Source organism: Cebus imitator, unplaced genomic scaffold, assembly GCF_001604975.1.
Source record: "Cebus imitator isolate Cc_AM_T3 unplaced genomic scaffold, Cebus_imitator-1.0 Scaffold76, whole genome shotgun sequence".
NCBI lineage: Eukaryota > Metazoa > Chordata > Mammalia > Primates > Cebidae > Cebus > Cebus imitator.
In genome coordinates, this window is record NW_016107391.1 from 8,489,994 (window position 1) to 8,549,860 (window position 59,867).

The window sequence follows — 59,867 nt, forward strand, 5'->3', positions numbered from 1 at the left end:
TTTTTTGAAGGGTTTTTTGTGTCTCTATCTCCTTCAGTTCTGCTTTGATCTTAGTTATTTCTTTTCTTCTGCTTGGTTTTGAGTTGTTTGGTCTTGCTCCTCTAGCTCTTTCAATTTTGATGATAGGGTGTTGATTTTAGATCTTTCCTTGCTTCTCATGTGGGCATTTATTGCTATACATTTCCCTCTAGTCACTGCTTTAAATGTGTCCCAGTGTTTCTGGTATGTTGTGTCTTCATTCTCATTGGTTTTGAAGAACATCTTTATTTCTGCCTTCATTTCATTGTTTATCCAGTCAACATTCAAGAGCCAATTGTTCAGTTTCCATGAAGCCGTGCGGTTCTGAGTTAGTTTCTAAATTCTGAGTTCTAACTTGATTGCACTGTGGTCTGAGAGACTGTTTGTTATGATTTCCATTCTTTTGCATTTGCTGAGGAGTGATTTACTTGCAATCATGTGGTCAGTTTTAGAGTAGGTGTGATGTGGTGCTGAGAAGAATGTGTATTCTGCAGATTTGGGGTGGAGAGTTCTGTAGATGTCTATTAGGTTTTCTTGGTCCAGGTCTGAGTTCAAGTTCTGGATATCCTTGTTGATTTTCTATCTCATTGATCTGTCTAATATTGACAGTGGGGTGTTAAAGTCTCCCACTATTATTGTGTGGGAGTCTAAATCTCTTTGTAAGTCATTAAGAACTTGTTTTATGTATCTGGGTGCTCCAGCATTGGGTGCGTATATATTTAGGATCGTTGGCTCTTCTTGTTGCATTGATCCTTTTACCTTTATGTAATGTCCTTCTTTGTCTCTTTTGATCTTTGTTGGTTTAAAGTCTATTTTATCAGAGACAAGAATTGCAACTCCTGCTTTTTTTTGCTCTCCATTTGCTTGGTAAATCTTCCTCCATCCCTTTATTTTGAGCCTTTGTGTATCCCTGCATGTGAGATGGGTTTCCTGGATACAGCACACTGATGGGTTTTGGCTTTTTATCCAGTTTGCCAGTCTGTGTCTTCTGATTGGGGTGTTTAGCACATTTACATTTAGGGTTAATATTGTTATGTGTGAATTTGATCCTGCCATTTTGATGCTAGCTGGCTGTTTTGCCCATTAGTTGATGGAGTTTCTTCATTGTGTTGATGCTTTTTACCATTTGGTATGTTTCTGGAGTGGCTGGTACTCGTTGTTTCTTTCTATGTTTAGTGCTTCTTACAGGAGCTCTTGTAAAGTAGGCCTCGTGGTGATGAAATCTCTGAGTACATGCTTGTTTGTAAAGGATTTTATTTCTCCTTTGCTTATGAAGCTTAGTTTGGCTGGATATGAAATTCTAGGCTGAAAGTTCTTCTCTTTAAGGATGTTGAATATTGGCCCCCACTCTCTTCTGGCTTGTAGGGTTTCTGCTGAGAGATCTGCTGTGAGTCTGATGGGCTTCCCTTTGTGGGTAATCTGACCTTTCTGTCTGGCTACCCTTAGCATTTTCTCCTTCATTTGAACCCTGGTGAATCTGAGGATTATGTGCCTTGGGGTTGCTCTTCTTGAGGAATATCTTTGTGGTGTTCTCTGTATTTCCTGGACTTGAATATTGGCCTGCCTTGCTAGGTTGGGGAAGTTTCCCTGTATCATATCCTGAAGCGTATTTTCCAGCTTGGATTCATTCTCTCCATAACATTCAGGTACACCTATCAAATATAGATTAGGGCTTTTCAAATAGTCACATATTTCTTGAAGACTTTGTTCATTCCTTTTTACCCTTTTTTCTCTAATCTTGCCTTCTCATTTTATTTCATTGAGTTGATCTTCGACCTCTGAAATCCTTTCTTCTGCTTGGTCAATTCAGCTATTGAAACTTGTGTATGCTTCACAAAGTTCTCTTGTTGTGTTTTTCATCTCAATCAATTCACTTATATTCCTCTCTAAGCTGTTTATTCTCGTTAGCATTTTGTCAAACCTTTTTTCAAGATTCTTAATTTCTTTGCATTGGGTTAGAACACGTTCCTTTAGCTCAGAGAAGTTTCATATTATCTACCTTCTGAAGCTTGTTTCTGTCAATTCATCAGACTCATTCTCCATCCAGCCTTGTTCCCTTGCTGGTGAGGAGTTGTGATCCCTTGGAGGAGAAGAGGCATTCTGGTTTTGGGTGTTTTCATCCTTTTTGCACTGGTTTCTTCCCATCTTTGCAGATTTATTTACCTGTGGTCTTTGTAGTTGTTGACTTTCAGGTGGGGTCTCTGAATGGACGTCTAGTTTGTTGATGTTGAAGTTATTTCTTTCTTAGTTTTCCTTCTAACTGTCTGGCCCCTCTGCTGTGGGACTGCTGAGTTCCACTCCAGGCCCTGCTTGCCTGGGGATCACCTATAGCAGCTGCAGAATAGTAAGGGTTGCTCCCAGTTTCTTCTTCTGCTATCTTTGTCCCAGGATACCGGCCCGATGTCAGTCTGAGCTCTCCTTTATGAGGTGACTCTGGATATACGGGGGTCAGGGAGCTGCTTGAGGAGACAGTCTGTCCTTTTTAGTAGCTCAAGTGCTGAGCTGTGAGCTCTGTTGTTCCATTCAGAGCTGCTGGGCAGGTACATTTAAGTCTGCTGCAGCAGAACTCATAAACACCTTTTGTTTCCCCAGGTGCTCTGTCCCAGGGAGGTAGGGCTTTATTTATAAGTTTCTGTCATGCTGCTGCATTTTTTCAGGGCTACCCTGCCCAGTGAGGAGGCAGTCTAGTCACAGTCTGCCTGCAGAGGCTTTGCTGAGCTGCTGTGGGCTCTGCCCAGCTGCCATATGAAGTTCCCTGCAGTCCTGTTTATAGGGGTATAGTTAAAAGTGCCTCGGCAATGGCAGCCCGCCTCTGTAATGGAGGACTCTCTCTTTAATGGCGGGCTGCCTCAGCAATGGTGGACTACCTCCGTAGCGGTGGACTGCCTCAATAAAGGCAGACGCCCCTTCCTCACAGAGCTGGATTCAGGTTCAGCTGAATCCATCCTGGGTTCAGCTCTGCTTGCTGTGAAACTCTCAGTCCAGAGCATTTCAGATTGCTGTTTTTGGTGTGGGCAAGACCGGCTGAACCTGATCACCTGGCTCCCTGCCTCAGACCCCTTTTTTTTCAGTTGATTGGGTGACTCTGTCTCCCAGGCATCCCAGTCACCATTTGAAACGGCACCCAGATTTGTGTGATTTCTTGTGTGTAGACCTGCTACGCCAGCTGAAACAGCTGCTGGAGACTCGTGGTACTTTTTCGCTGGAGAATCTCCTGGCCTGGCTCCCTGTTTCAGTCCCTTTTTATTTTCCAGTTGAACAGGCAACTCTGTCTCCCATGTATTCCAGTTGCCAGTTGAACATGCGTGCCTGGAGTTGTGTGAGATTTTGTGCAGAGACCCGCTGAGCCTGCTGAAACAGCCACACTGGGGGTTTGTGGTGGTTTTTCACCCAGGAATCTCCTGGCCTGGTTCCCTGTTTCAGTCCCCTTTTTTATCAGTTGAATGGGCGACTCTGTCTCCCAGGCATTCCAGTCGCCTGTTGAAAAGGCACCAGGATCTGTGTGATTTCCTGTGTGGCTACCCGCTGTGATTATGAATCAAACTGTAACAGCAAATACTTGTGGGACATACTTACCATGTACCAGGCACTATGGTCAATCTTTTACATCAATGATCTGATTTCATCTTCATCAACTACTCGCTGAGGGATGTGCAATCTGAAACAGCCACGCAGAGATTCGTGGTGTTTTTTTGCCTGGAAATCTCCGGGCCTGGCTCCCTGTCTCAGTCCCCTTTTTATCAGTTGAATGGGTGACTCTGTCTCCCAGGAGCTCTAATCACTAGCTAAAACGGTGCCTGGACCCGTGTATTTTGTGTGGAGACCTGCTGCGCCAGCCAAAACAGCCATGCTGGCGACCTGTGGGGCTCCTCCTCCTGGGAATGTCCTGATCTGTGGGCAATAAAAATCTGTCTGGAAATGCGGCGTCTACTCACCCTCTGCGCTGTCACTGGGAGCTGCAATCCTGAGCTGCTCCTAATTGGCCATCTTGGATCCCCCTCCAAGATTGATTTTTATATTTTCTAATTGACTATTTATGATGACTACTTTAACAGTAACTAAAAAGTGATGCTTTCAGTGATATATGTATTCTGAACCTTCCTAGGTTAAATTCTCTGAATTGTAGCTGCCATGTCTATAGAATGGGGATAGTAATGGCACATCCCTCAGTGAGTAGTTGATGAGGATGAAATCAGATTGTTGATGTAAAGGATTGACCATAGTGCCTGGTACATGGTAAGTATGCCCCATAAGTATTTGGTGTTACTGTTTGATTCATAATCAAAGAAAATAAAAGCAAACATTCCTATACCAACTCCCTTGACTCAAAGTAACCAAACTGTGTATTAAGAGTGTGTGCATACAACATACATAATCAGTTGTTTTACTAGCTCTCACAGGGCTCCAGACTGCTCTCATTCCACAGCAGTGAGATTGACTGCTTTTCAAATGTGTCAAGCCCTTGGATTTAAAATCCTTATAGGCTGTACAAATTAGTTAGCTTCATTTTATATTATACATCTGTGGAGTTACCACCTCTTGACTTCAACATTCAAATTTATGTGGAAATCATGCAAATGATACGTCCCTATATCAACTAGAGCCTTTGTCTTTGTCTGAGGTCTCCACTGCCTTACAGTCCAAACTTTGTGTTCCCAGCTCCTTCCACTTACTCCTCTGAGACAGCTCGGGGCACCCCAGACTGTCCTCCCCACCATGCCGAGTTCTCCTCCTCAGGCCCACCTTCAGGGTGGGGCCGCTGGAATCAGTTAACTCAGTAGACATGTAGCATGATGTCAGATCCATCTTTTCCTGTTTTCTTAGCATTTAGCTAAGGCTTCAGAGGTGGAGAACAAAATTTCAGCTGCCAAGTATCCCACATTCCAAAGCAAGGGGTTAGACCTGTGCTGTTGAGTGTTGTAGCTACCAGGCACCATGTGACTGTTGAGCGCTAAAATACAGCTGGTCCAAACTGAGATTCGCTACATGCATAAATTGCACTCTGGATTTTGAAGATGCCGTATGTAAAAAAATATAAAGTATTCACTGATAAATGTTTTTATTGATTACACACCGAAATGACAACTTCTTAGATACACTGAGCTAAAGAAAATTATTAAAATTAATTTTACCCTTTTATTCTTTGGATGTGATTACTAGAAAATATGAAGTTACATACAAAGCTCACTGGGTTAGATCGTTTGTGCAGGATTTGCCAAATGTGAGGGGCCTGGAAATTCTGGATTTTTTGGGGGTGAATTGCCCAGGATTCCTGTAAGTCTGGTGAGCCAGATAGGGCTCCTGTTGAAAGAGAAGAGTTAGATGGGGGCCACTTGAGAGGGCCTTCGCATGAGCCCATTGTCTGGTGTGGGGTGAGCTGCCTCCTTTGTACATGGTAGATTCCCAGAAACTGCTTACTGTGGAGGATCTGAAGTGGACAGCAGGAGGAGGCATTATCCATGGACTTCAGGAGAGAGACCTCCCACAATCCTCCAGGGATGGTAAAAAATCTCAAACAAACCCACCACATTGCCCATAGAAGAAAGGCTCAGGATTTAGGACCTGCTGTGTCCAAACAGCACCAATGACAAGTCCCACCTCTACCCTCCCTGCCTCTAACCCGCACCCCCTGCCCCCAGCTTCATGCTGGAGGGCAAGGTGCCCTCAGTGGCTGTAAGAGGAAGTGAAGAACAAGGAGGGATGTGCAGAAGCCCCTGGCAACCCCTCTCCCCTTGACAGACTGGAAGGAAACATTAAACTAGTGGAATTTAGAGCTTTAAAACTCTGACCAAAAGGCTATGCACTTATTACCCTATGATCTCTTCTCAACTAGCAGCCAGATTGAGACTCTTACTATGTGGGTCAAATCAGGTTCCTCCTCTGCTTGGAACTCCCAGTGGCTTCTCCGCCACACAGAGTAAAAGCCACAGTCCTACGATGGCAGGGCTCCTTGTGAGCTGGACCTGCAGGCCCTCTCTGCTGCATCTTCTACTACTGCCCCCTCCACCTCACTCCTGCCACCCAGGTTCCCTGGTGTCCTGGCACATGCCGTCCCGAGACATTGCGCCTGCTCTTCCTCCTGCCCAAAATGCCCTGGCCCGAAGTGTCTGTGTATCTGCCTTCCTCTCTTCCTAGAGTCTTGACCCAAACACCACTTTCTCAGCCTGACAAAAATTATAACCCACTCTTGCCAGCTGCCTCCTCCATACTTAACATGCTTTGCACTGTATTGCTTATTGCCTGTGTATTCCACTAGAATGTGAGCTCTGTGAAGGCAAGAAGGTTGTTTTCTTCTGTTGTATTTTGCTTCTTGTTTTGTTCATTGGTATGTTGCTGCAACCTGAGACATAGTAGGTATTCAGTAATATCTGTGAAATGGATGAATGATAGTGACAAAGCAGCTATGAAATTTGCCAGAGATTTTCTCCCTGGGCAGGGAAGATGGGCTGAACACAGGTTGATGAAGAGAGACACCGTGAGAAAGAACAAGGTTGTTTTATGCCTATACCCACAAGGTGATCCCCATGGGGTTGAAAGTATTGTGGAGGGTGAGCCTCAGCTCCCAGGGCTAAGAACTAGTCCTCCTGTGAAGCAAAGAGCAGGCTATGACCCACACGGGGAAGGGTGCTTTGGGGAGTGATGTTGGGGCTGGATTTTGAAGATGCAATTAGAAGCCCATCAGGCAGAAAAGGGGAGTGCACATTTTAGGCAAGGCTGCATGCCCAGATTTGAGGTATGCTAAAATGCGGGTGAGGTCTAGGGAGTATGTGTGAGAGGCCATGGGCAGGGGGAGGAGAGGACGTGAGAGTCTGCTGGAAGAGGTGCTTGAGTTTTACTGCTTTGGGTTCAGGGCCATTTCTGAGTTCAGAGAGCTAGTGAGGGCAGGAAAATGGTGGTGTCCTGGCTATAGCAGATGGAGGGGCAGGTTCACTGGTGCTGTTACTGTCCCAGGACTAGCCCTTGGTCATCAGAATGTTTAGAGAGAATAAAAATGATATTTCCAGGCAACTGGGACAGAGCGAGAGTGCCGGCCTGGGCATAGGTTGATAACAGCTCACAGCTGCATCCCTTTCAGGGAATTGCCCTTGGACATAAGGAACTGCATTGCCCAGGGGGTCATTGAAACTTAGAAAAAAATGGTTGCCAGATGAGGGAGTGATGGGCTAAGAAGGCAATCTGCGAGTTTCCACTGGAGTTGGTGACACAGAGGCCATTGGTGACTTTGGCGGGAGGAGCCTATGAGGAAGAGGGATGGAGGCCATGTGGGAGGCAATGAGGAGGAGCTGGAGCTGGGTCTTGAAGGAAGGGTGGGAAGGTGGGGTATGGGAAGACCTGCCAGGCAGAAGTGATAATGTACATGAAGGAACCCAGGCTAAAATCATTCAGTTCGACTTCAGAGTGTGGGGGAAGATGGGCGGGATGGCTGGAAAGGTGGATGGTGTCCAGGCATATCTGCCTTAAATGGTAAGCTCTGGAGTTACCGTAGAATCCACCTGTCTTCACAGAAGTTTGAACTCCACTGGGCTCAGGATACTGCCCTCTAGTGGCCACTGGGCATTTTGTCCCTAGAGCGTGAACGTAACACAGATAATTTGATCACGGTCTCTTGGGCTTGGTGTTTACAAATGCAGACATAATGGGTTTCCTGAGGGGAGCCTCGTTAGTTTAATTCCTTGATCAGTTTTCTCTCCTGTCCAGTAAACTTACTTCTAATGCCAATTTTACTAAAATTATTTTAGAGAATTTAATTCTGCTTTGTGTAAATTATACAGGGAGGATTGAATACATCTATCAAACTGTATCCATTATAACTTCTGCCATTTTTGTGTGGCCATTTTTTCTTTCAAATCCAATTTACCCGGACAAATATTTGCAGATCTAAATTTTATTAAGACAATTTGATCTATATCTGTATATATGTATGTATATATCTTTTAGCTCAAACAAACTGTACAGTGTGGAATTTTAATCATTGTCAGTTCTGTTTCATAGAGATTATACCTTCTAATAAACTTCATTATGACTAGGATAAAAAATTGATAGTTTATATTTATCTTCTTCACTAATTTATTTCAAAATTATGACTAGGCTCCCTGAGATGGTTCTGGTTTGCTCTTTTGTCCAGAGCTGGATGATTGAATTGTAAGTCAGATTCTCCTGTCTGACTACTTTGTGTGCTGTGTATAAGTCGCCTCCTCTGTTGGCAGAACACGGGGCTGGGATATCCTCAGGGCACAAATGGTGCAGCAGAGCGTGCTGCCTGGGTTTCCCACTATTAGTCACTATGCTTATACTCACGGCTATTTTCTTATTGCATTCTCCTTTCTTGTCCTATTTTATAAAGGCTGACACTGCACCTTAGAGAAGTTAAGGGGCATAACTGGGACTTGAACCTAGGTTTATCTGCATTTAAAGTCCATAAACACTGGGCTGCACTATGGTTCACTGTATTTGTGTGTCCAGATAGCCACTCACTGCCTGATGCTATGCGGGATTGGGAAGGGTTGGTTGTGGGTCACAGAACATCTGGGCCAGACCTTCCCTGTCACTACACACACACAAACACATACACACAGAACAAATGTGGACACACAAAGGCCCAAGGGAGAGAAGGGATAAGTCCAGGGTCAAATAGATATTGGGTGGTACAGCTGGCTAGGCCCATGTATACAGTCCCCATGCCAGCCCCTAGTGATAGTTACCACCTGGCTTAGTTCAGCTTCCCATACAAATGTCTGCAAATCTTTTCCAGCTCTTTGGGTGGCCAATTTGATGGGGAAACTGGGCAATGTGAGCCACCTGAGATTGGGGACTCCTGGGTCTCACCCCCCTTTATTTCAGAGGAGTCAGGAGAACAAGCATCAGTGATGAGGGCTGTCGAATCACTGACTGGAAGTAACATGCCTGCCAGTGGCCACATGCTCATCTGGGGCTCTTGTGGGTCTCAGCAGGGTCTGATTTTCTGGATAGAAGGAGCCAAAAGAATCCTCCAGATCTCATGCCCCTGTTTGTAAGATGCTGAGCAGGGAGCAGAGGAGAAGGCCACCCCCTCAGTTTGTGGGCCTGGGAACAAGCCTGTGTTGCCTTTATTGTGAATAATGCATACAGGTAACTTTGGTCCTGAAATGACCACAAAAAAGCCTTTTCTTTTTTGTTGTTGTATTTACATTTTCTGATTATATAAGGGAAGCTGGTTTATTGTCATGCAGTTTTCTTTTAAAGGGGTTATTTCATAACAACCGTTATAATTAGAATCATAATAATATGAAAATCACAAAGAGATCTTGTTTTTTCTTTTCTTTCTCAAAAACTCACATTCACATGAAGAAAGGAAGTGTGGAGCTCAGGCACAAGAAAACAACTGCAGCTTGACCTCATTAGAAGGGAGAGAGCTGGCCGACTAGCAACAGGCCGTGGTAACTTTTCTCCGTGTGGGATTCTGGGGCATCTGTGCTGGCAGCACTGACCCTTGACCCCACTGCCCCCATGACCCCTGCATGGTGACAAATGATCACTGTTATATAGGCAGTGGAAGAGAACTTTCAAAATTTCACATCTCGGTTATTTCTCACAGATGCTAAGAAAGGAAGCCCTTTATTTATTTAATTTTATTTATTTATGTTTTTTTGACAGAGCCTCACTCTGTCACCCAGGCTGGAGTGCAGTGGCTCAATCTTGGCTCATGGCAACCTCCGCCTCCTGGGGTTCAAGTGATTCTTCTGCCTTAGTCTCCCAGTGGCTGGGATTACAGGTGCCTACCATCACACCCAGCTAATTTTGTATTTTCAGTAGAGATGGAGTTTCACCATGTTGGCCAGGCTGGTCTTGAACTCCTGACCTTATGAGAGGGGGATTGTGGCCAGACAGTTACTGGGAAAACCTATAGGGTCAGCCAGAGTGCCTCTCTCAACTCCCAGGAGTTTGAGCCAGGGGCCCATATTGCTGGGTTAATCATAAGCTGCTGACTTTGCTCTCTGAAGCTGGAGATACTCCTTTGGTTTTTAAGATTCTACCCGATATGAGGCCCACAGCCAAGGATCCAGTGCTGATAGAGTGTTTTCAGCAGGTTGAGCAAAGGCAAGCCCAGTCCCTTTGCCTGTCTACGTTTTTTGTTGCCTGTTCAGCCCCTTTCTTGTCTTAGCATCTCAGGTGGACAGCACCTCAGGAGTGTCCCTGGGAGGGCGGGGCTTGTACGATACTCACCAGCGTTCTGGCAGCCTTTGCCATCCAGCCTCCATTAGCCGCAGAGACAGTGGAGAAGGGATGACATTGCTAACCTGCCAGTGAGTCTTCCTTTATCTGATCCATTAGCAACTGACCTATCAGACTTTGTGAGATAAAGATTCCAAAACCCACCCGTGACTCTAAAAGGCTTTCAGCAGAAACAGTTGGTCTGTGTCCCTCTTGCAAAGAGCTTTGGGCAGAGAAAGAAGAAATTGCTGTTGCGTCATCCAAAAGCATTTTGTAAAAAGACTATTTGTTCTAGGTGCTGTCTCTTTTGCCCGACACCTCTCAGACAGTCAATAATTCCAGTTTGTTTATGATTATCCTTGCTCCCTCCCCCTCCATCTGCCACCGGAATTTGTGCCTCTTGCTGCAGACGCCCCACCGAACATGGGAGCATCTGTCTCTCTAATGACTGGCCATGGCAATCTTGGCTGTTCAATATGGCTAGATGAAGAAAACATTTAATTCCTACTATATGGTGCACTCCAAAGCCAGATTTGACAACTGTTCCATTGAACACTAGTATTTCACAATTTCTTTAGATAACAAAAAGAAACAGTTCTTACTCCCAGAGGAATATATTTACAAGATGGGAAGTTGATAACTAGGCCACTGGAATGACAAATGGTGCTGAAATACACTGTGTATTGACTTTGATGAACGTGCACTGCCTTCTGTGACATAGAATTCTTCCAGTGTCTCATTCTTAGCCTGAAGGGCCTGCAAAACTCTTATTGAGAAGCAAGGGCCTGTGTCCTGTTTCCTGGGGCCTTCTTGGAGTTGAAGGAGTGAGGAGTGAGAGCTCTTACCTGGAGGCATCTGGGACAGGCATGACTTCTGAGGTGGGGAGAACCCTGAGGCTGGGGGAGAGCAAGCCGGGTCAGACGACGCTTCATGCAGAGGTGGGGTGAACATAGGGTGGTGAAGGATGGGAGGGCCCTGATAAGGGGCAAGTTGGGGGCCCAGGGAGGGCAAAGACATGCAAAGTATTTTCTGCAGTGGAAGTGCACAGTGGCCGACTTGGGTACTGGGCGGGGAGCTGCTCAGTGGGCAGAGGGAGGGATGTGTTCTCAGGGCTGTAGGCTTCTGACCTTGGTCAGCGTAGGCCAGTGGTCACATGTGGCAGGCAGAGGGCAGGGGCGTCTCGTGCCTCAGCCCTGCAGTTGTGGAGGGAGAGCTCCCAGGACTAATCACAGGGGTGACCATTATTGAAGTCCACCCTGTGCCGGGCAGTGGGTCCCACCTCTGGGTGTGTTTTAGTAGAAGAATCCCAAAGGCCGATGGCCATGTTAGGAGCCAGGGACAGGGAGGTGGCTGGGCTCGTTCGGGACCCTGGAGGCGAGCTTCTTACGCCCGCTCTAGGGGCTTGTTTTCCCTGACACTCCTCTCTCTCATGGGGCCTGACCCGAGCCTGTGATTCAGAGGCACGGCTGCCCTCATCCACAATGATGCTCCTGTTGGTCCCAACCCTCTGATTGTCACTTTCGGGACCTGGGCTGTGATGGGAGGGAGTGAAGCTGGGAGTCCGAACATCTTTGTTTCATAAATGGCAGACGTCCTCAGAGGCCGGGCAGTGAGGAAATGGGCACAGAAAGTGTGCAGTGATTCTCCAAAAAGCACCTTCCGCCAACACTGTGCTTTAATTCACCACTGCTTTGGGCTTTTTAGAATAATTACTTCGTGGAGCAAGCACTTGCCCTGGATTTTGTAGATAATTAGTAGGTCAGGTTACCTACTAGAAAAATGATTTCTTAGGGTCCCTCTGGGTCCTGCACCTTCCAGTACTGTCCTTTCCTGGTGCCACTTTGTGAAAAGGTCGCCTAACTCCAACCTGCTTTTTTGGCTCAAAATATGATTTTATCCATCCGCATCTCCAGCCCACCCCTCCCGTTAGTCTTTGGTCAGCTCACACCGTGGCGGAGTGAATTCCTACAGATCTGGATTGGGAGCCCCCTGGGGAGAAGAGGATTCTGTGGCCTGTTCCCCTCTGCAGACACATTTAACTTAAGAAGGAAGTGGATTAAAACAATTTTGTGATGAGGTTTTCACAATGTCACTTCAGCTGTTGTAATAACTGGCTTAAGCATTTCTGCCCTAAACCCTGCTCGAGCCATTTCTAAGGCTCAGCGTGATTTAGTGATGGCGCGGTGCTTTTATTTCTGACACCTCCACCTTGCAGCAGGACTGAGAAGACTGGCAGCGATTGTGGGAGGGAAGAGCTTGACTGCCACATACATGCTACAAGGCTGGTTCCAGCTCTGTCCCCTCAGCAGTGAAACAGGCCAGTCACCCCTGCCTTATCCCTTCCTCAGGAGATAAGGGTGTGGGAGGCTTTGGAAAGGGCAACATGTGAACCTGTTATTAGGTGTCAGTATCATGTGTCTGGGCCTTGGTTCTTGCTTTCAGCTCGTGGCTGTTGTTTCACTTAACAGCTGGACACTTGAACAGGTGTGCCCTGCCCAAAGAGGTTCCGCTGAGGCGGTAAATGGCTGAAATCCAGTCTTCACTGCAGTACCAGCTGTGTGCCCTTGGGGGTTTCTGATTCATACAAAGTAATAGGCTGGTCAGTGGCACTGGCTAGGAACCCTCACGCTGGTCTCAGAGTGAAGCATGGTCACCCAAAAACCCATGCTTTCCGAATCTCTCCAAGAAAGTGTACCATGCCTTACCTCCACCCACTTTGGCTTCTCATTTGCCGCTTCCCTAAACTGTCCCCCTGTCCCTGGTTCCCAGTGCCACTTCTGTGATGTTCATTCATCACTTCATTCCGTAAGGGATTCAGAACCCAGTCAGTGGCCTCTATCTTTGAGCACTAACTGGTCACGATCAGCTCTTCTAACCTATTATCCACCCACAACCAACCCACTCCCAGAGAGATTCCTCTGCCTCTGACCTGCATGTTCTCCTGCCCAAGGCACCAATTGTCATATCCTTGAGAGGTTGGGTCTGTGTTCTTAGTTTCATGCATCTGCTCTTTACCCAAAGCCCCTAGCTTTGCATCTCTAGCCCTGACTATTGCAAGAGAGCTGCTCTTGGAACTCTCTGGCTCATATTCTCAACCCTCTCTCTCACCCTGCCTTCTCTTGCCTTCCAAGTGCTTGACTAGGCAGGGCCTGGGGCTGCTGCCTCCACCTTGGGAAGGCCTGACTGGGTCAAGTCACAATGTGGTGTGTGCCTGAAATTCAGGAGAAACAGTTTAGGTGTGACACTGCTGACTCCAGCCAAGGGCAAAAGACCTCCCAAGCTAGCCAGGAGGGAGCAGCTTGTGGGGAGGGGTTGCAAATCACCAGTTAGCAATTCAGGAACTCTTTTTGTCTTATATTTGTGTGTGTGTGAGATGGAGTGTTGCTCTGTCACCCAGGCTGGAGTATAGTGGCACCATCTCAGCTCACTGCAACCTCTGCCTCCTGGGTTCATGGAATTCTCCTGCCTCAGCCTCCAGAGTAGCTGGGAGAGTTACAGGCATGCACCACCACATCTGGCTAATTTTTTTATATATTTGCAGTAGAAATAGGGTTTTGCCATGTTAGCCAAGCTAGTCTCAAACTCCTGACCTCAAGTGATCCACCTGCCCTGGCCTCCCAAAGTGCTGGGATTTCAGGCATGAGCCACCGGGCCTGGCCTCTCTTTTGTCTCCTATGCTTATATTCCTCCCAGCGACTTCACAAGGGCAGGGAGCAGTTGGTTGAGGACAGCATTTGGGTTTTTAAAACTGAGTGTCTCAGCCATTTAATTGCCTTGGGACTCACCACCCTTCACCCACTGGATCAATCTATCTAAAACCATCCTCCAGAGCCAGTCCAACACAGCCCCACTCCCAGCTGCCCTCAAGACATAGCCGAGGTCAGAAGCTAGGGAGCAGAGGGAGGAGACAACCAAGGACACAGAAGTTTCCCAGCAGCTCCTTAGGAGCTAATAAAATAAAAAGAAAATTGACCCAGATTCATTCTCTAATCGCTGATCTTATTAGAGCCTGATTACATAATCTAGCTTGGTTTACATAGTTTCTTAACCTGTTTTTTTTTTTAATTGGCAATGAAAGATTTTGGCAGCCTCATGTTGGATTCATACGTCTGGCTGGGGTGGGTGGGCTGAGCCAATATATTGTGAGCATGAATCTGGGGGAACCCAAGGTCTCTGTACAATAAGAGGGTGCTACTCACAGTTCTTGATTTGGGTTATGGGATTTGCCATCAGGATTGATTAGCATTTCAAAGAAAGGTCGCTGAATTACCAGGTGCCACAGCTCTGAGAGAATCAATGGATTTGGGTTCTCTGGGGTAGTACTTCAGCTCCCGTGGGCCTGCCAAAACTAGCTAAAGTTAGGAAAGAAAACTTAAATTTTTTAATTAAGAATAATTTGTGTGGGAAATTTAGTGCATTGATCTGCCCTGGTGCCCTGGGGTTCTCAGCCCTGCCTTCACTGTACCCACTGCTGCAGAGGGCAGGAGGCCCCAGGACTCAAAGTAGGTCTGTAGGAGAAGATCCACCTTTGAGCAGTATAACCAACAGGCAGGGGTAGCATGACACAGACCAGCCATGGCCTCTAGGCTGGGTGCTCTATGGCCAAAGAGAAGCTTCTCAGCTCTCCTCACAGTGCCCCTGATGGCCAGGAGGAGTCAGTCACTGGGGGCATTTTCTCCAAGCCCTTCAGGATTCTGGGGCAGTTAGCAAGCACATTTAGGTATGCTTGCTTTCACCCTCTGGGTGATATCCTGGATGAGTATTCTCTCATCTGCTGGGTATTCTCAGAGCTAAACCAGGCAGTTCAGCAGTGGGCAATGATTGGCCACTGTTATTTTCAATGGTTTTGCTGTTTTAGGCAAAAGCATTTAGACAATTAGGATAGACCTAAATGTCTATCCAGTTTCTCTTTGCTTTCTTGGTAAAAATGGAATAGTTTTTTGTATACTGGCAATGTCTTTTTTGCAATAAAAGTTTTCTGTCTTCTCTGGTTCTTGTTCATTTAGCTTGGAATTGGTGTTTCATTTGGTCATTGTGAGCAGTTTGTCTGGCTTTCTGAGCCAGAAATGATTTTTTCTGTCTGGGGAAAAAAATTATTTTTTCTATCCAGAGTGAGTCCCTTCACTCTGGAAACCTTCCTGCTCACTATTTCTGGAAAGTATTTTTTTCCTGATTCAGAAGACAAACTGATTTTTATGATTCATATACAAAGTACTTTTTTTTTTTTTTTTTTTTTTTCAGTTTTCCTTTCTAAGAAATATACAAATAGCTGTCTGCTTATGCCTAAGGACAGAACCACATAGTTTCATGAACTTTTATTTATAATCTCCACTATGCTAAAAAAGAGAGAGAAAGAGAATCACACACATACTTAAGTGTGCTTGCTAACTGATGTGCTCTTCAGAGTAATGTATTGTATGCTTTTGAATCTGTGATTTGCAGATCTCAAATCCTTTGGAACTCGGTGACAAGACAGCCTCTGGGACAAAGCCTCATTGTGACTATTTCAAGGATAATGGGCTGTCTCAACTGAGTAGAGTCCTTAAGATAATTTTCTTTGCTTTATTTTTTAAGGCTCTAGAAAACTTGTTTTGCCCAATCTATTAGCATTCATTCCTAGGCTTTGAAAACTAATCCTACTTAGAAAGGAGAGTTTTAAATTTGAAATATGAGGCCTGTATTATGGTGCCTTGAAATCATTAACTGTCCCTTCAATATTAATTGCAGGTATATCCATCACGGGAAACTTGTTTGTCATTAGCGTGAGGGGGATGCAAAAGCAAAAGCTCCTGGAACCCCTGCCAGGGTAATGCTGTCACTCAAAACTTTGTTCTGGAATCGATCTGACCTCAGAAATGGGCTGTACCTATTGACAAAATGACAGTTCTTAGTTTTAACAAAGCTGACGAGTGGCAGTTTTAGCAAATGGAGTGGAAGTTGGTTTGCGGATGAATCTGCCAGACGGCTCTGTCCCTGAGCAAAGCTTTTATGAATGAGTCTGATGAGGCTAAGAGGTCAAAGGGCAGGGCAACCTGGAATCCCTGTTTAACTCCACATTCCTGCCAAGAAGCTAGTTTATTTGCAATTCAGCCCACCTGCCACAGGCTTGGCCTGCTTGAGGAAGGCAACATTTGTGTCTATTTGGGTCTCTGGCTAACAGAACATTAATCTATGTATATACTATGTGTGGATTCTTAAATTTTACACAGCCCTCTCCTCCCACCAACAGCTTATGTGGCTGACTTCTTATGTGCTTACTGAATTATGTGCTATTGATTCCTTGCTAGAGCTGGTGGCTTTTCACCTTTTCACTTTTTGCCCTTATTCAGCTGTTTTGCCTTTTAAATTCTAATCTGGGTCTGAAACATTTTCCAATAAAGGCAAGGCTTGAGGATCATCCATTTGGAAAGGAAGCTAGGTCTATAGAAGGCCCTCGGCATGTTTCTGCTGAAAAGGCTTTGCCTGCTCTGAGGAGCAAGTGCCCTCACTCGGGAAACCTTTCTGCTCATGGCAGGATGGGCTAGCAGTAGGTGTCTCTTTTTAAAATTTGTTTTTTGTTTCTAAAGTAAGCACCCTTGGTTTCTTACAGGATGTCATCTCCTGGTACAGATGGGAAGAAGGCCAGATCTGGCTCCTCATTACTGAAAACAAACAACCTTGACCCCACTGTTGACAGCGTTTCCCTGCCCCCAACTCCCAGCCTGTCACTTCAATGGGCCAGGTAGTCTTCTATGGCAATGCAGACCAGGTATTGGAACATCCAATTCACTTTACTTTTCAATACATTCAATCCAGCAAACACTTGCTGAGTGTTGGCTCTGTAAAATCACCATGGAAACCCAAGCGGAATCTTTAATACTCTAAGGAAATTGTTCTGGGTTCCCACGTCCCATTGACACTTCAGTGAGCAAGATGGGTGCATCTTCGTCCAGTGCATGCCTGCTTGCATTCATCCTGGACGGCAGAAAGTGGAAACAGATGGAGGAAAATGTGTAAAGCTGATGACAGGGCTTTTGTCCTGGGTGGTGTAACATGCATATTATGCTTCCAGGGAAGAAGGGTGAGGAGCCAGAGCTTTGATTTCCATTGGAGCAGAGAGATGAGTTTAGTCACAGCTGCCTTTGCTTGATGGTGTCATCACCCACACACTGTGTACTAGGGCAGGACCTACAAAGGGATGTCATGGTGCCTAGTGACAGCGTTGTCAGCAGCACCACGCAGCACAGTGGGGGCTGTGGGCTACAGAATAGCAGAGCCTGGATTACATGGGGCACTTACCACGCAGCAGGAGCTGGGCTCATCCCTGACACAGGTACTAGAAACTGCAGTATCATGGTCCTGACTGGGCTCTTAGAGGAACCAGTGGATTTCATGAGGCTTGTTTTTAAGAAAGACAGTAGTTTCAACTGTGCTTAGAAAAGCTCCAACTTAGAAAAGAGGAAGACGTGGCTTTGGCATTTAAGATCATTATGATGGTTATAAATCTGGGGTTGCAGGTGACTCCCCTCCCTCCTCCCAATCAAACTGGCTTTAAAGCATGAAGGAAATGTGCTGGTTCAATGAACAGGAAAGTCCAGATGTAAATTCAAGTGAAGACTGATCCAGGAACTGAATGATGTCCCTAAAGGCAGTTTGTTTCCTAGATGAGCCTCTGCTGGCTGCCAGCTGCTCCTGGGGCCATGGGCTTCTTCCTCTGTGTCTAGCAGGAAGTAGACACATTTGTATCTCAACTTTCCCAGCACTCCCTGAGATTCACTTTGATTGGACTGGCTTGGGTCACCTGACTACTCCTGAACCAGTTGATGGTGGACAGAAGGAGCTCAAAACTCCATCTTTGGGGTATGGGAACCAAATGGAAATCAGGAACTGTCGAGGCGGGTTAGATTCAGGAAGGCAGGCAGTGAGTATTCCTCACAAAAGAGGCATGACTGAGTTTACCCAGAGCTTTGCCTGCTAGTATCTTGTTTACAGATAATTATAATGAAAACAGCTTAGGTTCATAAATAGCAGCAGCCACCATTTATTTGAGAATTTACCATTAGATCTCAGAGAAGATAATATGTTAATCACTTCATGTGAATTACATTATTTAGTTTTTACACAAATCTCTGAAATTGTTATCTTCCATCATCATCCATCTTTTTGTATAGGTACGGAAACCCAGGTACAGAGAAGTAAATGGATTTGCCTAAAGTCACAAATGCAGCAAATAGTAGAACCAGCAGCTCAGTCCCTGGTCTGTGACTCCAAATCCACGCATTTAAAGGTACTGTACCAGAACCACTATGTTATGCATATTGCAAGGTAAGGATTTTCCAACAGCAAAGACTTTGAATCTTTTTATGGTTTTTCTCGAGAAATGCTCTCCACATTCCTGGGTTCCAGGCCTGTACTTGTGGTTAACATACCCTAACACACACCTGGGTCTTTGCCTTCCTCTAGTCTCAGCCGCCTTACTTATAAAACGAGAGCTTGGACTCTGCAGTCTCTCAGGTCTTTCCCACCTTCAACAATAGCACAGGGCTCCCTGAGTCTGAGCTGCACTTGGATTTTTTTTTCACCTGAGAGGCAGGAGGAATTTGTTCCCCCTGTTCATTTCTTCCTAGGAGACATGATTCCTTTGACAGGCTCCTGTTTTTCCCTAAATGAAAGAAATATTCAAATATTTTCTTTGCTAATCTCAGAGAATTGAAAAGCTGCAAACAGTCATGACTGGGGATGACCCTGCGGAGGGATGGTGGTAAATCTGCCTGAGAGACATCAGCAGGTACCCCAGGGACTTTGATCTCCACTGTGTACTCCTGTCATTCAGGCAGGCTCTCTGCCTGAACACCCCCAGACTGCTGTGCACCTCGTTCCTCCAGGGACACAACAGAGCCCACACGAGCCTCTAATTCACAGGATAAGATGAAAGCGTTAACCCTCTCACACCTCCTCAGCCTCCAGAGGAGGAAACAGTTTAATTTTCAGTAGCTGGTTCTGCCTTTTTATCTGGTTTTGCCATCGTGGTGTGCTTTCCACCCTTCACCTCCTTAGGGTCAGCCCTCTGAGAGCTGAGGGCCTCTCATGGTTGAGACATAGCAGGTTCCCACATATGTCAGTATATTCTTTGTATTATAATATTCTTTGTATTACTAACTTGGTATTGCTGCTGAAAGGATGCCCAGTGACAGTTACATCTGAGCTTTCACTTCCTCCAGTTATGTCGGTGTCTCTGTCACCAGTCTTTAAAATAGCTTTTGTTTCCTTATATATCATCTCCCTTTTAATTTGGGGGACACTGACTTCTCTCTGTATACACCTCCCTTGGGGTTGTGAATGGCTGTGTGTAGCCAGCATTGGTGATGCCTTCAGGGCTTTGAGAAGCTGCGGTTTGGGGGCATGAGATGACACTTCTGATGGTGGCTGGGTGTGCCTGGCCACACATGGGTCTGCTCAGCGTACTCCACGGGGTGGCCCTGCTAGTTTCTTGGCATCATGTGGCTAGCCGTCAGGATGATTGACTATGTTCATATTCACATTAATGAGCTGCTGTGTCACCATGTGGACCTGCAAAAGGTAAGAGGACGCAGGAGTCTGCAGCACTGATATAGTGACCACATGCGTGAAAGCGATGTGAGCAAAATGCCACGTTCACATTTCCCTCCTGTGGGGCTCAGCACCAGTTCGTGCAGTGTTGGTCCTTCATGATGGAGGGCTATTGGTCCTGGGGAGGTGATGCCTCTAGCGGGTAAAGAGTCATGGAGTCTTTCAAAGACGTGAGAATCCAATCTGAGTTCTGAAGCATGGTGCTGAATGTCTTATTAAGGATAGAAACATCTCCCAAACCATGTCTTCCACTGCCCTTGGTCAGGAGGGCTGGCAGGGAGAGGTCACACTGACTCCTTGAGATGTTCTGTGTTAGCTTTTGGGTGGGTGGCCTGTGGACAAAGGAAGTGCCTGAGGCCACAGCACAGAGCACGGAATGTGGATACCTGAGTTTTACCATGACAACCTTGGGCCTCAGGTTTCCCACCCTGGGGCAGGGGGAGCATTCTGTGGTCTCTTAGGGCTTTTTGGCTCTTGCTGTCTGTTGTGTGATGTAGTGGATGCTCTCGGTCCTGTCTTGACCGCTTTTCTTGCCGACGCTCCCATTCCCTGGCTGCTGTGCATGGGTGCGGCGCATAGGCTGCAGTTCTCTAGGAATCACCCTCTGCCAAGGGAGTTTTGCCACTTCCTCCACCCATGCATCGGGAGATGGTCCACAGCGAGCGACTGAATAACGAGAGGGCACAAAAGGCTTGACCGCTTTCCTCAAGGTGGGGCTGGCTTGGGGGCAGTTTGTGCTTCAGAGCCTGCCACAGAGTCGGCTGCAGCCAGACTCCAGCTGCAACCATGCTCAATAAATCGCATAAACCCACATCCCTGCCTTAGGTTCTGCTTCTGGGACTCTGGCTTAAGACACATGGTTGACCAGGATTGTGTTATCAGCCTAGGTGTGTCTGGAAACCTATTAGTGGTTGTTGGTGGTGGGAGTGTCTTCCATTCATTCTAGTTATGCCAATCCATTCTTTTTTTTGCCTGGTTACTCCTGCTCTTTTTCCCCCTCCTTTGGTTTTTTTGTCTGCTTGCAATACACCCACCTGCCTATCCAGTCATTCATCTGTTCACCCTCTTACCCACACATCCATCCAGAGGCTGACTTCAAATTCTCCCATAAAATGGAAAGATTAGGGGTCCTTCCTGGGGCCACCTAACTCTTCTAGGCTGGCATCCACCAGGGCGGATGCCATTGCTTCCAGCCAAGTAGAACACCCACCCAGAAGTGAGAAATAGCCCCGTGGATCCAGCACCGACACACCTTTCGTTCATTCTCCATTTCATGAGCTTGTTTTTCAGAGGCTTGCCACCTGGCCCCGGTCACTGGCAGATGCAGGAGAGGCAGTGTTTTTCACTTATAAATGGTGTAGAAAAAATCGAGGTGAATTATCTGGCTGCTGCATGAGTGCTTTATTGATTACAGAGCGCCAATCAAATTAGCTGTCAGAAGGGAATGCAGATGGCACCATGTGGAATGGATTTTCTATATCTCCTAATTGCATTATTTCAATCAGCAGGTGAACACCGCGTGGCCTGCGGTGGGGAGTGGGGGCAGGTTGGCACGTGTCGTCTGGGCCAGGCTGAGGGTATGGGTTTGAGTGTCACATGTATTTTAATATCAAGATCGAGGCATTAGCAAAATGGGTCTGGATTGCTTTATGGATTAGATGTGGGGCAGGGGCAGGGGCAGGCCTTCAGGCATGTCCTTGTAGGAGAGAATGCCTCCCCCACTCTTAGAGTTTGATGTGTCAATCCCAGATATAAGGAGATTGAAACAATTGTCTTCCACCTGTCTAAGGTGGTATTACTTAGCACTTAAGAGCTTATGTTTCGGGCCAGGTGTAGGGGTGCATACCTGTAATCCCGGCACTTTGGGAGGCCAAGGTGGGTGGATTGCTTGAGTGCAGGACTCTGAGACCAGCCTGGGCAACATGGTAAAATCCTGTCTCTACAAAAAATATAAAACTTAGCCAGGCACACCTGTGGTCCTTGCTAGTTGTAGGGTTGAGGTGGTGGGATCGCTTGAGCCGGGGAGGTTGAGGCTACAGTGAGCTGTGTTTGTACCATTGTACTCCAGTCTGGGTGATAAAGCAAGACACTGTCTCAAAACAAAACAAACAGACAAACAAACAAAAACCCAACAACTTATGTTTCCATCACAATCTCAGTACTCCTCCTTACTAGTTGGGTGCTCTTTGGCGGGCTACTTAACCTCTCTGAACCTCGGTTTCCTCATTTGTGTAGCAGGGCTAATAGCTGTACCTTCTCTACAGAAGGAAGGTATTATTGTAGAGATTAAAGGCAATCGTGTATTAAAGGAGACTGTGTATGCAACGTGTTTAGCACAGTGCCTGGCACGTGGTTGGTGCTCAGTAAGCACGAGCTCTTTCTTCAAAGGCCTAGGCCTTTCTTGCGGACTTGGAGATTTAGACGGGCTCCTAGGTTATGCTGTGGGATGGCGGGTTTAATGATAAAGAAGCACCCCCTTGCATGATTTCTGCTCATCTCAGAAATTCTTCTGTCAAAGTGGGTGAAGTTAAGATATGACTCTCCCCCCGATTGGGTGAGATTATCCCAACACAGATTTTTCCAAAGACCCAGCTGGGCGGAGCCTTGGTTCTCTGCTGGCATGGGTCTGGTTTTGTCGCTGTTCCCTGCCTGCTACTCCCTACCCAGTGGCTCCTGGCAGGTTCACTTCGATGGCAGCACAAGGCCTGCTCAATCACAAAACCACTTAATGTTAAAAAAGAAAAAAGAAAAGAAAAATCAAAGCCCTCATGGTTTCTTAGGCTCTGTGTGGCAGGCTTTTGGATCATCAGCAGTTTGTGATTATTTGTTGCTCTCCCTCTGGGTTAGAGTGTTTCTATGTAATTGAGAGTTGAGTTTAACAGGAATTTGGATTTGGTGCTCAGTAAAAAAATCACAGGTGCTTTGTAGCCAGCCATGTAGCCATCCTATTGCCTGGTAGCTGTGGGCTCTGAGGGGCACAGCTGCTTCCATGAGTCAGTGGCACAAGCTCAAAGCAACTGATCAGTAAACCCAGCCCAGTAAGGCCTACAGCAGCAACCTGTGTAGCCCCTAACCAAGGACCCCTACAAAGTTCTGGATGGAAAGAGTGAGGGTGGGGATGAGCAGGAAGAGTGGGTTAAGTCTGTGGGACCTCAGCCTTGGCTCTGGTGCCTCATTGAAGTAAAATCTCCATTTATCATCTCTGGGCCCAGGGTGGCATCCCTGATTCCTACACACAATGCTTGCAACTCTGGGGTCTTTCTGGCTGTCCATGTCGTGGTCACTTGCTCCTGTCGTCGCACAACCCCACCTGAAAACTTGAGCCTTTCTTAGGGAAAATGCACTATCTCCCCCAGAGTAAAGGAGGTGGCAAGCAAGGGGCAACCATATGACAGCATCAGGACCCAACTTACCACCTAGAGAGGCCACAGAAGTTCTTTGGGTCAGAGGGAGAGCCACTCTTATGTCCACCTCCATGGCTGAGCAGAATGGGATAGTGTATGCAGAGGAGGGGATCTGGAGCCTGTTCGACTACACAGCCTCATTCATGTGGTCCATCCTTAGGTGCTGCATCACATACATGGCCTTGGCCAGGGGTGTTCAGGTCACAGGAGGAGAGGGAAGAGGCTCAGACCACGTCCTGCTCTACACCTTTCACAAGTGGAGATTCTGGTCTGAGTTATGAAATGCTCGTATAAGAACACAGACACAAACAAGCAAACCTCGGTGAGTTCACAGTTCAGAACACTGAGCTCTTCAGAGAGAAAACTCCAAGGAAATTGGATTAGGAAGGCTGTAATCCAGTAAGTCCCTGAGCTCTGGGACCGCATATTATGAAGGACAGAGAGAGTGAGGCTGGGAGGTAGAAGTCCAGCGATTCTTTACGTCTGGCTTGGGGGGAGCCACGGGTGAAGACAGGCTGGCTAGGATGCTGATGGAATGTTTCCACTCAATGAACCAGAGATTGGTCCAGCACGTCCCAAGAGCTACCTGGTAACCCCAAACCCGGAGAAACAGGCACTGCTGAGGAGGCCTCAAGGGTGTCCTCAGTCCCTCCTTCCTGCACACAGTGAGATCCGCATGTTCACTGCTAGGTGTATACCCAAAAGAAAGGAAGTCAGTCAATCAAAGAGATATCTGCACTCCTGTGTTTGTTGCAGCGCTGTTCACAACAGCCAAGATTTGAAAGCAGCCTAAGTGTCCATCAACAGATGAATGAAGAAAATGTGGCACCTATACACAATGGAGGACTATTCAGGCATAAAAATGAATGAGATCCTGCGTTTGCAATAACATGGATGAAACTGGAGATCAATATGTTAAGTGAAATAAGCCAGGCACAGAAAGACAAATGTTTCATGTTCTCACTTATTTGTGATTTGTGGGATCTAAAAATCGAAACAATTGAACTCATGGGCATAGAGAGTAGAAGGATGGTCACCAGAGGCTGGGAAGGGCAGTGGGGGGTTGGGGAGGTAGGGAATGGTTAACGCACACAAAAAATGTACCCATGTTTTCTAACTATGTACCATAGTTAGAATGAATAAAACCTACTATGTGATAGCATAATAGGGTGACTATGGTCAATAATAACTTATAAAATAATTTAAAGAACATAATTGGATTATTTGTAACTCAAAGAATAAATGCTTGAGGGGCTGGATACCCCATTCTCCATGATGTGCGTGTTTCACATTGCATGCCTATATTAAAACATCTCATGTACCCCATAAATATATATACCTACTACATACCCACAGACATTTTTGTAAAAAGATTTCTCTGTTCTCTGTGGGCACCTCTCCAGTGTTAGGATGTACACATCTCCCATAGCCAGCATCTCACATCGTTGGACCCATGACTGTTGCTGACAAGGCTACAGTTCATCTGCAAATCTGTCTCCTACTGCTCCTGGGGAGCCAAGCAGCAGATTGGACACCGGCAGGCTGGAATGCAGTTGAGGGGCTGCTTAACAGGGCTCCAGGCACCAGTGCCTTTGGCTCCGCGTCCTCAGCTTGTCTCAGGTCTGCTCCCCAACTTCTGTCTTCACTGCACACCCTTGGTTCACAGACCCCTGGTGTCTCTCATCTGTACTGTGAGGCTGCCACCTGCTCCTTTTGGATCCAAGTTGGTGGCAAAAAGGATCACAAGTCACAAATGATGGACCACTCAAGCACCGGTGTTTCAAAATAATTTTCTTTTTTCCAGGTTAGTAGAATCAAGGCTGTGGCTTTAAATCTCATGCTCCTTCTGTTGTTGTTGTTGTTGTTTTGAGATGGAGTCTTGCTCTGTTGCCAGGCTGGAGTACAGTGGCACGATCTCAGCTCACCACAACCTCTACCTCCTGGGTTCAAGAGATTCCCTTGCTTCAGCCTCCCAAGTAGCTAGGACTACAGGCATGCACCACCAGGCCTGGATAATTTTTTGTAGTTTAGTAGAGATGCGGTTTCACCATGTTGGCCAGGATGCTCTTGATCTCCTGACCTTGTGATCTGCCTGCCTTGGCCTCCCACAGTGCTGGGATTACAGGCGTGAGCCACTGCGCCTGGCCTCTGCTGTTGTTTTAATGGAAGACAAGAAGTTCCATCCCAGGAAGAGTTAAGGGAATTGTGGCCCCTCTTGCCTCCTTCAGAGCCTGTGGTTCAGAAGTACCCACAGGAGTGGGTTGCGCATAAAGTAATTAAGGCCAGAATTAAAGTAATAACTGGTATCCTGGACTTGAAAACAACCTCTAAGAGGCCTTCTTGCCATCAGTTCTGCCTCTTCTAGCTCCTTCCTCTGCACTGTGGACAGAAAGGTGTTTCTGGAATACATGTCCTCCTTCATTTCCTTTTACCGAAAGCCAAGGCCCACACTCCTTGGAAGAGTCCCCGGCACGGTCTGCAAGGCCCTGCTGCACAGTTGGTGCCTGGTCCTCTCCATCCTCCAGGCACTGTGCAAGTCCTACTCCTTGTCACCTGATAGCATCCAGGCCAGTGATGGTCAAGTGTGGGTAACAAACCTTTCTACCCACTGTTGTCTTTCTCTGCATTTCAACATCAGAAACTGGAGACTTGTCTTACTGAGTCAGAAAATGTGGGGTGGAGAAGTGAATCCTGGCTTTCATGACTCTACCATGACGCAGCTTTGTTTTCTCTCTCCTTTTGGGAGAGCTGAAGCACTAGGGCAGGTTTTCAGGAACATATTTATCTTATGCTTAGGACCATAAAAATGGAGAGGTCGTAACAATAGAATCCACATTGCTATAGAGATGTGAGGTCCCTCTTCAGCTTACAGAGGCCCCCACATTGCTCCTGAGAAAACAGACCCATGTTAGCAGGTTGGTAAATATGTTTTTATATTTCTGTAGTTGCAAAGAAATCCTCAGACCCTTGTTAATAGACTATGACTCAGAAGTAGGAAGGCAGCTGCAGTGATTAAAAATGGCAAAGGCTGTTTGGGGACGGGCAAGTGTTTTGGTGAAGGAAATGACAAAGAAAAAAAAAAAGCCATCATGAAGAGTGAGCTGTGACCTGTTTTTTCTAAACTCATGTTGGTTGTGGGATGGGTCAGCCATGAGCAATGCTGTGAGGCCTGTCAGGAAGTAGAAGAGCATGAGGGGTACTTTGTGGCAAGAAGCCTCCTTGGACAGCCCCACAGGCCCCCCTGTTCTTTGAGTTCCAGCATTGTATAGCACCCTCTTCATTCTCACTTGTTGACCCATGATAGTGAGGATTTACCTACAAGCTGCTCCCCCTGAATGCAGAAGAGTTGGAAGGAAAAGGTAACAGACATGGAGGGCAGAGAGTGGAGATCTGACACATGGATAACTTGCTGAAGAGGACAGAGCAGAAGAAATAGAAAAAATAAAGATATTATAGAAGAAAACACTGGGCTGAGAAATGAGACATGTATACAAATTGAAAGGGCCCACCATGTTCCAAGCAAGATGAGTAAAATGAGATCTATATCTAGCTGTAACCTGGTAGCATTTGAAAAACAGATTATGAAAAAATGTCAGACACACACAGATATAGAAAGTTAGTGCAATGACTCCCCATCATGTGCCTATCACCTGGATTTTAAGGCATCAAAATTTTGTCACATTTGCTTCATCTATTCCCTTTTCTTCTCTTATTCTTTTTTTTCTCCTTTCCCTTTGTTTTCTTTCTTTTAATTTTTGCTGGAAGATTTTAAAGCAAATCTCAGATAACCCCTCTACATATTTGGTAAACATCTGTAAAAATGTGAGTATTTTTCTCATATGGCTACAATGTTATTATCATACCTAGTAAAATGAACAGTAATCTTTGGTATTGTGTAACAAACATCCACAGTAAAATTTCCTGCCTGCAAGATGCCTTTATGATTGGTTTGTCTTAGTCATGATCCAAACAAAAGTCTCTATGTTGCATTTGCTTGCTATGGTGGTTTTAAGATGCTCTCACATTTTTGGACACTTTCCTTCAGAAGATGGAGACTCCTTCCCCTTTCCTTGAATGTGGGCTGGATTTAGTGACTGTTTTAACAAAGGATAAGGCAGAGGTAACAATATATACATTTCAAGGTTAGGCTGTAGGAGACACTTGGCCTTACCTTTGTGCTCTCTTGGAGAGTTCTTTGTTGGGAAACCCAGTCACCATGTTATGAGGACACTCAAGCAGCCTGCAGAAATGTCCACATGAGGCACTGAGGCCTCATGCCAACAACCAGTATCAACTCTCCAGCCATGGGAGTGAGCCATGTAGAAGAGCATCCAAGCGTCAGTCAGACCTTTGGATGAGTCTGCAGCCCCAGCTCCCATCTTGATGGCAACCTCATGAGAGACCCAAGCCACTATGACTCAGCTAGTTACTTCCAAACTCCTGACTCACAAAAGTGTGAGCTAATGAATGTTTATTGTGTTTTAAGCAATAAAATGTAGAGTAATTTGTCATGCAGTGATAGATAACTAATGGAGTTGTTATTTTAAAGTCTGTTTTAATCTAGTGCACAATCTTCCTTTTATTATTATTGTTTCATGCTATAGAAATAGAGTCAGTTGTTTTTCAGAATGTCCCACCATCTGGATTTTTCTGTTAACTTTCATGTAGTGTATTTACCAGCTCTTCTGTCTTTTCTATTTCCTGTAAATGGAAGTTCACTCTAGAACCTCGATTTGGGTTCAGTATTGTTGGCCAGAATACTTCACAGGGGTGTGTTTTGTGCATGTGATTATGAATATCACGAGGTACCCAATGTCTAGGTATGACGCATATAGGAGTGTTAATGTTGATCAGTGGGTTTCAGGTGGTCTGGCAACATTTTCTAATTTCAAGGATGGAGGGGAAGATTCTACCCAAATTGCAAGCATGTAATCAGAAAAACTAGATTACCTACCATGGGATACACTGGGAATCTAAGAATGTTATAACCAAGGAAGCTGGTTTTTACATGTGAGTGAAGACAACAAAATGACTGACTCTTATGTACAAAAGTTCAGAGATATATACTACATATATTTCTCAGGGGAAAAATACCTTGAGGATATATGCCATTTATTTGTGAATTCAACAAATATCTGAGAAATTTCCATGTGCTGAAGCACTATGCTAGATGGGGGGTCAGAATTTGAACTGTCCAGGAAGGAATGCAATTAAGGAGTTGAGCATAGAGAAGCCATGCATGGCATGAGGGGTCTGGTGGTGACCTGGTACCAGTGACACACCGAAGTCAAAGCCAGCAGTGTCCATCTTCCTGTTCACTGTCTGGGTCTGGCGATTACACTGAGCCACCTCTGGTGGTCCCTCCATCAGGAGTAGCTGACTGGAGTGGGGTATGGAGAGCCCGGGGACCCCTGCACTGTGGGCAGTGCAGGCCTGGGCTGAATTCACTGCTGTCGGAGGACCCGGACATGTGGAAAAGCAAAGAGGAAAGCAGTGGTGGTGGGAAAGCGCAGGATCCGGGGCTGGGTGGGCAGCAGGAAGTGCATGACTGATTTAAGTGGGTGAGAAGGGGAGCACGGGAGGAGGCTGTGCAAGGGGTAGTCAGCAGTACTGGTGAGAGGGTAGTTTTCACAGGGTGTGGGTGGGGAGACAGAGCCTGCTGAGGGACAGGCTTTCTGGAAGTTTCTCGTCCTGTTACTGGGCCTAGACTGGGAAAGTGAAGGAGAATCAAAGCAGCTATGGGGCAAAGAGGCCCCAGAGATGTGCAGGGAGCAATTGAGATGGCACCTACTGGAGCGTCTCCAGCCCTCTGACTCTGTCCAGTGTCTCTTCTTCTGGGAGCTCTAGGGTCTGCTGATTAAGGAATGACCCCCTGTGCAGGGCCATCTTCCTCGGGGCCCACAGTGGAGGCCCAGCAAGGATCAGTACACAGGCCCAGGTTGATACCAGTGCCACACCTCCCTTCTTCTCAATCTAGTAAACAGGTTCAAGGGGTCCTGGCCAATCACAGACTACCTGACAGGTTTCCCACACCTCGGAGCCTGTATGGGGCCTGCATGATAGAGGTACCTGGCTCTAGATTGACCTTAGGGGGATCCCACTCTTAGGACTGAGCCATCCGCTCCAGGTGCCTAGTAGGAAGCATATAGGTTGCTTGTGCCTGAGCAACTGGGGACCATCCTCAGCTGGGGAGAGTGGGCATTTAACAGGTGATGCCTGAGCTGTATCTCTCCTGCCCTCTGGAAAAAAGGGGCTGGAGAAGCTTTTGAGTATCTAGAATCTTAGAATGAGGGAGAGAAAAGAGGACTAATTTTAGAGATAATTAGAAAATGCTTATTTCTTTTGGAGTAAGTCTCTGACCAGATTGAAAGGAAAGCTGCCAGCACCCCAGCAGTGTCTGTCTGCTTCCTCTCCGGTGAGCCTCTCCTTGTGCCTTGGAGGGATGCTCTGTGACTCAGTGGGCATCCCACTGCCGGCTGGCAGCCCCTCTGTCCTGTTTATCTTTTTTCCCTTTTTGTTTATTGCTACTTTTGAGAGAATAGTATAAAGATAACTGTGACCCTCTGACTCCCTTGGCCCCCAGCCCAAGACAAACTCTAAATCCCCAGCCTGTTTTTTTCCTGCATGTGTGTAAACTCCCAGCCTAACAGCTCCCTGAGAAACCTCTCTCCCACTTTTCACATTCTCTATGAAAAAAGAACTGGACCGTGTGTCAGAGTGTTTGCGTTCCTAGCTTGCTGTGTGGCTTTAGGGTATCTCTTGACCTCTCTGGTTCCCTTTGATGTTCTCCTCTTAAGCCTACTCTCCTTATGTAGGCCATAGTGTAGATGGGTGGAGACAGTGTTTTGCATCTTTTCCTGAGTGTAGATGACTTGCTTTGTTTCCATACCTGTCTTCAGGCCAGGGCTCATCCAGTCAAGTCCTGTCCAGACCAAAATGTGAATGGGCTATAACTGGAGTTTCCATGGACACAGATGACTTGATCACAACATCCCCAAGAGAGATTGCCAGTGTTGGCCCCGATATCAGGCAAGAAACAAGTGCCCACCCTAAATCGTGCCCATTGTTTTTTTTTTTTTTTTACCCCTTTTCTCTGTTGATTCTATAAAGGGAAAATGGGCCAGCTGTCTGCCTGCCCCACATACAGACTGCCTGGGATTTCTCGACAGATCAGTATCAGAGGCCATCTGGCCCTAAAGTGTTCTAGTCAGGTCCAGAGTCTGCATCCACTTCCCAGGGTCCACCTCCCGTCTCTTTTCTTCTCTTCGACACATCTAATTCTTGGTTATATTTCTCCTTCTTTTTTTGTTGTTGTTTGCTTCACTTTCTGCCTTTCAAGTTCTACTGTGTTCTCTAATTGCTCCAGAAGCCAGACAGATGGGCTGGTTTTTTTAGCCAAGATGAAATTTAAAAATCATCTCAAAGTAAATGGAGGCTCAGATGTGTCAGTTAACTTTGCATGCCTCTCCTCGATGGCTGGTTTGCCATCACAGGAACTTTCTATTTTTAATCAGCCATCTGGGCCTGGCCATACTTCCTTCCAGAAAGCGTCTAGCAGCTTTGCTGGACTTAATGAAGGACACTGTTGGCCAGGAATGGCCAGCTGGGAAGTGAATTCTCTTGACTTGTGCAGAATCAGGAGTGATTTGGGTTGGGTCCAGCATACCAGGTCATCCTTCTCATCATCGTGCAGTTGTGGGACCCAAGGCCTCAGAGGGCAACGTGCTAACAGGATCACACAGCTGGGAATAAAAGTGAGGTCTCCTGAGACCCAGCTAGCTTACTTTCATTCATGTCATGAAGCCTGACACAGAAAGGGCTTAATAAGACATGGTTAGAAGAAAAATAGATGGTTCTACTTCAAGAGGAATATGGAGAGTCTTGATGAGGGGGCACAGTTGAGAGAAGAGAAATTTTATTTTCTTCACTTTGGAACTCCCTGGCCACGGCCCTGGAAATAAGGAATGGCAGAGTTATATCTTCCCACATGACTTTGATATCTGCCTTCAGTCTGTCCATATACCGGAAATCAAGTCCAAAAATGACTGCTTCAGCCAGACTAACCTCACATGAATCTCATTCAGGCTCCCACAATCAAAGTCACTTTACTAGTCTACTAACTGAGAAGTGGACAAGCAGTCTACCAGATGGCAGGTGGTCACATTGTGTTTTCTGGGGCCATGGAACTGCCAGAATTGTCTGAAGGTTGTTTGGTGAGCCCAGAATGAGAGTCAAGAGTGTCAGGCGACCTCAGTGCTCTTCCCACTGAGCCTACCCTTCTGCTTGAGAGATTCTTTTCTCTCAAACCCAGAGCCAACTCTTTGAAGAACCTAGCATCTTCCCTTCAGGATTGGGGGATAGGGTAGTACAAAGGGCAGGACTCTAGATATCTCCTTGCCTTCTGAATCATATACTCTTGAAATTTTCTTTCTTTTTCATCTTTTCTTCTCCCTCATTTAGTAAGGTGTGTTGGTGGTGGGTAAATTTACCATTTAGTCTGTAGGTGGTTGAATATTGAGGTGGGAGGAATGAATGTTATCCAGAGATCTTGGGCTTGAAGTTAAATGCAGTAACTAGAAATGGTTTGGGACTGTTTCCTTTTGAGAAGAGATGAGATGGTAATACAATGTTAGGCGTTGGGGGGGGATTTTTAAAAGTATATGTGGAAAACCTCCACAATTAATACTTATTGGGCACTGATTGGGTGCCAGACACCGTGCTAACATTCCACATGAATTATTTACTTAACCTTCTCAGCAACACTTAGTATGGATATTATACCTGTTTTACAAATGAGGAAAGAGATGTACAAAGTTTAGGTAGCTCTCCCAAGGTCATGCATTGGTCAAGTCAGGATTCAAACCTTGACAGTCTGCCTCCAAAGTCCTTCAGTTATATGGCTGCTGGGATGGGGGTATGAGTGTGTGTGTGTGGGGGGGGTGTGTGCGTGTGTGTTCATGAATCTACATATGCAGGAATTCATGTGCCAAGCAACCAAAGGGTTGTATGTGATGGGGTTCTTTTATTTTCTTTCCTTTTTCTGGTAAGAGCACCCCTCTTGCCTTTCAGGGACCTTTCCCTACCGAATTCCAGAAACTGTTCTCCAAGCTTCAGCACGTGGCTGAACTGGGCCTATCAGACCCTGTCTCCTGGACTTGGAATGTAGAATGCAGTTGTCCTCAGAGCTGTTCCCCAAGGTGGTGGCCTGGGAGCTCTTGTCACCTAAGGCAGTTCTTGGGCCAATTTATTCTGTGTTTCTGAAGACCTTTGACTATCTGAGCTATACTTTATCCTTCTAATAAATTCCTTTTTTTTCTCTTCTTTTCCTTTTCTCTTTTCTTTTTCTCCTACCCCCCCTTCCTTCTCTTCCTTCTTTCCTTCTGAATACATTGCTTACAAATAAAGAACGTTATCTGATATTCTCTCTACTTCTTTTATTCGGTTAGACATCTAGTCTGACTATAGATCATTTTGCCATTTCCAAAGAGAAATGTACCACATTGAGGGTCATCGTATGTCATGCAAGCTGATTCTAGTTCCTTCTAACAAAGGATTTTTCCTTTAAGAATCTAGGAATCATATCATCCTGCCAGTTGTATCTTTTTAGTCCTATTCCTTGATTCAGAGGCATCTTCCTTAGGAAGCATGAAGTCCAGCTTCCAGTGATAAAGCTGGGTGGACCTTATTTACCCCAGCACCTGGTTTCCAAATCATATGTTAGTATGGGTCCTTCTGGGAAGGTTTTCTGGAGGCTACTTCCCTGGTTGAAGGCACACAGATCTCCAGGCATACTAACTGCAGAGGCACTGCCTGGGATACCTGGGGGCTCTGAACCTGTACCTGGGAGAGTTTTGCTTCTACAGCTTCTCACTGTAGGCCCTTGAGCAGTGGGGGCCATTTGGCTATGCAACAGTGGTTTGCTGAGTGCTCAGAATCTGCTATGTGATAGTGATGATCCCTTTTTTGTTCACATTTCTGTCTCAGATAGCTACTCCCAGGCTTGGAACAGTACAAATCTGTTGTACTGTTCAAATCTGACTGTAAAGCACAGCTCCCTGTAAACAGGCTAGAATGCTGTCTCTTCTGTAGGTTCTGTCCTTGTGTTGGGTCAGGCTGGGCAGCTGCTACTGTCATCTTGGCCCCTTTTTACCCCACCCTTCTCTCCTTAAATGCACAAAGGGCCAGCAAAACCTGTTCATAAGTTACCAGTGCTCCTCTCTTCCCATCGTTTCTCCACTACACCCTCAGTTCTTAGTCGGGCTTCAAGCCTTGGTGCTGGGTTTCCCCAGGCCAGCAGCAGCCCCCATGCTTTTGGCTCACCTGATGCTGCATCCTGAAATCCTCTCCTGCTCCCTGGCTCCTCACTGTCTTCATGACGCTGAGTTCTAAGGGTTACTTCAGTTTTCTGAAACAGGATGGCCTTTGATTCATACAGAACTTCCCTTCTGATTCTAACATGGAATGGTTCCAGGATCTAGATTTGGGCAGAAAGTCTGTGTCCTGCTTTGCAGTCTTCCTGGCCTTAGAAGCTAAGGTGTTGACTGGGCTTTTACTTCTTTGACCCTGAAGAGGCTCCTTGTCCTACCTCAACCTTGTAGGGACGTCTCTCCCAGTCCCTGGGCTCTTAGAGAAATTATTCACCAATTGTCCCTTTACATTTAGCCTCACGCCACAGCCCTTGGTGACTGCTTCCCTGGTCCGCCCAGTGGGGAGCTGGCTGACATGTTGATAATTTTCTCCTGCTGGTCTTCAGGATGCATTTATTATATAGATACAGCTTTAGCAAGATGACAGCTTCAACAATGGAAGAGGAGGACTTTTTTTTTTTTTTTTTTTTTTTTTTTTTTTTTTTTTTTTTTTTTTTTTTTTTTTTTTTTTTTTTTTTTTAAGTTTAAACTAGTGTTCTGGTCTGTCTGCAATGATTCTTTAACTCCTCAGAAAGTAACTGTCTGCATTTCAGCTTGCGCTAGGGTCAAGCTAAATCTCCTTATAGTCATTAAAATGCCTTTTGTTGTTGCAAAGTTTGCTGCCTGGTAGAGTTTTTCCATTTCATTTTCTGTCCTGCTACTTCTGAACATTGATTGGTCTCTGGGTCCCTGCTTCTTCTCTTTGTCTGGGACATAGTTAGCTCTGGATGTGGGATGTGGTTTGTATGATGTGAAGACATGGTTGAGAATAAAGTGATCGTTCCCCACCTGCCACCTAGCTTTCGAATGCATAGTTAATACACCGACATGCCACAGTCTCCAATTTGCAGCTCGGCAATAATTCAAACATTAACATAGGAAGAACCAGACTTTGAAAAAAATGAAACTGCTTTTATGTGAAACAGCGCTTTATCTTGCATATGAAGTGGTGATATGCCTTTCTTAATTTCATTCAGCAAAGGAAGGGGGCATAAGAAAGAATTGTTCAAACTGGTTTTATTTTCATTATTTGAAGTCTGATTGGTTTTACAAATTAAATCCCTTCATACTTTTTTGAAGCTGAAGGTGCATTATTCAGCTGGGATCCTTTTCCTGCACAAGGGGCTCTATTTGAAGCCGACTGGCCTGCCCCTCTTGAATCTATCCCTTTGTTATTTCCAGTGCACACAATACTAAAATATGTTAAACCCCACAACTGAAAGAAATGCCCCTAGAGCCACAAAAACCCCCTGTGCCTTCTCCTGGCTCATTCATGGGGATAAAGAAAATTGAGAGAATTTCAGTAGCAGCAACATCTTCTGGAGGAGAGTGAGGATGGCTATGCCATGGTGAAATTAAGCTCCCCGTAAAGGACAAAGATGGAGAATCTTCCTTTCCTTACAGATGGGGAACCACCAGCTTCAGGACTGCTTTTGCAAGAAGAATGTTTCAGGGACTGTGGGGCTTTGCTGTGCTCAGGGTTGATGGCACCTCTGGTTACCAAGTATATACATGTTCAGCACAGCTGCCTAATCTAGGGTTCTCAGTAAGGTCTCGATATGTAGCATGGCTGAGTTGAGTCATGCAACCACTTTTTAGCCTGGCTTCCCTTGTATGTGTGGGTGAGATGGGCTCAGGCACAGGAGTCAGGCACTGGATCACTGACTTGCTCATATGGGTATCATTTCATATGGGGGAGATACTATCAGCTACGCCTTGATATTTTCTCAGCTAATAGTAAGCAGGATCACTCAGCATTCTGGAGAAGGTAAATGTCATAAGGATGGTCTGATGTGGTAACATTGTTTTTAGCTGGCTTGACCTGGACTCTGGCACTCTTGAGACAACAAGAGAATGCTGCTGAGGGGTGACTGTCCTTTCAAGCTTTAAACTCAAGAATGACAAAAGTGCCAACAAAATTCCTGATCCAGACCCTGCCCTCTTGTTTTTCCTAAATGGGGTCTCCCTAGTTTCAACAAATGGAAATCCACCTGATGCCAAACATAAGGTAAATTGCTCTTTTCATGTGACTGACTGTGGTTTTGGAGTCATGAAGACATCTTTGGTCCCACACAACCCACCCTCTTTCAAATATTATAAAAAGCATTGTTATTAACAACCCCTTATATTGGTGTAGAGCTTCATCCTTTTCAAACCTCCTCATCCATCATATTTTATTACCACCCTCCACACTCCTGCGAGTACCCTCACATGGTCCAGGCCAACTCACCCAGAGGCGAGAAGATTTTATAAAAGATAGGAGTGAGGTAGAGGCAAGACTTTGAAGGTTGGTTATCTCTATGATTAACAATGTAAAAGTGTGACATGTGTATCTGAAAGACATTCCTCTCCTAAACAAAACCAATCACAGATCTGAGGAGTGGGTGGATCCTGGAGAACACATCTCTGTGTAGAACTGTTATTTACTGACAGACTAATACTGCATCCTGGTAATAAGCCATTTTCCCCATCACTGCACAGAACTAACCAACCTCCAACCTGCATCTAAGTTTTCATCTCTGGGTCTAGTTTCAGCTTTTTTTCTGCCACAGTCAACACAGTGAAACTTACCATATTTCTAAATACCTTTTAATAATGGTATTCTAAATTTTATATGAAAATGGAAAGAACTGAGAAGAGCTAAAACAATTTTTTTTAAAAGAAGAACAATGATGGAGGGCTTACACTCCCTGATTGAAAGGCTTACTATAAAGCTACAGTAATCACGATGGTGTGGCATTGGCATAAATATGGACACATAGATTAATGAAATGGAATAGGGTCCAGAAATCATCCCTTACATAGGTGGTCAATTGATTTTCAACAAAGTTGCCAAAGTAATTTGATGGAGAAAGAGTAGTCTTTTCAACAAACGGTGCTGGAGCTCCTGGATGCTCATAAGGAAAATAATGGACCTCAGCTTTTACTTCATGCCATGCAAAAAATCAACTCGAAATGGATGATAAACCTAAATGTAAATGCCAAAACTATAAAACCTCCAGAAAAATTAGGAGAAAAATCATCATGACTTTAGGATAGGCAAAGATTCTTAGGACACAGAAACCAAGAACCAGAAATGATAAAACTAATAAATTTGACTTCATGAAATTAAACTATATTCTTTTAAAGACACTGTTAATGAACAAGCTACAGATTGAGAGAATATTTTTTCTTTGTGAGATGGCGTCTCACTCTTGTCACCCAGGCTGGAGTGTAGTGGCACAATCTCAGCTCACTGCAACTTCTGCCTCCCGTATTCAAACTATTCTCCTGCCTCAGCCTAAGTAGCTGGGATTACAGGCACCTGCCACCTGCCACCATTCCCAGCTAATTTTTGCACATTTAGTAGAGACAGGATTTTGCCATGTTGGCTAGGCTGGTCTTGAACTCCTAACCTCAGGTTATCCACCTGCCTCAGCCTCCCAAAGTGCTGGGATTACAGGCATGAGCCACCATGCCTGGCCGAGAGAATATATTTTCAATATGTATTTCTGGCAAAGAGTTTGTATTTAGAATGTAGAATATTCACAACTCAATAATGCAAAGACAATCCCATTTTAAAAATGGGCAAAAGGGTGATGTCAAGAAGTGACTGACTGCAAACTCCTAGTGTTCTTCCCCTCCCCCACCAGGAAAACACAAAACAATTAATAAATACCTATATTTCAACCAAAATAACTAAAGGAGAGCTCTGGAGAACAGCAAAGAAGCAGCAGAAATCTTGTAGAGCATAGAAATCCAGGATGGTCATATAGCAAAGGGAAGGAAACACCTTGCCTCTGCCACCTGGTCTCCTCAGTTGAGATCATCTTGACACCAAGAGGGACTCCTTTCTGCAGGGAAAAGATAAACAAGAGGATATCGGCAGCTTCTGTCACCTCCACAGATACCTGCAGTCTTTGCTACCAAAGACTCTTATAGGCTCTAAGCCCAGCTGAGAGAGCTCTCCCAGGGCCACATGCTGAGTTACCCTCAGAGAGGGAGCCGGCACTATTCTCCCAACTTCCACTGTGCCCCATGATGTGACCGCACTGTGCCATATTGGAGTGGGAGCCACTGCTGGGGTGTGTCCTGCTCTAGGGCAAGTAGCCATTGTACCACTCCATCCTTGAGGATGGCACAGCCTGTCCACCTTTGCTATGACTGCAACATACCCACCTGGCAGTATACCGTCCCTGAGCTAAGCTGTTGCTATGCCCTAAGCCCGAGGGCCAAGCTACCATGGAGCTGCTCCATTCCCCTAGCCCAGTTGCTGATGCCCTTTTAGGGATGAGCTGAAGTGGTTCCCCAGCCAGTGTGGACCTCAGGCCTCCAGCACATTGGAGTAGTTGGGTTCCTCAGTGCCAGAGCTGGCATGATGGCCCATCCCCCAGGGATGAAAAGTTTTCACTGATCCATGTAGCCATACTCCCTGGGGCTAAGCAGATGCATGACCTTGTTTCCCAGGGAATCAGAGCCTTGGCTGAGCAGTTCCACTCTGCCCTCTAGGCTGAACAGCCACAGTGCCCTGCCTACCTGGAATTGGACTAGCAGCCCCATTGTCTGAGCTGCTGAGGCACCCCGCCTCTCTGAGGAGTGGAGTCATTGCTGAGCTGCTTCCTTCCTGCTGGTTCATAAGCCACAGTGATAGCTTGCCACTTTTGGGTCCTTGCTGCTCCTGCACCCGGCTTCACAGAGCCTGGGATACTGCCATGTCTCACTACCCCAGAGCCCAGAGTCACCACTGTGTGGTATCTCATCACCCAAAGGCCAAGCTGCCAATGTGCCATATAAATTCTGGGTCCCAATTTATAGCTATGTTCTGATCCCCAAGGCCTGAGCCTTTGGAATAACTCTTCTTCTCCAGAGCCATGCTATTGCTGCCCTCCTGTACTGGGGTCAGAACCACAGCCATATCCCAGCCTCCTGGGCCCAAGTATCTAGACTGTAACTCAGAGCAAAGATCCTGGCTTAATGGAATAACTACCTCCACTTGTGCCTCAAAGTGAAGCTGTACATCACATCCCAGGTGCTACACTATTTTCACAAGATCCTAAACCCAGACCCTGGCTCCACAGCTGCTCTGTGCATCTGTACATTAGAGCCCAGTGCTGCTGCAGCTGCCAGTATACCCTGTGAGACCCAACACCAAGAGAAATCACCTCAGCTGTGACTCCTAACTGGGGAATACAAGAACAGGAGGATCACTAAAGCCTGTGACCTAATACATATGTCGCCACCATCACTGTCACAAACTTCTGTAGCTGAGACCACTGAGGCACTTGCAGTCATCACTGATATTGATTACAACTGAAGAAGCTGCATGGAGTCTACATCCCTTTGTCAACATGAAACCAGAGCCACCATAGCCTGCCCAACCAAAACCTCCAGGCACATCTGCAGATGAAAGTCTTGCCCTCTTAAATCCACTCTGTAAAGCTTGGGAGAGCTGATTGTACCACCAGATGTGCAGACATCTATTCAGGGACACAGAAACATGAAAAAGCAAGGAAACATGACACCACCAAAGGAGAACAATAATTCTCCATTAACTGACCCCAAATAAATGAAAATTTATGAGTTGTCTGAAAGAGAATTCAACATAATGATCTTAAGAAGATGCCAGTGAGACATAAGGGAGTATAAACAGACAACTTACTGAAATCAGGAAAAGAATTCATGGTCTGAATGAGAAATTCAACAAAGAGGTGTCATTAAAGAGAACCAAACAGAAATCATGGTGCTGAAGAATTCAATTGATAAAAAGCGTACAATAAAGCAGTGGTCCCCAACCTTTTTGGCACCAGGGACTAGTTTCATGAAAGAGAATTCTTCCACAGACTAGGTGGTGGGGGGATGGCTTTGGGATGACAGTTCCACCTTAGATCATCAGTCACTAGTCAGCTTTTCATTGAGCCCTCACATGTGCAGTTCACAATAGGGTTCACACTCTTATGAGAATCTAATGCCCCTGCTGATCTGACAGGAGGTGGAACTCAGGAAGTAGTGCTCACTCACCTCCTGCTGTATGGCCTGGTTCCCAATAGGTCATGGACTGGTACCAGCACACGACCCAGGGGTTGGGGACCTCTGCAACAGAGAGCTTCAACAGCAGATTAGATCAAGCAGAAGAAACAATCTATGAACTTGAAGATAGGTCTTTTGAGATCACTGAGTCAGAGAAGAAAAAAGAATGAAAAACAATGAAGACAGTCTATGGTACTTACAAGATACAGTTAAGTAAACAAGTATTTGCATTATGGGAATTACAGAAGCAGAAGAGACAGAGAAAGGGATACAAAACTTATTTAATAAAATAATTGCTGAAAACTCCTCAAGTTTTCAGAGAGATGTGGACATCCAGATTCATGATTCCAAATAGATACAAACCAAAGAGGTCCTCTCCAAGGCACATTATAATCAAATTGTCAAAAGTTAAAGACAAAGGGAGAATTTTAAAAGCAGCAAGAGGAAAGCACCAAGTCACATATAAGGGAACCTGCATTAAACTATCACTATATTTCTCAGCAGAAACCTTACAGGCCAGAAGAGACTGGGATGACCTATTCAAAGTGCTGAAAGAAAAAAACCTGACAGTCAAGAATACTGTACCCAACAAAGCTGTCCTTCAGAAATGAAGGGGAAGTAAAGTCTTTCCCAAATAAGGAAAAGCCGAAGGAATTCATCACCACTAGTACTACCTTATAAGAAATGCTTAAGGGGTGTTCTTAAAGTGGAAATAAAAGGACAATAATTACCATCATGAATATATATGAAAGTATAAAACTCACTGGTAGAGGTAAATACACAGTCAGATCCAGAAAACTATAATACTGGTGGTGTATAAATCATACAAAATTTCTATTATAAAAGTTAAAAGTCAAAAATAAATAAAGCTACAATGAGTTGTTAAAGAATATACAATACAAAAAGATGTAAATTGTGGCATCAAAAACAAATTGTTGTAGGTGGAGGATAAAGAAATGGGCAAAAGATATTTGAGCAATTGTTTCACACACAGTAAATATGTGAGTGGGGAATAAGCACACAAAAAGATGTTCAACAGAATTAATCAGTAAGAAAATGTAAATTAAAACCAGAAGGAAGAAAAACTGGTTTCAAACCCTGGCCAGTGGCAGGCAAAGAGTAGGCACTGGTGGCTGCTATACGAAGTCTGCTTATCTGGGAAGGCCCACTTCTTGTTCAATGGATGATGGCATTTGAGCCAATGACAAAAAAGGATCAGTATAGCATTTTGGGGGGCAGACTCCAATGTGTCAGGCCTAAAACAAAAGTATAAAAAACTTCTATTAATATACCATCCAGATTAACAAAGTACAGATGTGCCACCAGGAATAGTGGAGGACTGTATATAGAAGTTCATTGGAATTGATTAGGCTTGGAAAATTCTAGGAAATGAAGAGAAAAAAAGAGAATGGTCCTCAGCGGCATGAAGATGATCTAAGAAATATAGAACCAGTAGATGCTCAAGTATATCTTGAAAAAGTGTCTTGGAAAAAAGATGATGACTGTTTTTCCCCGAGTTGCCAATCTGGTAGAAAACACAGTATTTCCAAGGATGAAGCAGAAGTTAGCCCATTTTCTTGTGATACATGTTCACTATAGAACTTCTTAATTATTGCTAAAACTCTTCACTACTTGGAATCCTTGTCCTGTGTATTTGAACATGGTGAGGAGGGGCCATTTGAGCCTTGTTCACTCAAGGAATTAGATTCTATTTTTGTTAGCCCTATCATTTGCAATGAAAATATGATCGTGAAGCAAATCCCACCTCAGATTAATGGAAAACTAATTTAGTTATTTACGTGTATTGATAGTTTGTATTTACAGGTTGCCAGAAAAAGAACTTGAATTACAAGTTATAGTTAGTGCATTCCAAAGGACTTTTTAATAATTTCATTTTCTCCTTGTTAAAAAATGAGAATTTTCTTGTTCCTAAGCATCTCCTTTTTTAGTACGTAACAGTATCATTACATTCCTTTATCATTACTACCTTTCTAATCTAACAGATGATGTTTCTTGTTGCTAAAGTTGTAGGCCTAGTTATTACACCTATCTCAAATTGTATGGTCATTAAACTTAAAATCTTTGTGGACACATGCGAGGCCAGTTCTCTGATAATGAAACTTGAATATGAATATGGATATTCATGAGGCTACTGCAAAGTTCATAAAGAACGTGAAGTGGCAACTCTAGAAAGAAAAACAGCTTTGGAGTCTGAAGACTTGGCTCCAGTCGTGTCCTGGATTTCAAAGGCTCATGAATATTGCCATCTTCAACTGTAAATGTGATTTAGGAAATAGGAGCTTTATAAAAATAATAGAAAATTGGCATATGACTTTTCATTTCAGGGTATTAAGATATAATATTAATGTCTATATTTATAAATAAGGAACTATTTCATGGCTGGTATGATGAAATGGACTTTTATAATGTGTTATTATTGGCTATAACAGACTGTAAACCCCTTAAAGATTTATTTTTCTATGTAATTAATATTCTGTGTACAGTTTGAGTAAGAACTCACTTAAATAACTTTAAGGGATCCTTTATGGAATCACTGAAACTTTTTACTTCAAATGTGTGTACTAAGCATGTAAGTTAGCAGCTTTTCCTTAGGTCCGATTCTTAGCATTATCAGATTGGATCTGTAAGTAAGAATAGTTACTACTCTGACCTGTAAATGTAGCCGAAGTATGAGAGATATCCAAAAACAGTAGATTACTTTCACTATACCTATAAAACCAAAAATTCAAAAGTGAGGCTGTCATCCAGGTTTTCTCCCCAAAATATTTCTATATCTATCATAAAATTAAATAACTTATTTTGGATTACATTTTATTTATGTATTTTGAACTAATATAGCTTGTAGAATATATGTTGCTTATTCTTTACATTTAACAATTAAAAGGAACTAAAACTGAACAGAAAATAGTTTCTTGGTAAGTACATGCTTTCAATGGCAGTAATAAATTTACTTGAATAGGAGATAGTAATCGAGTCAAAAGAGTAAATGCTTGCTAATTATCTGAAAATCTGTGGCCATTAGGGCTGTCACATAGAAATCCAAAATCACTCAGAGGCCAAATCTGTAAATTCAAAATGTGGTGGAAGACAGTGAATGAAAATGATATTATGACATCATCATATTTCCCTTTTTCTATTTTCTTTTTCCCTTTTCTCCCTGTCAGATAATTAAATGCTTTCTCTTTATTTGTCAATCAAGAATAAAATTTTCTACATTAAAATAAGATGTTAGAAAATGAACTTGCATGAGTATATGTATTTAAACTCTAAAGTTTGGAATTCAGACATTATACAAGAAATTATATGTGTATGGTATGTGAAGATATATGCATGGATAAAAATAAAGCCACAAAGAGAGACCACTACATATTCTTCAGAATAGCTACAATGAAAAGAAAACTGGCTGGGCACAGTGGCTCATGCCTGTAATCCTAGCACTTTGGGAGGCCGAGGCGGGTGGATCATGAGATCAGGAGTTCGAGACTAGCCTGGCCAAATCATGAAATCCTGTCTCTACTAAAAATACAAAAAATTGCTGGGCATGATGGCTCGCACACCACTCGGGAGGCTGAGGCAAGAGAATCGCTTGAACCTGGGGGGCAGAGGTTGTGGTGAGCTGAGATTGCACTACTGCACTCCAGCCTGGGTGACAGGTGAGACTCCATCTCAAAAAAAAAATTATACACACACACACACACACACACACACAGACACACACACACACCCCATGTTGGAGAAGATATGGAACAACTGGAATTGTCATACCTTGTTGTTGAGAATGTACAATGATATGACCACTTTGTGAAACAGTTGGGTGGTTTCTTATAAAGTTAAAAATACACAACAATTTCACTTCTAGGTATTTGCCCAAGTGAAATGAACACATGTTTACTCTAAAAGGTACACATGAAAGTTTATAGCAGCTTTATTCATAACAGTTAAAAACTGGCAACAATCCAAATGTCCATCTGCAGGTGAATGAATAGACAGTATTGTGTATCCACATGATGGAATCTACTTGGGATTAAAAAGGAATGAACTCCTGATAGATGTAATGACATGGACGATGCTTAAAAACGTTACACTGAATGACAGAAGCTAGACATAAAAGAATAGGAACTGTCATGTTACATTTATCTGAACCTCTGGGAAAGACAAATCTAATCTATGGCCACAGAAAGCAGATTATTGTTTGCCCTGAGGTTGGTGGGATTGACTGGGATGGGGCACTAGGGAACATTTGACTGTGATGGAATCTTTCTATATTTTGATTGCAGTTGGTGGTTACATGAGAGTGAAAATTTATCAAACTCCATCAACATGCTTAAGATATGTACATTTTATTCCATGTAAATTAGACCCAAATAAAGTTAACTTCTAAAAAACAAAATAGTGCCAATCAAATTTAAAACAGCATATTTCTGCCATCCTAATTAAATACTAGTATTGTCCCGGAGAAAGAAAATGTTTTTCTCACAGGCCTCTTTTGAAGTTCTAAAATTAGGACCCTATGAGGAGTATAAGGGCTCTTTTTGTTGCTGTACAGTATTCCATTGTATGCATATACCGGTTTGCTTATCTAGTCCACTGTTGGATTTTTAACTGTTCAAACTAGTTAAAGGTTGGAAATAGTCAATTCATATTCGGATTGTTTCCGACCTTTAACTAGTTTGAGTAGTTGTCTGTGATGATGAAACCCCAGATTTTTGCTCTGTGGTGGGAGTCAGAAGAAATGGTTTATAGGCCAGAAGGTGCTGCCTGACGGGTCATTCTGGCTCAGAACAGACTCTGATCTTTAGGAACCAGATAAAGGATTTGCCAAAAGTCCAACTGGCCATCGGCCAAGGGACAGACACTTAGACTGAATGAAAATACTGAGTGGAGGCTATTATTCCAATTCAGTAATTTAAGAAATGTTCTGTCTAAAGTTTCCTTGTTAAAAAGTGGAATTTGTTTCTGCGATTCATAAAAGCTAATTTTGGGAATGATTTCCATCTAATGATAAGAGACTATTGTTTTGCTCACTCCCGTGTTCCCAATGCCTAATGTACCTGGCACACAGTGGGCTCTTAAATACTTTTTAAATGACCGTATGAATTTATGAAGTCAGGATGCAAGTAATGAATATGGTTTTTCCAATGTATTAGTCAAGATAAAATAAGTTATACTACAGTGACAAACACCCTCCAAATCTCCGTGTGGTGAAATAACAAAAGTGAGTATCTTTCACACAGAAGTAGTTCCACAGTCCTGCCTGACTGCAGGGAAGCTGAAAACAGTTTTATCATGTTCCCAGAAAAGGAGGGGTATGAAATGAGATTTGGCAAACACATAGCATTATTTCTGCCATTTTAAGTCTTGAATAGGTTAGGTTTATATAAGATTATATATATATATATATATATATATATATATATATATATATGTATATATAAATAATGAGGCATATCTCTGCTGATGGTCTGTGGTTTTGGGGAAATGAGCCTGCGTGAATGAACACAACTCTTCCTGATGGTCTGCATCAGATGCTGTGCTCACTTGTGCTTTTATACTTTTGCATGTGCAGTTTCTTCCATCTGGAATGCCTTCCATTTTCTTGCAGAATGAGCTAAAAATCGGATCCATTCTTAACACTCAGTCAAGTGTTACTTCTTCCAACGATCCATCCACAGTACATGGCCTGATTAACTGCACATGCATTTGGACACTTTAATGACACTTGAACCAACACTTATTTGTCAATGATCACATGATTTCTAGTAGTGCTGCACATCTAAGTATTCTTTCTTGAACTCTTAAACAGTTGGCGATGCTTTCTTCTGGTCTTTCACTCAGCTGAGGACGAAGCACAATGGCAATACTCAATAAATGTGTGTTTTCAATAAACATCGGTTGGACGAGCCACAGGCTGGGAAGTCCGCACTCTGTGGAGCTGAGTGGGGAAAGCAAAGCAGCCCAGGTTTAGCAGGTGTGGGCTGCATGAGAGCCTCCTTTCTATTCTTCAAAATGTTTGGGATTTCGCAAGGCATTTCACAATGTGAAGCAGGGTGGGCATTTACTTACCCGTTACACAGCTCCCAGTTCTCATTAAGCAATATCAAACAGGTGAGTCCTGAAAAACAGAGGATCCTGTGGACTGTGGCTGCTTGTCCTTTGAGATGTTAAAGAGCTCTGGCCTAGGTCCCTTCATTACCAGCCTAAGTGACGTTAATCTGCCCTCTTTCCCCTAAGTCTGTGCTGAAGCATAATGAACAAAACGCTTAATCACTATGGTATCAAGATATTCCGTTCTGTCAGTGCAAATGTTCTTGGGTTTGTAATGTGAACATGATGCACTCATTTGGAGCCATTGTTCTCTCTAAATGAGAAAATGCAAATGAAGCACTCAGGGTACTATGCCATAACTTGCTGCATAAAATTCTTGACATCAACATGAAGCTACTTAGCATAATTTTCCTGTTAATAAACTGCCAATTTAGTCATTTAGATTTCAGCTTCTAAAGACTGCAACAGCATCAAGCTGGATTTTTTTCTCCCTGTATATGCCTGAGTTTGTTATTTTGATGTTTATGTTAAAACATAAGAAATTGGAGTTTATGCAATTATTTGGAGATCTTCTATCCTAATTTGTTTGCTTTCATAATTTAGGGAATCTGCACATTTGAAAGACAAAAACAATTTTTCAGAGCATTTTCTTCAGTTCAGAACAAAATTTTCAATGACTGAGGAACATTTTGAAGATCTGACTGAGTAGCGTCTATGTGGAAGGGGCTGAACCAGGAAGCCATGGCTGCCCTGACCCCAGGCTGAGATTCTAAAGCGATGAGGAAATTCAAGGGCATAAGGTTTGTCTGGGGGACTCAGCAAGTGCATAAGCCTCATTTCTGGAGCTCATTGCCTTCCTGGCTGAGCTCCAGCCACGTCAGCCTCCTTGTCGGTTCTTAGCCTCTTCATTGAAGGAAAATCCACTGTTGCCCACTGTGTGCCAGTCATGAGATGATGCTGCGGTAATACATACCCCAATGGAGGAGACAGGCATGACTTAATGAATCGTATGACCACACGTACACGCAGAGCAGGGGAGGTATATGACGTGCTGGGAGAGTAAAGGATCTGACTCAGTGCCTACCTTCAAGAACCCACAGTCAAGATTTACTCACACATCATGGCTTGGCAGAAGGTTTACGAAGCTTAAATTATCTGCCAAGATTTTTCCATTCTCCAGGTTATTATGAAGTATAGACACAGCCAAGAGGCGTTGAGTATTTTTGAGCACCTCCTCTTTACCAGACACCATTCCAGGCATCTGATCTGCAGAGCTCTCAGCTTCCTGGTGAGATTGCCAGGCTTCGGGGTTAAGAGCGTGGGCTTTGGCATGAGTTAGAATCTGGAGCTATACCACTGTCCAGGCATGCATCTTAGCTCTTGCATTTGTCAAATAAGTCAGTGAGTCATAGAGTTATTGAGAAGATTAAATGGTCCCAGGGCCTGGTTTGTAGAAAGGGCTTGATAAGCGAAGGTTATTTTATGAAGCCAGAGAGCGGGGACCATGTTGGACAAGAGTCACATCTGGTATTTTATTTTTTCTGTCCGTGTGTGTCTGGGCTGGGCTGAGCTAGAGGCTTGTCTTTGTGGAGCAGCCTCTGGCCAGATCATTATTGTGTGACTGAAACTCAGAGCCCAGTCAGGCCCTTGGTGCTATATCCAGTTTCTCGCCTCTTCTGTGGGTCAGTGGACAAGGGTCTGTGAAAAGCAAGCCCCTCCTGGAGAGCGCCTTGTTGCTGTGAGAAAACCCTGGCTGCAGCTCTGTGTCTCCAGGGTTCTAGCAGTAAGAGCGGCTTGGCGTCCAGGCACTCTTTGTGGTCTGGTTTATAGGAGAGCTGATGCATGGATGTGCTTTGCCCACCACTACAGTGTATGATGGATTGAAACGGCTTCACGCTTGCTACTTCCCTACTTTCAATGCTGGAAGAAAACAAGTTATCCCATCTCTTCTAGTCTGGTTGTTTCTCTTCTCCAAAGTTCTCAGATCTTGCTCAGACAGAGAGATCAAGGACTTGACATTTCCCATCCTCTCCTACCAGGACCCAGTGGCTTGGTTTATGTAGCCAAATGAAGCTCCCTAGTTGGGGGTTGGACTGGCCCAAACAATGAGTATCCTGGGAAGATGGAAAGATCCTCCAAAAGCCATCTGGTAGCTAGATTGAGCTCATGGCTTCTTGATTCAGTGCATCTATCCTGCCTTTTGGGAATCCTGTGAACTTTTATTTTCTCTCTTTCCATCTCAAGCTCTCTGCATCACCACTGGGTGCTTGCTTTCTACAGTGCTGAGGTAGCATCAGTCAGATCTGGAACTTGTAGTGAGGGGGAGCCTGGCAGGTTTAGGGCAGCTGAAGCCAGGCAAGGGAGGCAGGTCCTGAACTATTTCCTTCCCATCAGATCATGCAATTTTCTTTGCTTTTTTGATGGGTTTGTCTAAAACAAATGTTAGATGATTAAGCCTACTCTTAATTTATTCTTTATTCATTCTAGTAATTCACAGAGTTGCAATTTTCACATAGATTTTAAAACATAAGCTAAAAATAAACATATCTTTATATTTTTTTGTTTTAATTTTTAAGATAAGGTCTCAATAAAACTTTTCTTCCCCCTTCACTAGGGGTTTGTGCCTGTTTTGTGTGGATTTGCTGTGGCTGTTTCTGGTACCTGTTACTCTGGGACAACAGGATCTCTTTGGATACTTCTTTTTGAAAATACTGATTGAAATGCTGGTTTGGTCCTGATGTCAAGAGTAGGATGGAATTCTGGCCTTCTAGCAGATCTTAGCACCAGGTTCTTACACGCTCATCTGTCCCATTGCAGGGTAGAGAAAGAAGTGGGATGGCTGCAAGAACCATGCATGGCCTGGACCTCCTGCAGGGGCTGAGCTGGGCAGCCATTCACTCTTCCCGTTTACCCTCCAGATGCCACACAGCCTGGTGGGTATTGGCCTTCAAAGTGGCCCCTTGGGAATCCTGGCCCTTATGCCAATTAGACTCCAATGCTGACATCTGCTTAGAAGGTCTCCAGGACAAATCCAAGAGCAACCTGATTCCTCTAGGCTCAGCTTGGGTTTGTAACCCAGTGGGGAGGTTCCCTGGAAAATGGCCTTCACAGGCCTTTTGTATTTCTCAAAGTGAAATTTTACCTTGGAGCCAGGTGCTGTTCTCAGGGGTTAGCCATGTTAACTCATGAATCCCCACTTTACAGATGTTGAGCCTGAGCTTCAGAGCATTTGAATAGATTGTCAGGTCACATGGCTGGAGACAGTTGGGGCCAGGCTCTGAACCCAGTCGACCCAGCTCTGAAGTCAGCTGTTGGCCCATTCTTCCAGACTGCCTATCTAGGGGCACCATTCCCATCAGATGGGCACTAGGGACACGGGCTGCCGCAGGCAGGGCCCACACCGCTTCTCCTTCCAACCCCACAGGCCTATTCATGAAGCACCACAATTGCCATATCAATACCGGGACAATGCCATTGATTTTAGTGTCATTCAGATCACAAGAGCGTGTCTGGAGTTGTGCCCTGAAATTTATGCTCCCCACATCCATTAGAGCTAATGGGAAACGTCTGCATAAATCGAGTGGTGATGGGGAGTTACAGCTCTGAGTTGGCCCCAGTGTGCTTTAACTGCCTGCTCCGTATAGGAATGCTCACCCTGGGTATCACACAGCTCCTTGTATCGCACTTGTTCTTGGACAGCCGGGGGGTGGAGAGAATAGCGGGAAGCCCTGGGCAGGGTATTTTGTAGCTGTGTGACCTTGGGTAAGTTATGTCACCTCTCTGAGCTGTCCTCAGTCTTCCCATCTGTGAAATGAAGCCAACATCTCTGAGTGGTGTTGTGAGAAGAGTTAAAGCCCTGCACCCAGCACAAGGCAGCACTCCTGTCCTTCCACATTTTTCCTCTCAGCTCAAGGGTTCTTTACCCAGCACCCATGGCTGGGCCTTGGAGGCTCAGTCCACCGAATGGAATAAAGTAACGGGTTTGCATCACACAGGGATATTTTAGATGGGGCACTGATCGTGGTTTTTGTGAGTTTTCCCAAAGAGTCTATGACCTAGAAAATTGGATGAGATCAGGAAGTTCTCAATGACAGTTATCTCTTCTCTGTAACCACAGAGCTTATCTCTGTGTCTGTCACCAGGAAGTTGGCGGAGTACAAAGGAACAGTCCTTTCTTTCTGGAGTTCTGAGCACTCTGTGCTCCCACATATGTGAGAAACGGTGACCTTTTCCCATGGGAAGATGCCTAGTGCTAGCTAGCAAGTCTGTTGGGCTGGTGGGGCCCCTCGCATTCACCATCCCTGGGCCCTTTCAGCAGCCGCCCGTGTAGGAGCTCCTGGCTCTCCTCCCCTTCTCTCTGGATTTGCTGTCCATGCCTTTCCTTCTGTACTGTAGCCTCCTGAGTCAGGCTGTTCTCACTCTGTTTTGATGGGGACTGGGTTTCCATCCACCTCTGTCTCACACAGTTCATTAGAAACTGCCCAGTGTGCCCAAAGCCCATGGAATGAAGTGTCCAGCCAGAGAACCTGGATGGTCTTCAAGCCAAATCCCATCCCAAATGCCAGCTTCCTTCCTCCAGGGACACAGCTCCCTGGGAACCTGGGCCTCTTTTCCCAGTAGTGAGATCAAGAGAGGTTGTACTGCTCTTTGGTACTTAAATCCTCTGACTGAGAACATGGCCAGGTGCACATCCAACAAGAACGTGGAGAGGCTGTGAGACTCAGAAGAGAGCAGCTCTGTGAGTGCAGAGTGTAACTAGAGACAAAGCTTTCCCCTGTTCAGTTGCTCATTTGTAATGTATTTGTTCATTCGTTCATCCTTGAAGTTTTGCTGTTCCTGACAGTATTTGTTTTAAGCCTTAGGATAAAAGCAAGGTGGTGGTATTGCATGAACATTTATTTGGTTACTCTTTTCTCATATGATGAGGATGTTTGGAGCCATTCTGCTGTCTTCCCACCCGCAGATGCTGAAACTGTCCTCAAATGTTGGTTCTTTGCCTATTTGCTTATGATTTGGCCAATTTTATACAACAGCCAGGTTGCATGGCCAGGTGCCTAGGCCTGGGTCATGCTTTTTAACCAGCTCTGGGGGTACCTCTGCATGGCCAGGCTGGGGCCAAGGGCTGTGGAATATCCAGGAGAAAAGAAAGGAGATGTGGCCTCCATTCCCTGGGTAACTGCCAAATCCCAGGAAGGCGGATTTGTGCCCCCATGAAGCAGTGTGAGTCTGATGGGTGCATGCATCTGAGGGTTTGGGGTAAGAAAATGAGAGGACACTCATCCCTTGCCATCCAAACTGGGATGCTTGAGTGACAGGGTGCACTATTGATAAATAGAATGGATGGTAAGTATAAATCCAGGCTGTCCCTGGCAAATGGGACCTTTGGTTCACTTGAGCCAAGAGAAGGCTTCTTGAAGAAAGGTGCTCTTGGGCTGAGCCTGGTGGAGGGCTGGACTTGTATTCAGGTTGCAAATTCCCAGGAAAGGATGGTTTGGTCAGGTGCAACCAACCGTTGTCATGGCGAGCATATTGGAGAGTCCATTTTTTTTCTTTTTTTCTTTGAGAGTTCCAGTCTTGTTGCCCAGGCTGGAGTGCAATGGCACAATCTCCACTCACTGCAACCTCCACCTCCCAGGTTCAAGCAATTCTCCTGCTTCAGCCTCTCTAGTAGCTGGGATTACAGGTGCCTAACACCACACCAGCTAATATTTTGTATTTTTAGTAGAGATGGAGTTTCACTATGTTAGCCAGGCTGGTCTTGAACTCCTGACCTCAGGTGATCCACCCGCCTCAGCCTCCCAAAGTGCTGAGATTACAGGTGTGAGCCACCATGCCCAGCTCCCATTTTTTTCTTTATTCAAGAAATAGGCATTATGGGGGGCTGATGGCTAATGGCTCACGTCCAGGGCAGAGAGAAACATCATCTTCCTGTGCAGTGGGCTGACCCGTGCCTCATGGCACTCCTCCCTGAGCCCATCCACACCAGCGTCAGTTCCTGCTGAGATCTTCTGGACATAGATCTTTCTGGATTGCAGAGCATGGAAAGACACATCCCAGGCTCTGCAGGAATTGTTTGCTAAACTCAGTGTCTTTTTGGTCCTCCTGCCCAGCGTGCCCCAGGGAGAGCATATTGGGCTTCTGCAAATTTACAGAGATATGTCAGAGCCCCTTCATCTCTAAGCCAATAAAAATAAAATTAATGGCTTACATAAAAGGGAGATCTATCCTCTCAGATAGCTCCTTTAGAACTGGCTGGGGGCATGAGCATTATGAATGAGCCTCATGCTATGTCTGGAAACTATTAATATTTATAGTGGAATCTCTGGCCCTTCAGGTGGCTTGAGATGAAGCCATCATTTCTCTGGTCATCTGGGCAGGGAGGGAGGAGAAGAAGGAAAAGATGACATGATCAGGACGAGTCACTGTTCTAGGAAGGTGGACATAGGAGTTGCAGCCTGCTCTGAAATGTTCCAGAGTGGCCTGAGCCATTGCTCAGCATGCCAAGAGCAGCTGATGGCTGCATCACTGTTTTTCATTAGGGAAAATAAACATCTCTGAAAGGGTTCTTCCTGCTGCCAAGACAGGAAAAATAGACTGAAGAAAATATACTGAAGGACCCAGTGTTTTCAGAATAAGTGAAGCCAGTCCTTATAGAGCTCATCTCTCAAGAATTATAGAAATCAAATGTGGAGTTTGCACATAAGGGAGAGACTGTGGATTATCTGACAAAACTGCCAGCTGGTGTCTGGAGATTGGAGCTGATTCCAGTGAGTAGATGGGCTCGTGATTGGGGAACGTTTAGTCCAATCACTATAAAAATCCTTCATTTCCTCCCCATCTTCTTAGTTCCTCCTAAAGTGATCAAACTGGGTTTGACACAGGTGGTCTGTCATCTGGAGAGACCTCCTTTCTGCCTGCATGTGACAGCTGTGCTTCACTTTCACATTGTCCATGTGTCTACAATTTTGTGTATAAAATAATTTACAAGTCCAATCTCTTTTTAATGCCCTGGGGAAGTTTGTTATGGATCACTATTATAATCACTCATAATAGGTGATATTTATTGAGTGCCTACTATATGCCAGAGACGGCCTGGGGTGAAAATAGTGGTGAGAGCAGCCATTGAGGCCTTTCTTCTCATGGAATTGGTTTTCTAGTGGAGGAGAGAAACCTCACCAGCTCTCCTATCCCCTGGAAATTAAGGCCAGCTTTGTTTCTCTCCCAACCCCATCTCAGGAAGACCTAGACCAAGGCAATATCCCCCATATCATAGGCGACTCCCTGGCTCTGCCTACATTTGGGCCACATTGACTGGTTGGTTTTCAAATTTTAAAAGGAGAGAATAACCAGAGAGGAAGGTAATGTCAAGAGATAGAGTTGTAGCTCCTTTGGCTGTGTGCCTAGGGACCACATGGCCAGGGTTGTGACTGGCTCTTCCTCTGACAGCTTCCATGTGCCACTGGGGCCATACGCAGCCTGTGAGGCAGGTTGTGTCTGCTGCAATGGAGCAGGGCAAGCCAGGGTCTGGGACGAGGAGTGATCAGATCCAGTGGGTCTGGTTCATGACTCAGGTCCAGCAATGGTCTGCCTGGAGCGTAATCAGGTCACATAGTGAAGGGGAGGGACCACCTGGGGAGTGGCCCTAATGTAGCAGCCCCAACCATGACAAAATAGGGCAAAGACCCACCCACGGGGGGCCTGGAGGAGATGAAAGGGGCATTGCCAGGAAAGCTGCTTTGGAAGCTGTGTATCCAGGGCCAAATACACCTAAGCCACCTCATTCTAGAAAGGAGGAGGCAACTGATGTTTTTAATGAATTGAATCCCCCCTTCCCTCCCTCCCTCCCCCTTGTCTTTCTTTTCCCCCTCCTGCCCCCTTTCCTTCCTTTCCTCTTTTCTTTCTATCCCACAGCTAGTTACTGACAATATCATGTACTAGGCTCTGTTCCAGGCATTGGAGATACACATTCTCAGCTTTCAAGGAATCCATACACGAGCTTCTAATCTGACAATAAACATGCCTCTACAGATGGAAGGGCCCTGAAATGCAAGGAAGCCTCCCCAGTGCCCAGGCCTCGAGCAACACCTGAAGCCTGGGGTTAAGGGAAGCCCTGTGCAGACAAGGGCCCCAGGTGGGCATGAGAGGGACCCACTTTGCAACCCAGCTAGTTGGCTGCAGCCTCTAGAGAGCTGCTCTTGCAGCCCCCACCCCATGGGAAACCCTGTGGGGCCTTACAAACTTCACCAGCTTCCTATACTTCCTCCTCGGGACACAGGTTTGTCTAGTCCTCAGAGCACAGCATCCCAAAGCCAATTCACTTCATCCCTGAGGCTGGGAAAAGGAAAGGGCTTTCTCAGGACTAGTGAAAGGAGAAGGATTCAAACGCAGAGCTCTGGGCTGCAGCCTACAGGGATGCTTTCCAAGCCAGCTATGGCCTTCCTCCTTTGTGTGCATCATTCATTTTCCCCAATTGTTTGGCACTATTTGGTTTTATTGTTACATTTAAGTCCTGGAAGATGATTATATTCCATGAAATGGAGTGATTGATTGACCTTTCGAAATGTCAACAACTGCTGGCTGGCTCCAAAGGATTTTGTGGGCCTCATCAGCCTCCTAGACCATGTGATAGGCAAGACATCAGGGGAGCATCCAGAAGCTGTGGAGCTTGGCAACTGCTGATGGGCAGGATCTTGGAGGAACAGGGGGAACAAAATCATCCCTATCACATAAACAAACCCTGCCACAGGATTGTTAGGGAATGGGAGAGCAGCAGCAGGGAAGAGGTAAGCCAGGGAGCTGCCCAGTGTTCCTTAGCCAGGCACTGGTTTGGTCCTCTGACCACTCCTCTTTGTAGAAGAGGGAAACTCACCTAAGCCTTAGATTCTCATGGATGCTTAGATCCTGATAAAAGGAATGACATTGTACTGAGGACCTCATGATGGTGCAGTGTGACAGAGTGCCTTTTCTTGCCCAGCTCGGCCACCCGCAAACCTCCCTTCGCCATCTGCATGGGTGTGGTCTATGGCCTCCTGAGAGCCCAGTGGAGACATGATGAACTGCCAGAGGATCATGGGTGCTGTACTGGGTGGGGCCCATCTGCACTGACTTATGGCTCCTCCTCCATGTTATCCTGTCCCTAAGCAGCATTGCATGGTTTCCAAATTCGAGGGCTCTGGCATAGCAGGAGGGAGGGATGGGATAAAAGCATCCTGTTTCTGTTGCATTGGTTGAGGCAGAAGAGTTTTGTGGAAGGGGCTAGCCAGAAATCTATGCTTGTGCGTGTTTATGAATATGCAAGTCTGTAATGCACACAGTAAAGGGTGGATGAAACATCCTTCTAGCAGTCGGAAAGCTCTGTCACATGGCATTTTTGAAATTTCCCAGTACAAAAGATGGTCAGGATTTTCCATGATGACTGAAAGCCCTCGGAGAGTCTTAAATACCTTCAGGCCCATCAATTATTAAGTTGTTGTGTATTTTATTTTACTCCTTGAAAAATCATTAATTCTAGTTTAGCAACTCTGGTAACTTTCTTTTAACCAAGATGCTTAATGAACCAGACTATTCTTTTGCTAACCATGCTTGGTAAAAGAGGTATTATCCATCAATTTTCCGATATTGATCATAATGGTGATATACAAGTAATTAAAGCATAATGATAGGTATCATTTTTTTGAATGCTAACTGTAAACTAGGCCCTGCGTAGCTAAATAATTGATATGAATTTTGTTTAGTTGTTCCAATGACCATATTAAGTAGGTATTATTGCCCCTATTTAACAGATGGAGTTTGGAGAGATTAAATAATGCATCCAAGACCATACAGACCAAGGGATAGGGATAGGCCTCATTCCGTTTCTGTGCTAACCTCCTTCCTATTACGGACACCTACTCTGTTGGCAGACTTTATAAGAGCAATGGCAGGGTGCACTTAGCCTGTGCATTGCAGTATAGTTGGGGAGATGGCCAAACGCAGAGGAGAAAAGAAATGTGGACAAGGTGCTGAAGGTTCCTTGCCATTCAAATGATGCAAGTAGCCGAGAAGTGCTAGAGCCACACTGTGTGTGTGTGTGTGTGTGTGTGTGTGTGTGTGTGTGTGTGTGTGTTGTGGGAGGCTTTCTGGAAGAGAAGCAACTTGATTTGGATCCTGAATAATGTGAAGAAGATGAAGAGTAGAGGGGCAAAGGCTCTGGCTGGGAACTCAGGACTCATCACAGGGATGGAGAGATTTGAAGTTGCTACTCACACAGGTATGGGGGTTCTGCTGTTGTCAAGTCCCATACCCCTAGTCTGCTGGCTTGTCCCTGATGAATCCCCTAGGAAGATTCCTGCAGGATCACAAGGACACACGAGGTGAGCCTGGGTCATGTGGTGGTTGTCAGGGGTCCAACTGGGGCAGCCCCAGAATCAGGAGGTGATCAGGAACCTCTACAGAGGCCTGGTGGAGGTCAGGGCAGAGGAGAGCCGGGGTCCCACCATTCTGGAATGAGGCATGTGGAGCCTGCAGGTAGCCTCTGTGCCATTTTGCTGACTATGGCTAGAATTAATCTGTAAAATATGCATTCCACTAACCTTCCCATGCCACCACAGGCATCAGGCACTTAGCCAGTATCTAAATGCCTGTGCCATTCAGCCCCATAGAATAAATACCTTGTTGCCTGAAGTTATAATTCCCAAGAAACAGGCAAATGTGTTTTCATGTTTCCATATCACAGGTGAACCTTGATTCTGTTGGTGTTGCATCTTAGGACAGTAGTGGGTATGCCATTAGGATCTGCCATGTGACCCAGCTGCCACCATGCCTGAGCATAGCTGAGGGTACTACTGGCAGGACTGGCCTCTTCCTCAGGCAGTCACCTGAAGTTGTGATGACAGACATTGGGTACACCCCAGGGGGTGGAGTGAAGCCCACAGTAGTGACAGTACCTGATCATGCCCAGGCTGGGGAGGGTCACAGAGGAAGAGAACCATTAAGATCCTGTGAATTTGGATCAAGACATGCCCCTGGCCGTATCCGGGTGCTACCTGGGTGCTTCTTGCCTTGTAAGAACAAGGGCGACCTGGTACCTTTGAGCCCCTTTGATGGGGATGTAGGATTCAGGACTAGTATTCCATGTCCTGGTTCAATCTGAGCTGAATGTTTGTGGGTCCACCTTCTGTCTGGGGACCTGAGCCCTCAGGTCACTGACCCCAGCCTTCGCCCTTAGAGAGACACGGGAACCATGAAGTTGGTGACTTGGATCTCTGCTTATTGCTCTAGATCCTTCCCCAAAGCTGTGCCCACACGTTCTCAGAATTGTCTGTCAATTCCATGAAGCCATTTGTTAAAACAATTTCTTAGAACAATTAGCCAAAATAATGAAATACTAAAGCAGAAACAAGCCCCGAAACAAATTCGTTATGGGACTGAATTTCCCAGTTTCCTCCTCCATCACGCAGACAGAGCTGTTTGCAGAACTCTAGAGAGAGCCCTCTGCTACCAGTCAAGATCTTGTCTCTGACAGTGTTGAGATGATGGCCTCTTCCTATCCCAGCCCCTTTCCCTGTCCCTCCACCCCTCCACCCGTAGGACAGCCCAGCCTCACATCCGTGCGGTGAGTAGCAGGTGTCTGCAAGTGTGTTTTGAACACAGCAGTTTTCCTTCAGAGGGTTTTCTCCTATATTACCCCTCAGTGGAAAAGCAAGGGGCCTGGGCAGAATGAAGTTCAAACTTTGCTGCCTGTGCTAGCTGCGTGTCCTGGAGTAGCAGGGGCAGTGTCCCTTGCTCGGCCCTGGAGTCCCCTCCTCTCTCTAAGGCTTTCCTCTCTGGAGGTCCACCAGGCTTTGCAGTTCAGAGGCCTACTTTTGTGCCCTCAGCAAGTCCCTGGCTTTCTCTCCCTGCCTGGGAGAGGCAGAGCCCCCATCTCTTTATCTGTTTCTGCAGCAGGCTGAGCCTGGGCATTCTTGCAGGTGTGCACGAGAGCTCCTTTCACAGATGGCTCCATCTTCTCTATGGAAGTTTCCTCAGGTTCAAAGACCTTTTCAATCCTGGCTGTCTCCTCTCTTCAGCCAGGGCAGATTGGTCATTTGCATGACCTATCTGACATTCTACAGAAGTGTCTGGCAAAGAATCGTCAGTTGGGCCTGCTGCAGTGATGGTTAATGGCCCAGATGGGTATGCATTTGGCGGAGATGGTCCTGATGTCTAATCTGGGCTCTTGTCTAAGTGACAGTCCGTAGAGAGATAGAGCCTGGGAGGAGCTGACCCTGGCTTTGTAAATGCCTTCTCCTCCCAGCCCTTCAAAGTTGATGGCTATGCAGGAGCCCCTTTAAAATGATCTAATTGGAATAGTAACGGATGTAGCATTCTGCCACAGCTAACAGCAAGATTGGAATTTGAGGAGATGCAGAGACAAATTACCTCTGAATTTTCTTGCAGCCATAAAAGCTTTTTACCGGATAGTAATTTTCCATTCCTGCTGCAGGCATATTTGCATATTGCTTAACAATTTATCTCCTGTCATTTGTCAGATATTATCCATGTCCAGTTAATAAGCTAAGACAGGTCATATTAAGACTTTGTGGACCTCTTGTGCTCCCTATGGTAGGTGGTGCGGCTCCCCTGCCCACAGGGCCTCCCTGTCATGGGGGCAAACAGAGCATGGTGGGGCAGTTATGTGGCTGTGTCAGGGGCCTTGTCCATAGCACCTTTCACTCCTGTCCCCCTGTAGAGAGAAGACAGAGCCATGGGCATGTGGTGCCCAGTTCACAGCTGTGTGCCTGGCACATGTGGAGGAAGCTTCAGTACCCCACCTCCTCGGTGAGTGCCGGGCTCTGCGTGTGGATGACAATAGTCCTGCCCTGGAGTCTGCTGTCAGCTCTGGCTCCCAGGCTCGCCAAGATTTTGCCTAACTCCTTTCCTTCCCTGGAACTCAGTCCTCAGTTCTCCACTTCTAGAAGAAGGATTCTAGAATAAGGCTAATTAACCACTTCTCTTATATCTATAAAAGCATACTTTCTTCCAAAGCAGGGTTTCCCTGGAGCCCCTGTCTACAGAACAGGCAAGTGGCATGAGGTGTTGAAGGATGATGGAGGATAGGCCCTGCATTCCTGCCTATTCCCACTCACCTCTCTTGCTCCCCAACACAGAGAGGTCCCCAAGTCCCCAGACCCTTGGGGCCCCATGGAGCATGGTGTGAATGGGCTTAGGGGGTATTCTTGGCCCTGCCTCCTGCCCCAGTGCTCTGAGGTTCCAGGGTTATTGGTTCATTTATCCAGCACCTGCTGCTGGCCTGACCCTGCGTTTAGGCAGAGGAGCCATAGCCTTCTCCAGTGCTTAAGCTTAAGATGCTAGGACTCTGCTTACTCCGAGACTGGGATTGGTAGTAGGTTTCGTTGGCTATTGGACAGATTTTGAGAGGAAAGAAAAATGGTTTGATGCTGAATGTGTGATGAGATTTGCATAATTGAGTTGAAATAGAATTAAAGGGTCATATGTTTACACAGCGATGCCTCAAATCAGATTGCAGTGATGTGTGCTCAGTACTAAAATGTGTTCCTTAGGGACATGTGGATATCTGGTTCCCAGAATCTGTACAAAAGCTGGAGAGAAGTCTGGGTTGGGGGATGGTTTCAGGAGCTGCCTGTCAAAGGAGCAGATTGGCATTCATGACAGTGGTGGGGTTTACCGAGGACTTCCTGGGTGCCAGGACATGAGCTATGTGCTCTGCATAGGTTTCCTTATGGAATGCTCACAGCAGCAGTAGAACGCAGGCAGGGATAGCATAGGACCTGTTTTCTTGGGTACTCTCTGTGGAACTGAGTAGGGTGAGCCCAGGTATTTGTATGGGGCACACACTCATCCATTTTATTGGGGAAAACATGCAAACATGTTCTGCTGTGTGTATTTTGTGAAGGACCCTATGCTTTTTGTGTTCCTGCTACCATTTCTAAGCTTGATCTCTGCTGCTACTTTGATCTGAAAATGAAATATCAAAGGTACCAATCAGAGAATGTGTGCAGGGGAACTAAGAACCAGCGATGAACAGCAACAGATTATTGTGCAGCACCGAGCTATGTCCTCTAACCATGGACAACTGCATTCCTCAGCAATGCCATTCGGGGAACCTGAGCTGGCCTGTGTGTATGTGTGTGTGTGTGAGTGTATGTGTATGTTTGTGTGTTGTGCGTGTGTGTGTTTATGTGGTGTG

At 45.4% G+C, this 59,867-nt stretch overlaps 1 pseudogene; it reads left to right on the top strand.

The window, feature by feature from the left end:
• Window positions 1–40,796: 40,796 nt before the first annotated feature.
• LOC108307150 lies at window positions 40,797–41,212 on the top strand (annotated as a pseudogene).
• Window positions 41,213–59,867: the final 18,655 nt, after the last annotated feature.